This window comes from Microcaecilia unicolor, chromosome 3 (genome assembly GCF_901765095.1).
Source record: "Microcaecilia unicolor chromosome 3, aMicUni1.1, whole genome shotgun sequence".
Taxonomy (NCBI): domain Eukaryota; kingdom Metazoa; phylum Chordata; class Amphibia; order Gymnophiona; family Siphonopidae; genus Microcaecilia; species Microcaecilia unicolor.
Genome location: NC_044033.1, coordinates 321520919 through 321593007, shown reverse-complemented (window position 1 = coordinate 321593007; position 72089 = coordinate 321520919). Strand labels below are relative to the sequence as shown.

The window sequence follows — 72089 nt, the reverse complement described above, 5'->3', positions numbered from 1 at the left end:
GGGTTGTGTAGGTGGTATGTGAACTGTGGGTGTCGTGTTGTCTATCTTATGTGTTGTGTGTGTATGGTGGTTTAGAGAGAGACAATAGGTAATTAGGAGTAATAATTTACTGGGTTTCATATCAATGTTGGTTATTTAGGGAGTGTTCAACAGATTATAGTTCAAGATGCACTATGGAAATATGGGTTGTCTCGTATGCAGCGTTACATAGTGTCAGCAATAAGTGATTTGAGCATAATGCAGTGAGTCAGTGTAGTGTCAGCAATGTCAGCATTAATCAATAGCAGTCTCATGCAGTATAGACATTAGGCATTAATATCAGCATCAGGCAGTGTGAACATTAAGCAATAATATCATCAGTGTTAGCATTACTTAACATCAGCAGCAAGCAGTGTGAATATCAAGCAGTTTTGTCAATTGTAGCAATAAGCAGCGGCAGGCAGTGTTAACACCGTGTGAGAAGGTTTCCTATTTTATCAGTGTATAAATGTGTCCGTTGGGGTGGCCGCACGAAGCCGCAGTATGTGGCTATGGCTCACCCTGTTTTCTCAGATTACCTCTGTCTTTTTTCTCTGTCTCCGGACGTGCAGTCCGTTGTTGGCCGCATGGTCAGGTCGGGTCAGGCGAGGTCGTCTATAGTGCTGCAAGCTGCATTCTCGGCGGTCTCCCCAGCTCGCTGTTCGCGGTCAGGCCACCACCAGTGAAGGCGCACTGAAGGATCGGGTGCCCTTTGGTTGAGGTTGTGTTCGGGTAAGTTGCTTGGCACTCCCGATCTATCTGGGGCCTGCTGTCTGGCGTTCGGGTGTGTGGTCGGGTGCCGAGTGCTCGATGCTTCTCCCCTCTCCTATCGATCCGTGCGGTGGTTGGCGTCTTCTCGTGATTCACTCCTCTCCGGCACTGCGGGTTTCCGATGGTCCCTTCCTACATGTCGGACCCGGTCTTGGGTTGTGGGAGCGCTTCCGCAAAAGGCCTCCGGTTGGTGAGGTTGGTCGTCCCTGGCGCAGCTGGGTCTCAATCCGGTCGGGACGGGTCGTGGCCACGAGGCTCCGATGGTTCCCCTTTTGCTTCAGATCTGGGCTCGGGCTGTGGGCTATGGGATCACTTCTGCCAGGCCTCCGGTTGATGAGGCTGGTCGTTTTCGGCACAGTTGGGCCTCAGTTCAGATGGGGACGGGTCGTGACCACGAGGCAGGTGGGTAGTCGTGATCGGTCTCAGGTCACTCGCTCGCTTGCGTTGGACTCTGTGAGGCCGTCGCTGTCCTGTGGTCCTCCAATCGGGTCCAGTGTGACTCCGATTCAGAGATGCAGTGGTGGCTGACTCCAGAGCACCTGCAAAGGGGTTATCTCTTGGTGACGTCAGACTGGGTGATAGTTACCACAGATGTCTGCCTCTCTGGTTGAGGGGGCTCATTGCCTCGGGGTGGAGGCATCCTGTTCCATCAACCGGTTGGATCTGCAAATGATTTGCCTGGAGCTCTGAGAGTTTCTGAATATCCTGCGTGTGTCCTGTGCAGGGTCTGTCAGACAATGCAACAGTGGTTGCATACATGAACAGATGGGAGAACAAAGAGCATGCGCCTGGCACAGGAGGCGCAGCTCCTATGCCACTGGACGGAATTGAACCTGACTCTGCTTTCGGTGCTGCACCTTGTGGGGTCTGCGAATGTGCAGGTGGACTTCCTCAGTCGGAACATTTTGGGCCTGGGTGAATTGGAACTTTCATTGCAGGCATTTGAACAGATCACAGACCCACAAGGGGATACCGGTGATGGATCTCATGGCCAGCAGGGCCAATGCAAAAGTATCCCGATTCTTCAGTAGAGGAAGGGAGTTCGGTTCAGAGAGGATCGATGCCCTGCTTCAAAGTTGGACCTTGGAGCTCCTTATGTTTTTCCACCATGGCCCTTAGTGAGACAAGTAGTGGCCCGGATTGTGAGGCATCCCGGAAGGGTGATCTTAGTGGCCCCGGATTGGCCTCGGCACCCCTAGTATGTGGACCTCATCTGTCTGCTGTCTGATTACCTGCTGTGCCTTTCTGTTCAGTGCAGACTCCTAATCCAGGATCCCATTCGGATAGAGGATCCCTCTCCCTTTGGTCTTAGTCTGGCCCTTGAGAGGGCGTGTCTAAGAAAGAAGGGTTACCCTGACACATTTATTTCGACCATTCTACAGGCCAGAAAGCACTGTACTTCCACAGCTTACGCTAGGGTCTGGTGCAAGTTTGAAGCGTGGTGTTCCTCATACAGTGTCCCTGCAGTCTCTGCTTATCTGTTATTCTGGTTTTCTTGCAGGTAGATCTAGACAAGTAGTTCTCCTTGAATACCTTGAAAGTTCAGGTGGTGGCTTTGGCCTGCTTCCAGGGCTGCCTTCAGGGCTCCTCGTTAGACGAACACACGTTCGCTTCCTCCAGGGGGGTGAACCATCTGTGCCCGCCTCAGTTGCCGGTATTCCCAACTTGGAATGTGAACCTCATTTTGCTGGCAATGCCCCCCCCCCCCCGATCCTTTAGACTGCTTAAGGATCTGAAAATGGTTTTCCTGGTGGCTAGTTCCTTATCGCAACTTGTGTTGGAACTGCAAGCCTGATCATGCAGGGACCCTTTTCTCCATTTTACAGAAGTATGCATTCAGACAGTGCCATCCTTTTTGCCCAAGGTGGTGTCACATTTCCATCTGAAACAGGCTCTGGTTTTGCCAGCATTTCACCAGGAGGACTATCCCGCCGAGTTCTGGGCGTATGGTGCCTGGATGTTAGTCACATTTTTATTGGTTACCTGGAGATCACCCCTTAGACATGTGGGGAACAGATCGCCTAGTCCAGGGGTAGGCAACTCCAGTCCTCGAGAGCCGCAGGCAGGTCAGGTTTTCAGGATATCCACAATGAATATGCAGGAGATAGATTTGCATACCATGGAAGCAGTGCTTGCAAATCTATCTCCTGCATATTCATTGTGGATATCCTGAAAACCTGACCTGCCTGCGGCTCTCGAGGACCGGAGTTGCCTACCCCTGGCCTAGTCTGGTATTAACAGACCAGACATTCAACCATAACAGTTTTAATAACATCCATAATTAAACTAATACCATGATCTGTTGCCCACCTGTAAGTGGCCTTTCTTTCCAGATGTTCATATTTTTGGTGCACCCATTTCATCAAACCTGAGCAATTATCTGGCTCTTCCACAGTCATCAGCCACTGCTCTGTAGAGATGTTCTAGAGGCCCAGATGCACTAAACGTTTTTCATCGTTAAATGAGCCCTTAAGGAAGAATTTCCTATCCTTTCCATGCACTAAAGCCTATTTTTCGACGGCAGTAGCAGCTAACGAAACTGGAATGCAAATGAGAAACTACCATTGAAATGTAGACAATTCGGAATGCACTAACTATACCGACGATAGCAACGATTCACTTACCGCCAGAAATTTAACGTCAGCTCAGACCTGTCGTTAAAGCCTGAGCTGTCATCTCCCCACTGCCCCCTGCACGATGAAAAACCAAATTGCTGGCATGTTTTAAAAGAAAAGTGGCTCCCTGCTTCCCTGTGCCTAAAATAAAAAAGGAAACTAAATTAAAAAAGGATCGGGAGGGGGCAAAGGCGCTCATCAGCAGCGTCCTGTATGGACGGTCTTGCCTTGCCGCCCCCCCCCCCCGAAGTCCCCGCTGCTCCCCGCTGCTCCGTTTGTGAAATAAAAGCTTTTAAAAATGAAACCTTTGCAGTTGCTGGGCTCCCCCTCCCTTCCTGTCTCTCTCTTCTTTAGTCGGCAATGCTCCGCCTCCTGCCCTCCTCCACCTCCGTGCCCCGCCCCCACGATTTCGTCCCCGCCGCTCCCCCCCCCCCCCACCGGACCCCCCCTCCACCATAATGGCCGGTGCAGCGCCTCTCACCTATGTTTGAAGGCGCTGCACAGGATGGATCAGCTGTTCTTGAGCTCTTCTGTCTCCTCCGATGTCTCCTTTTTCTTCCTGTGTCCGCCCTCCTCTGACGTCAGTTATCTACGTAGATAGCTGACGTCAGAGGAGGGCGGACACAGGAAGAAAAAGGAGACATCGGAGGAGACAGAAGAGCTCAAGAACAGCTGATCCATCCTGTGCATCGCCTTCAAACATAGGTGAGAGGCGCTGCACCGGCCATTATGGTGGAGGGGGGGTCCGGTGGGGGGGGGGGAGCGGCGGGGACGAAATCGGGGGGGCGGGGCACGGAGGTGGAGGAGGGCAGGAGGCGGAGCATTGCCGACTAAAGAAGAGAGAGACAGGAAGGGAGGGGGAGCCCAGCAACTGCAAAGGTTTCATTTTTAAAAGCTTTTATTTCACAAACGGAGCAGCGGGGAGCAGTGGGGACTTCGGGGGGGGGGGGGCAAGGCAAGGCAAGGCCGTCCATACAGGACGCTGCTGATGAGCGCCTTTGCCCCCTCCCGATCCTTTAATGTTTGTGGAGACATGCAGGGGAAAGTGGGGAGCCACGTGTTTGTGTTTTCTTTTTTTTCTTACGTTTCTGGCATGCGCAGAGCAGCCAGCATAACGCTTGGCTGCTTTGCGCATGCTTTACGAGCCGATTACCGATGGGGATTAGTGCATCGTTGTTTACAATACCGCACCAAACTTTTTGGGGCTGTGTTTTTGGAGCATGCTTCGTTATTTGAGATTCGGTAAAGGTTTTTACGTTTCTGATTTTTTTACGTTTGCTTGATGCATCTACCCCAGAGTATCACCCTTGCAATGAGCATCTACATAAAAAACAATAGCATTAGTATTTTATACAATTCCAAATATCTTGCCACAATTCTCTGCCCCACAAATCTTTGGTATTAATTTTCCAGTTATTTTTGTACCAAATAGGTAGCCACATGGCTAATTCATTTGCCACAGATCATGAATCAGTATATATATGTATGACATTGCCCTAAATTCTCAGTTTGGTTCTAGCCCAGTTTGTCCTGTTTCTGGAAGGGCTGACACTTTTTCATGCAATAAGGGAATTCCCCCAATCCCTGATTTTGTTCTTTCCTGAATATACCACTTCCATTTAATTTCAATAAGTTTTTTGGGGCCATTGCATTATTGATATTTTAGGTCTCAGGACAGCAACATCCTAAGTACATAAGTACATAAGCACCGCCATACTGGGAAAAGTCCAAGGGTCCATCAAGCCCTGCATCCTGTTTCCGACAGTGACCAATCCAGGCTTCAAGAACCCGGCAATCCCCCCTCCCCCCAAAAAAATTCTTAATAATGTTCAATGGACTTTTCCCTCAGGAATCTGTCCAAACCCCCTTTAAATTCCATAAAGCCAGCTGCTGTCACTACATTTTCCGGCAATGAATTCCAGAGTCTATCTACACACTGAGTAAAGAAAAACTTTCTCCTATTTGTTTTAAATCTACCATATTCTAGCTTCATCTTGTGTCCCCTGGTTTTGTTGTTGTTTGAAAGTGTAAACAAATGCTTCACATCTGTTCGCTCTACTCCACTCATTATCTTGTAGACTTCTATCATATCACCCCTCAGCCACCTTTTCTCTAAGCTGAAAAGCCCTAACCTTCTCAGCCTTTCCTCATAGGGAAGTTGTTCCATTCCCTTTATCATTTTCATCACCCTTCTCTGCACCTTCTCTAATTCCTTTATATCTTTTTTGAGATGCAGTGACCAGAATTGGACACAATATTCGAGGTGTGGTCGCACCATGGAGCGATACAATGGCATTATAACATCCTCGTGTTAATTTTGTGTCATCTGTGAATTTAATTACCTCACTAGTTACTCCCATCTCTAGGTCATTTATAAATATGTTAAAAAGCAGCGGTCCCAGCACAGACCACTGCAGGATCCCACTAACTACTCTTCTCCACTGAAAATACTGACCATTCAACCCTACTCTTTGCTTCCTATCTTTCAACCAGTTCTTAATCCATAGTAATACCCTACCTCTGGTTCCATGACTCTCCAGTTTCCTCAGGAGTCTTTCATGAGACACTTTGTCAAACGCCTTTTGAAAATCCAGATACACAATATCCACCGGCTCCCCATTGTCCACATGTTTGTTCACCCCCTCAAAAAAAAATGCAGTAGATTGGTGAGGCAAGACTTCCCTTCCTAAATCCATGCTGACTTTGTCTCATCAGCCCATGTTTTTGTATGTGCTCTGTAATTTTATTCTTAATAATAGCCTCTACCATTTTGCCTGGTACCAACGTCAGACTCACCGGTCTATAATTTCCCAGATCTCCACTGGAACCTTTTTTTAAAAATCAGCGTAACATTAGCTACCCTCCAGTCTTCCTGTACCACACTTGATTTTAGAGATAGATTGCATATTACTAGCAGTAGCTCTACAAGTTCATTTTTCAGTTCTATTAATACTCTGGAATGAATACCATCAGGTCCTGGTGATTTACTACTCTTCATTTTGCAGAACTGACCTATTACATCCTCCAAGTTTACAGAGAATTCGTTTAGTTTCTCTGACTCGCCTGCTTCAAATACTCTTTCCGGCACCGGTGTCCCTCCCAAATCCTCCTCGGTGAAGACCGAAGCAAAGAATTCATTTAATTTCTCCGCTACGGCTTTGTCTTCCCTGATCGCCCCTTTAACACCATTTTTGTCCAACGGCCCAACCGATTCTTTAATATGTATTTTCGCTTCTAACGCTTTTTTTCAAATGCCTTTTTTACTCTCCTTATCTCTATTAACTATAGAGATAAGGAGGGCAAAAAAGGACTGGGGTTTTAGAAAAGGGAAAATACTTGGGTTGAGAAACAACTATTAACTAGCTGTTTCTCAAAACAAGTATTTTCCCTTTTCTAGTTCTAGTTCTAAAAAACCTATGGCTCTAAAACCCCAGTATTACCCGATTCCTTTATTTTTGCCAAAGGCTCTAATTAGCATAATTTTCATTCCCTTAGACACTTAATTCTACTTCTTTATTATTTTTTTTTTTATTTATAACCATTTAAATTTTTTACAAGCGATAAACCAACTTGCCAGAAATACAGAGAAAGTAATATATAGGAATTATTTCAGTCAGGTAATTCTATTCTCTTCCTTAGACCACTAAATAGGGAAAGTGAAACAAGACAAGGAGATCAATTAAACGGTAAACAGAAAAAAATGTGGTGTTAACCTGATTATCCCCAGATACTGTATTACTCGTCTAATTCATTATTCCACATTGATCATCTGGTTGGCTTCTTCAAGGCCAATACGGTGTATAGTCAAATCATTTCATTGAAAACATACTTATTGTCCAATATTAGTTAGAAATAATACATCTGATTACATTCTTTCTCTTTTAAAAACCAGAAGTTATTTAACAATACATATTCTTAAGTCTCTAATTCAAATCCCACTGATTAAAGTAATCCCAGTTTTCACAGGCTTCACTCCTTTTAAAGTAATAATTGGGGAAATATTTCTGAGGAAAACTTTAGGAGTCATACCCGGAACTCTGGGAAAAACAATAATCTCGATATTAATCATCTATAATAATGTTCATTTTATTATTCAAAGTTTCTGGTCTATTATCATTTTCAAGATCATAACCACTTCTTGCTCGTGTAGAATCATTTGTTATATGAGTTTTTCACTCTCAAAGGGTTCAGTTAAATTGTCCGGGTAACTCTCTAATAAAATTATATCTGAAACAAAGTTATTTACTGCCACCGTTAGGTCCTGAAGCGCCTTCCAGATGGTATTCAATGTAACCTCCACGGGAGCCAAAAACTCCAAGCTGACTTCTCTTAGGTGTTTAGGAGTGGTTCCGCTGATTCGGGTTCTGCTGTAAACATCCTCCGTTTCAGCATATGCCTCTAACTCACTCCTCCACTCCTTTGGACATGGTGGTTGAATAATTCGGGAGCGATGGAGTTGTTTTTTCCAGGTCCAAGAGCGTCGACGCTCCTTCGCCGGCGCTAATCAAAGGACTCGCCAACCCTTTCATTTGTGGGCAGTTCGTCGTGCAGCAGTCCCGCACTTGCTGCTCAGGGGACAAAACGCTGGCCATCGGCGACCGCCGGTTGTCCCCTTCCTCTCAGTTAAGGTAACTGCAATTGCAGAGAGGAAATTTACGTAAAGAAGACAAAACTTCAGAGGGCAGCTGGACTGTTGGACATACGAACTTCAGGTCGCTATCTTACCACTCTCCCAGTTTGGGACACTCTTTGTCTGGTTTCTCCTCAGAGGCCTGTCTGGTATGGATAACCCTTCAGCATAGCCCTCTGAGTCATTGAAACACAGAAGCCCCTCCACCACTACAAGGTGGTGTCCCTTTGGAGGGGATTCTACTTCTAATTGCACTGCCCACGGATCCAAAACAATCTGTGTCTGCTCAAATGCCTGTTTAAAAAAAAAAAAAAAACAACCCCTGTTGCTCTCTTTTCCTTCACTCAAGGTCACATTTTTTTCCCTGATAAGCACTGCTTGCAAAAACCTGAGTAATTAACAGATTTCTATGTCTGACAGTTTAAAAGTTTCCCTGCCCGAAATGGTCCTTTAATCTTATAAGATTTATCTCCTATCCCTTTTCATTAAATGTGCAAATTAATAACTCCAAATGAGTCTAAACATATACTACGTCACACTTACAACAGCACGGCATGCTCATTTATCATTTTAACTGTGTAAATCACACATCATTCCAACTGTGCCACACTTTATATAGGTACGCTCAGTTATCATTTTAACTGTAAATCACACACTTATCATTCTGTACTCTTCCTATTATCCCAGCTCTAACGGGTTTTCAGATAAGCAATACTGTTACATAGTAACATAGTAAATGACGGCAGATAAAGACCCGTATGGTCCATCCAGTCTGCCCAACAAGATAAACTCATTTTTACATAGTAATTCCCTCTTCCTTTCTCTTTCAACATTTTGTCTACAGCAAACTTCAGCAAAAGGCAATAATTCCTTTAAAACGCAATCCTATCCCTCCCACTCAGTGGCAATAATAACATATAGTACCTCATTCCAGCTTTGGAATTCAACTCTCCCCTGCATTCCTCTTACAAAGGTGTCATTCTTTGTACCAATCCCTCACTCTCATTGCCAAGGTGAACTGCCCTGGATTTACAGACTGTCTCACTGACACAGACTACCCAATAATTACCGTGGATTCTTTTGGATTCGTAATAAGTAAATGAAAACCTTTATTAGAGGAGCTAAATCTACAATGATTGAGATATATACAATGGTTAGCAAATATACATTGATTTGCTATATACACACAATGATTAGCTTTATAAACAATCATTTCATCACTGGTCTCTAAATCTAAGAAATGCCAAGAGTTCTTAGACCAGGAAAAGAAGCAATACATACACTATACATACAACATCGCTGGTCTCTATCATCCAGGCTCTTATCATCAGCTGGGGGGGGCCCGGTTCACAGCGAGAGCCAGGAGCTTCTTGGACCAGGAACAAACCCTCTGCATAGTATGTCTACTCACAGATGAGCCCCCACTGCTGTTAAAGTCATATCTTCTGCATTCCAACTTGTTTTTTGTATTTACAAGGAAAGTTACTTTCGGTCAAAGACAGAGTTGAAAAACAATCTTTAAAATTCACTTTCATTACAACCTCTACCTCACTCCCCATAACTTCAATAAGGGTTGCAGTGCAGGCTTCAGTGGCTGCCCAATTGAGAGCTAAGAGAAGTACAATAGACTGTACTCTTCAGCCCCATTGAGCCATCGTCCTCCAACATACATATGGTATTGAAGCCAAACACATTCTGCATCCAGAGAATCTCCTGGCCCTCCACCAACAATGGATACATAGCACAGCATGGGCATTTCCCCACAAAACTCATCATACAAAGAAAAGTTGGTTTCTAGTGTAATCTCAATAACAGACATAAATTAATTTTAAAAAATCTCTTTAAAAAAAAGTCACTCAGAACCCAGAACAAATCTAGCATGCCAACACTAACTTCCAAAAACAAGGATCCTATGAAAAGGAAGTGCCTTAACTATTATAGTGGGGCCCTAAAATACAAACACATTTATCAGGAAAGCTGAACAAGCCAAATTATTACAGAATTCTACATAGAAAATTCAGGCTAACAGAATACCTCAGTCACACACAGAGAACACAAATGCCAAATACAGAATATGTGACCACAAACTCTAGAAATATAAATTAAACAGAAACCCCAAGAAACCAGACCTTGCATGTAGTTCAACACCAGAGAAACAAGAAAGAAAGGCATTTCCTCCTGTGCAAAATATAAAGATGGCACATGCTAGGAATGGTGTTAAGGGTTGCAACTAGGGCAATTGTGCTTGGTTCCCTGGCCAGAGAAAGCCTACCTGCTGGAAGCTGAAGGTGCAGCCTGGTAATGGACATTGGGATCCTTTCCTAGATTTCTGTCCTGGACCCCAGCCATGTTTAACATCAACTCTGGCAACATGTACATTCCAAAGCCAACATTTTATATTCACAACATTGAAAATAAAACAATTTTTTCTTCCTATTTGTTGTCTGGTCATTTTATTTTTCACATAATATTGGTCCCAGTCTCTGGTTTCTGCTTCCCCCTGTCTTCTCTTAACTCACTTGCTAGGGTATCCTGTCTATTTGACATTTCTTCTTTCTTCATGTCCATCATCCATCTCCCATCTCTGTTTTCCTATATTTCCTTGTCCAGTATCTCCCCTGTGTTCATATCCCCTCATCCATCATCATTTCTCTGTGTACCTATGCACCCCATGCCCATCATATCCCTTCTGTGTTCCTATTCTCCCCCTTGTGTGGTATCTACCCCCCCTGTATTCATATACCCCTCTCTCCAGTGTCCATCATTGTATCTCTATAACATACCCCCTTCCCCCCCTTGTCAGGCATTGACCCTCTGTTCCCATATGCCATCCCATACAGCATCTCACATTTGTGTCCCTGTCCCTATGCTCCCACCTAATGCCCATCATCTCCCTTCTGTATCTGTACACCTCCCTATGTCCCCTTGCTCCCTCCTCCACACCCTCTCCTCTTTGATCCCACCCCAACCAGCTTCTCTTCCTCTCTCTTTCCTTCCCCTTATGTATCTGGCTCTTTCTCCCACTGTGAGTTCAGCATTTGACCCCCCTCTTTTTTACCCCCTTATCCAGCATCTCTCTCCCTTCCGTCTAACCTCCTCCCATAGGTCCAGCACCTTTCTCTCTTTGCTCCAGCCCTCCTTGCAGGTCCACATCTCTCTCCTTTCCCTTCAGCCATCCCCTGCATATCCAGCACCTAGCACCAGGCACCCCTCCCACCCAGCATCAGGCAGGCAGGCAGGCAAGGGCGGGACCAGTGCTTGAGAGACAGAACGAAGGGAAGCTGAAGGCGCGCCGAGCCAGCATGCGTTTCACTGGTGCTGATGTGCTGTGTATGCTTGTGTACACTTGTTTGTTTGTGTTGGATTATTTGTAGTAAATAATTAGCAGATTTTTATACACACAGCTTCAGCTTTAGAAATGTTAATTTCTTTTCTTCATCTCTCTCATACACCCCAGAATAATTCACTGCTGAGTCACTTTAAAGTTGAAGTAACAAAACATCTGTTTACTCACAGTTTGTAGTTAGATTATATTCAGACAGGCTTATATATACATAATACTATACATTTGGATTATCAGCTCTTTCCATGTGCTTAGATGGTAATGGATGCTCACACCATGAATCCTCTCAGGTTAGGAGAGATCATGAGCTCCATGTGCTGTGCCTAACCCCCACAGGAAGTTGCATGGGTGTGACCTCTCTAAGTAATTCACATCAGAGGTCACAGAGTAATCACAGAGAAAAAATTGGTGACAGACAATGCATGTAAAATACAATACATTATTCCAACAAACCCCTTCTCATGCATAACTGTCATGCAATTATTAATTCATACAAAGTCCAAGCTTTATTCGCAGATTCACAAAATGTTCTCTGGGTAACGGTTTGGTCATGATGTCAGCTGTCATCTCACTGGTGTGACAATAGTCTAAACTGATGACCCCTTCTTTCGCCAGCTCTCGCACGTTGTGATATTTCGTTGCGATGTGCTTGGTGCGTGACTGAACCTTGTCATTCTGTGACAGTCTGATGCAGCTCTGATTATCTTCCATTATCTGGATTGGTCTCTGTTCAGCTATTCCAAAATCCAGCAAAAGTTTTTCAATCCACATCAGTTCTCTGCATGCTTCTGATACGGCCACATATTCAGCTTCTGTAGAAGACAGACTCACAATACTTTGTTTATGACTGGCCCATGAAATTTGTACATTTCCATACATAAACACATATCCACTTGTGGATTTATAATCAGAATGATCCCCTGCCCAATCTGAATCACAGTAACATATTAGTTTTGGATTACTATTGGCTGAAATCTTTAATTTACAATCAATGGTACCTTTTAAATACCTTACCATCCTTTTAACTGCAGTCCAATCTGATTTGGTAGGTGAGCTGACCCTTCTGCTCAAAATTCCTACTGCATTTGCTATATCAGCCCTGTATGTGGTAGTCAGATATAAAAGCTTACCTATGGCTGATCTATATTGGATGTTATCTGGTAAAGGTTCTCTTACTGTTTCATCCTTCAGAAAATCAGTGATCATGGGAGTGCTTACAACTTGGGCATCTTGCATACCTAAACTTTCAATAAGCTCATTTATTTTCTGCTTCTGGCTTAGAAGATAAGAACCATCATTTTGTTTCTCAATTTCTATACCAAGATAGTATGACACATTACCAAGTTCTTTTATCTCAACATTCAGGTTTAAATATTTTACAATGTCCTTGTACTCTTGCTCACTTTCGCTTGCAATGAGCAGATCATCAACAAAAGCTAAAATGTATGCATATTGTCCATTTCTGCACCTAGTGTACAAGCATTTATCTGCTTCACCTTGCTTAAATCCTAAATTTGTCAATATTTCATGCAATTTGTCATTCCAACATGTTGCACTTTGCTTTAATCCATAAAGACCTTTGTTTAATTTACACACTAGCTGTCTTTGTTTTGTATTTATGAAACCTGTTGGCTGTTCCATGTACAAGTCTTCAGTTATATCTCCATGAAGAAACGCTGTTTTCACATCAATGTGGTTGACTTGCATGCCTTTTGAGACTGCAATGCTCAGAAGTGTTCTAATTGTCGTGTGTTTCACTACAGGTGCAAACACTTCATCAAAATCTTCTCCATATTTTTGAAGATATCCCTTTGCGACTAATCTGGCTTTATACCTTTCCACTTTTCCTTGTGCATTCCTTTTTAACTTGAATACCAATTTGCATCCTATAGCTTTCTTGCCAGGAGGTAATTTTGTAAGAATCCAAGTATTATTTTTATCCAATGCATCAATTTCTTCTTGTGCTGCTTTATGCCATTCAGCAGCTTCTTCTGCTGGCATTTTCTCAATCTCATCCCATGTTAAGGGCTCTTGAGCTTCTGCTGACTTTGTTAGGTAAGACAGTCTTGGGGGTGGAACACCTTTGTTTTCCCTGGATGAGCGTCTGACAACAGGTTGGTCTGACCTTTCCGCATCCTCTAAATCTGAGAGTCCTTCTCCAATTGATTCCCCTTCTCCAACTGTACTGTCTCCTGCGATGATCCTTTCTGTGTCTGCTTCCTCTGCCTGTTCCTCGTTAGATACAGATGAGTTGCTTTCAGACATCTGCCTTGGTATGGCATTTATATACACTGGCATGTCTATTATGGTTCTAGTTTCATATTCTGGATGATAAGGCTCATCTGGGATAATCCAGCCTTTATCAACCCTTTTGTTTTCATCAAAATATGTAACATGTCTTATGCCAACAATGCCAGTTTTCAGATTCAAAATTCTATATCCTTTGTGTCCTGGAGCATAGCCAACTAAAATGCCCCTTTCTGTTGTGGAATCCAGCTTATGCCTTCTTTGCTTTGGTATATGAGCATATGCTGTACTTCCAAATGTTCTTATGTGTGACAGGTTTGGCTTCCTACCATGCCATGTCTCATGTGGTGTGCGCTCAGCGCCTTTAGTTGCATTCTGTTTTGTAGGTACACTGCTGTGAGAATGGCTTCCCCCCATAGTCTTTTAGGGAGATTGCTATCTGACAGCATACATCTGGTCATTTCCACAAGTGACCTAAATTTTCTCTCTGCAACAGAATTTTGCTCTGGTGTATAAGCTACTGTTGTGATATGCTGAATGCCTTCTTGTTCTAGAAATGTGCGCATGCTTTGTGAAATGAACTCACCACCATTGTCGGTCTGAAGAACCTTTGGTTTTCTTTCAAATTTATTGCTCACCATGGCTACGTATTTCTTCAGCATGTCTGTGACTTGACTTTTTTCTTTCAGCAAATAGGCCACACAATATCTAGAGAAATCATCCAAGAATATTAGCACAAATCTGTTATTTCCCAATGATGGGATATTAAACGGTCCACATAAGTCACTGTGTATTAAGTCCAGTACTTTATTACTCCTATTTCCTGTGTATGAAGGAAATGAGGGTCTCACACCTTTTTGAGTAACACAGTCTATGCATTTCTCCATTTTACCAGTATCTGCACGTATCTGAATGCCGGTGGCTAGTTGCTTACTGTAAAGATCCTGGATCACCTTAAAATCACGATGTCCCAGGCGGCGATGCCAGATTTCCAGACTACATTTACCATCATTCTTCCTTACTTGCGCCAGATGTGAGGCTTCACCTGAAATGCTCAGTTTATAAATATCATTATGCATAAAAGCTTCAGCATACACTTCATCATTTTTAGGATTGTGCACTTACTGTTTTCAAAATGAATCACAAATCCCTTCTTATCTAATGTAGATACACTAAGCATATTGCAAACTGCTTGGGGAATATACAAGACATCACTTACAGGAATTTCTTTAACTTCATTAGACACTTTGCATTTTAAGAATCCAATGCCTTTTGCTTGGATCTGAGTAGTCCCTGCGTTTGCAGTTTGAAGAATACCTTCTTGTGGACTCATTTCCTGAAAGAAATCCTTACAATTGGTTAAATGGCATGTGCTCCCCGAATCCAAAATCCAAGTACTTTCATTTGAATTATTATTTACCATAGTCAAAGATTTTTCTACCATTAGAAAGCTCTTATGTTTATCATTGTCCTTCATACATTTCCTGGTTGGAGAATTCTTTTGTTCCATTGGCTTAGGTGAGCTAGAGGGAGTGTTTTGTGTTTCCTTACACCATTTAGATACATGTCCCTCCTTTCCACATGAGTAGCAAATCAGCTTGCCCTTGGGTGGAGTTTTCCCATAGCTCCGCCTTCCTCTGTTCTTTGCCAAGAAATTTGTTTCATTTCTCTCTGACTTGCTTTGAGAACACTTCTCCTCAGAATCATTAATTATGCATTCCTGCCTCAGTTTTGATGCTGCCTGTTCAAAAGATTGCCCTTCAATGGCTTCATTTACAGACCTAAAAACATCAAACTTCTTTGATAGTGAGGTAAAAAGAAATGCTCTTTTCAATGCATCACACATGGGAATTCCAGAAAGTTCTAACTTTTGAAATGAAGACATAAGATGCATAATGTGATCATTACACTTACTTTTATCCCTTAATTTGGTTTCATTCAACTCTGCCAACCAAATTGGTTGCTGTTTTGCATATGTAGTTGCATACATAGTTCTCAGTTTATATAAAATTTCGTTTGCTGTATCTTTTTCCTCTAGCAATATGGCTTGTTTCTCTGAGAGAGCTTCAAAAAACATGTACTTCACATAATAGTTTGCATTGTCCCATTCAGCCATATTTTCAGCTGTTCTGTTTTGGTCTAAACATATACTTAATTTCTTTGCTTGAAGGAGACATCTGAATCTTAGTTCCCACTGCTGATAATTAAATTCAGTTAATTTAGGCACCTTGAGAGAGTGGAAAAATGGTGAATTTCCTCCCTCAGCCATTTTCTTAGCCTTCTGTCTGCTGTGTGGGGGGAGAGAGAGACAGACTGAATCTTTCTTTTAAAACTTAAGAGAAAAATGTGGCTTTTTCACTGCCTGGTAATATTTCTCTTCTTTTTCAATTCCTGGCCCTGGGCCCATAACCCTTTTGTTGGATTATTTGTAGTAAATAATTAGCAGATTTTTATACACACAGCTTCAGCTTTAGAAATGTTAATTTCTTTTCTTCATCTCTCTCATACACCCCAGAATAATTCACTGCTGAGTCACTTTAAAGTTGAAGTAACAAAACATCTGTTTACTCACAGTTTGTAGTTAGATTATATTCAGACAGGCTTATATATACATAATACTATACATTTGGATTATCAGCTCTTTCCATGTGCTTAGATGGTAATGGATGCTCACACCATGAATCCTCTCAGGTTAGGAGAGATCATGAGCTCCATGTGCTGTGCCTAACCCCCACAGGAAGTTGCATGGGTGTGACCTCTCTAAGTAATTCACATCAGAGGTCACAGAGTAATCACAGAGAAAAAATTGGTGACAGACAATGCATGTAAAATACAATACATTATTCCAACAGTTTGCAGTTTGGGGGTTTTTTGAGGGGCGGTGGAACTTTTTTGCCAATTCTTGAAAGATAACTGGTGTGTGGGTTTTGTTTCAGACTGGGTGTTAGCTGGTAGCTTAGCATATACTCTGCATTTTCTACATCTGACCAGCTCTCCATTCTCTACACTCCAGGAGTTCCTTGCTGTGTGTGATGTGCTCCCTCACTGCCCCCGCCCCCCATTCTCTCTCACTCTCTTGGTTGAAGCAGGCAGCTTCTGGTCCCTTGGAGCCAACAGATTCTTACACCACAAGTTCAAGGTAAGGTCATACCTCTCAGCCACCTCTTCCCTTTCTGCTATGTAGGTGCTAAACAAACACTTCTTGCATCTTGCAGGACAGCTGGTCAAGAGGACTGCAAGAGACAGCAGTGGGCTAGACTCTTGAGAGCCATGATTGTTTCTACCCTATTCATTGTACAGATGTCTTGTTCTCTAATGGACACACTCAGTTGTGGCTGCCTGTGGGGTGGGGAAGAGGCACTGAGAATGGATGTGTGCATCCCTCATGGTCAAGGGTTCCCCATTCTATCTCTGCTCTCTGCATTCAAATCTTACCTCTATTTTTACCAGGTTCACGGATATCCACAGCTGGTAGTTTTTCTCCCACTTTGCACCTCATGTGTCTCCTCGCTAGGTTCCATCCTTCATTATGTGGTGAACCCCAGTCCCCTGTTATGAAGTACCCACCCATTCTCAGGGTTGTTGAGGGTGGGGAGGGGGGGAAGCACATATGCCCTGAATGTCTTTTCCACATTATTCAACACAGTCCTAAAAATCCTCCATAGTTATGGAACAACAACATTTCCAAATTCTAGCCTGCAAACTATTTTCAAGGTGGCCACAGGTACCTACTGAGCTCTTAAGTCATGGTGAGGGAGAGGGTTTCTGGTTACAGTTCCTAATCCAAATTACCTGCAGGTGGCTACAGCCTGGTGGCTGGAGTGACCTAGTGGTTAGAGCACCACTCTTGCAATCCAGAGGTTGTCAGTTCAAATCCAACTGCTGCTCTTTGTGATCTTGGGCAAGTCACTTAACCCTCCATTGCCTCAGGTGCAAACTTAGAGCCCTCCTGGGACCAAGAAATATCCAGCATACCTGAATGTAACTGATCTTGAACTACTACTGAAAAAGCTGTGAGCAAAATAAATACAAAAATATATATTTATGTCCCCTAGCCTCTGCCCTTCTGTACCTGTTGTATTATATTGCAATTGTGATGAAGTAAACATCCATCTAATGCTTTTACCATTGTTTTCCCTTTTCTCCTCAGCACTATATACCATTGCTCAATGTGAAAAGATGACCCAGCTGTTTGTAGCTCTTTTTTGGCCCTCACCAATGTGGTTTGGTTGTGGGTAAGTGTGTCTGGTGATCAGAGAGCAAACATCGTCTATGTGCTACCTATGGTTATCTCCAGGTTTCTACTTGGCAGATCACTAGTGCTAGACAACATACCTATTATTTACTCAACTCAGTGCTGTGGGGCTGTATGGTAAGGGGGGAGAGGCTTGATGGGCATTTGTGTTCCTCAACAGCAATGCCCACCCAGCCTCCTCCCCCTTACCATACAGCCATGGAGTTTGGAAGGAACAGGTGGCTTCTGTAATGCTGCCCTTATCACACATATATACCAAAGTTTCTCTGTCACAGGTCAGCTGTCATGCAACCCAGATTGCTGCCTCCTCTCAAATCAACCCCAGCATTTGATAATATGTAGTGCACAAAGTAGAGACACACATCCTGTTATATATAAAAATATCAAATGTGTATTTAAGAACAATTTTAAACATCTATTTAACAATAAAATAAACTATTTACAATTTTGGGGGGAGAAGTTATTCTCCCCGCTGAAGGGCCCCCTGCAGCAGCCTAACGAGCAGCACCAGGAGCAGGCTCTGCACCCTGAAGTGCTGCTCGTTAGCCTGCTGCATTGCTACCACCTCGTGCCGCATCGCTCCCACCTCATGCCGCATTGCTGCCATCTCCTGCAGCAACTGGTTTTGAATATCAACCTGTTGCTGCAGGAGGCGCAGTGCTGGGGGTGGGGATGGGGTGGAGAGGGCGGGGGGTGTGGGCCCCTCATCATCCCCCTCAAGGGGAGGCATGTCTGCCCAGGCCTCCTCCGCATGGTCCTCCTCCATTTGGGCCTCCTCCTCATGGGGCTCCTGGGCCTCCTCCTGCTCTTCCTCATAAGCAGTGGTGTAGGAAGGGGGGGCGGTGGAGCGGTCCGACCCGGGTGCACGCCGCTGGGGGGGTGCCGGCTCAGCTGGTTCCCTGCTCCCTCTGCTCCGGAACAGGTTACTTCCTGTTCCGGGGCGGAGAGAGCAGGGAACCAGCGGAGCCGACGCAGCTCCCAGCGACGTGCACTCTAGGCGGATCGGCCCTCCCACCTGTCCCTCGCTTCACTATGCAAGTACGAATGCGCTCCGGGGGGGGGAGAGCGCTCCGGAGGGGGAGGGTGCGTGCCGAGGGGGGGGTGCCATGCTGCACCGGGGGGGGGGGGGGGTGCGCAGCGGCGACCCGCCCCGGGTGTCAGCCGCCCTCGCTACGGCACTGCTCATAAGTCTCCTCCTCCTCATGAGCCTCCTCCTCCTCCTCCTGCCGCCGTTGGTGCCCTGTGTATGTAACAGGATTGTCTTTGAGATCACCACATCCAACATGGCTTACATAGTGCAGGAGCTGGCTGGCCTGAGGCGGGGGATGGGGTGTGAGATGCATGAGATGAGATGCCAGGGAACCCTGGATGCTAGCCTGACTCAGAGTACACAGGCAGACCACACACATTGCTCAGCAGCATGTTTGCATAATGATTTGTGACTCTGCTTGGCTGACCATTTTGGGTTTTTGTTGGGGGGGAAGCACATAACTTTAATATGAGGCTATGACATCCACTAAGAGTAGGACCTCAGGCAGGAATACCATGAAAGAGTATCCACCCCAGAAAGGGGGATACAGAAGTGAGGCATGTCATCTCATTCATCTCAGAGGAGGTTAGTTGGAAGTTGCAGCCACACTCATAGGAGGGTAGTTGCAACCTCAGGCCTTGATCTGGGACAGAGGTGTTATGACTTACTAGTTGCCTATTAGCCACATGGTAACTGATATTGTACAGGACATTTGCATTATGAAATACATTTACAAATGAGTACAGGTGCCCTGTTTATAATACTTACGTTGATCCCTGAAGCGCCGTCTCACTGCCCTGATCATGTCAGGGCTCTGCTGACGTATGCGGCGGTACCTCCGCCGGAGGGACTCTAGGTCCCTCCTGATGCCAAATCTTCTGCAAGATATACGTTTGTACACCAGGAGTCAGGGGATGGCCCTTCTTGCCTTCAGCACACAAATTCATTTGTAATCAAATAGAAGAGATTCAGAACTCTGATTAGGGGGGGGGGGGGATATTACATTGGTACAGATGATGTCATAGAGGTGGACGTGAGGACAGAGAACTGTTTGTGTGCAGTATTGTAGGGATGAGGGAATGTTTTTGCTTTCTAGTACCTAGATTCAATTAATGAATGTGCATGTACACATATCACTGATTACCCTTGAATGCAGACTACAGTTTGTGCTTACACTGCTGAGGGAGCTCTTATATGTGTAGCTACAGGAGGGGGCCATGATAGCCCGGGGGGGGGGGGGGGGGGGGGACACTTACCTCTCTAACCTGCCCCTGATCTCACGCCAGCGAGTCCTGGGGGGCAGGTGGTGATGGTGAGGGAAGAGAATACGCCTGAGCTTCAAGCACAAGTGTACTAGGAGCAGATTCTCAGCAATGGTGAAATTTGACTCCCGTCTAGCCATATTTCTCAGTGAATAACCATTGGAAAGCGTGTATCGCCTTATATGGATGGCCATGCCTGATGGCCGGCCTTACGTGCACAGCTCCATATAAGGTTCACCATCCCATATATGGATAGGTCAGTACGTGCACGTCTTGGCATTTATAATGGCTCCATACATGCCGGCCGTGACGCATAGCTATCAATGGACGTACTGTCATCATGCGTGCAGGGCCTACGTGCGGAGGTTTCCTTATATGGAAGTTTTCCTTATATGGATCATTATCAAGGGTGTGAACTTCATATGTACACAATAAAATATATTTCCCATAGCTGCATGTTCCGCAAGTATATAAGGAACATTGAGAAATACAAAGTACAGTAACGTGTTTCTCAAAAGTGCCGTATTCTTTGTATACTTTGGCCGCCCTTGATTTGGCCGGTTTCAAGCGCGGCCTTTTTCCTATACTATGGTCGTCCCTGATTTGGCAGGCTCCAGTGGTATTATGGAAACAAAATATGGCCGGCTATCTTGTTTCAATAATACAGTTGGGCCGCCCTTTTGCGGGCCCGGCCATATAGATCGCCGCCTATAAATGGCCGGACGCGTTCGATTATGCCCTACTTTGTATCGCTCCATGGTGCGACTGTACCTTGAATATTGTGTGCAATTCTGGTCACTGCATCTCAAAAAATATATAGTGGAATTAGAAAAGGTACAGAGAATGGCGACGAAAATGATAAAGGGGATGGGATGTCTTCCATATGAGGAAAGGCTAAAGCGGCTAGGACTCTTCAGCTGGAGAAAAGACGGCTGATGGGAGATCTGATAAAGGTCTATAAAATAATGAGTGGAGTGGAATGGAATGGGTAGAGTGAATCGCTTATTTACTCTTTCCAAAAATACTAGGACTAGGAGGCATGCAATGAAGCTACAAAGAAGTAAATTTAAAACGAATTGGAGAAAATATTTCTCCATTCAATGTGTAATTAAATTCTGGACAGAAGATCTTTCAGCCACACAGATGAAGTGATGCTACTGACCTGGGCCTTTCAAAGCTTAGAAAGCTCTCAAAGAGCTTTGTGCGCATGTCATCCACTTCCTGCCACTGTAGTAACAACATAAACACTGTAAAAGCTGCTGTGAAAACTTGGTTCTTTTTTCTCCAAAATAGTGTAATGACCCTCAGTGCCGGTTTAGTCCTTCTCCTTCCTCAGCGCTAGATTTTGGCATTCTCGTCCATCAACCTCATCATCTTCTATGGATTATACATACTCCCGAAGAACATAGGCGCCAGGTATAAGAGGCTTGGAAAGGCTAAGCCTCCCCTGCTGTGCTCTGAGAGGTTTAAATTGTTGATTTACCTCCATCCTCACAGCAGGAGCTGCAGTGAAAGCCCTCTAGCCTTGTCCAGTTGTAGAAATTGGTTTATGGTTTGTTTACCTTACTGCTGAGAGGGGGGGTGTTGGCTGGAGGTGTCCTGGGTTGCCAGGGAGATATTTAACGAGGATGACTTCCTGACCTGCACTGAGGACAGATAGCAGCAGAATCATACTGGGCCAGCATGATCAGAAAAAGTCACCAAACAAAGGTAGAAAAGATCATTTTATTTTCATTATAGTGTTTGGAATATGTCCATTTTGAGAATCAGGTGCTCAACATTAAAAGTTTATATTTATTTACTTATTTATGGCATTTTATCCCACATTAAACATGAATTAGGGTGTTTTGTGGCTCTACATGAGAATTTTGATGATATGATCCCTTGTTTCATATTGTTGACGGTCTGCATTTTCCGTATGGGTGGTATATTGGTGTATTAGGTTCTGCCCAGTGTAATATTTATGGTACAGTAAGATTCTGAGTGTGTTTTTGCACAAAGTTGTGCATAGTGTTTTGCAGTTGAGCGATTGTGCTTAGAATATGCTTTGAGCAACCACTTTATTCTTTGACATATGATACATATCTAATATCTAAATTTAATAAAAGGTATTAATTGTGATTATTTTATTTTTATTTATTTATTTTTTCTGTGTGTTACCAGACAATTATGGATATAAGCTCCGCCCCTGGCTCCACCCCCTAACCCAGCCCCCTTTAGCCTCCCCAAACAATTGGGCCACCGACCGCCTATGCCGAAGAAGCTCTTCTCGATGCCAATGGCATCATAGTTCTACTCAGCACTGACATCATCGCCATCATAGTCATTTAACTTCTGGTTCTTCCAAATCAAGATGATACTACAGATCTTGTAAGTCCAGTTCTACATATAGCTCGCTTCCACCTCAGCATTCTGCATTAAAACTTCAGCAACAAAATCGATCAACTGCAGAATTACTTCAATTTTTATCAAAATTCTTCCAATAACAGCACTTTCCTACTCCCATTCAGCCTTCCCAACAGCAGTTTTCAGTACCGTCAGCTCCTCTCCATCCTCCACAATCAGCTGATGAAAGAGCTTTACCATCTACATCTAAAAGCATTCTTGGTCTGTATCTCTTTCATACAGTCAACAAGATGATGAGCATTCATTAATGCATTCATCTCCATCCTGAATGCAATCTCACTCTCCTTCATCTTCTCCAATGTGTCATAAGAGAACAAAGAAGGATACGCCTTCTATATCTTCACAAAACAATCCTCTTTTCCGGAAGATTTAAGTTATGCAAAATTCCTTTCTAAATTAACAACAGTTTTGGACTTACCACCTATATCCAAGCAATAGCCAGCTTCTGATAAGCATTCAGTCCTTAAATATTAAAATTTTCAAAAACAGACTATTTCTTTACCTTTAGATCAGTTTTTACAAGATATGCACACAACCATATGGTCTACTCCTTATTCTACAAAACCTGTTGTAACCAGGTACCTCTAGATGCAGCCAAGAACAGAACAATCTCCTCCAGCCACAGGCTCCCGGTACAGTCAAGAAATAAATACTTTTGGGACTCTCTCACACCCAAGGTATTTTTCCCTGCATCTGCTTCTCTCTACCCTCTTCTTCCCTTCTCTTCCTCTTGGGAATCCTTCCCCTCTGCCTAATCAATCCCTGGCTTATGCTCTCACAACCAATCATTCTCCTCTCATTAGCTTCCCCCATACCCATACCAGGTGAGTTAAGCCTTAGACTAATGATGAGCTCCTGCACACAGGGTTTCCTATCTCTCTTTCCCCCTAGTGGCAGCCAATCTACATGTCCTGCCAGCTTACACCCATGTCTTCCCCTATTGCAGCTAGGAGTCCAGTCTGGGTTCTTCATCTCACCCCCTGGCTCCTTGCCTGCAATGCCTTCTGGGACTTGTATTTCAGACTGAAACTGCCTTAACCCAACTATCCTGGATGTGACTCTATCACACTGTAAAGCACAATTTAGATGCAAAATACAAGGTTCAGAATATTTTGGGACATGGAAAAAAACAATTAGCCTACTCTTCCACAGTGGTTAAGTTGGCTGTGAGAAAAACTAAATCTACCAATGTCCATCTTGTCTTCCAAATAAAGATTTAAAGTGTATGAATCAGATGAAAAAGAAATCTTTTCAAGCTGCAATGTTAGCAGCAATAATTTCTGTGCATCAGTATCACTTTGTACAGTATCTTTGTACCATAATGGACGATTTACTTAAACTTGCTGACAATTTCCCATCTAACATTCAGCAACATTTCAAAAAAATTATGGTCAATTTTGAGGAATGCTCAAAACATATGATAAGAGCAGCCAGTGAAAGCTATGATACATCAATTAGAGCAGCAGCAACTGCTATTACTACTAGAAGACTAGCACGGCTTAGAGCTTCCGCTTTAAAAGAAATATTTGAGAGAGTGGCTTACTGTCTATGTACTGGAGATGATCTTTTTGGTGTGACAGTAAAGGAGTTAATTGAAGTTGTGAAAGAAAAATGTACAACACTAGATACAATAGAAGATGAGACAAAACATCACTTAAAATCAGGTTATAAATGTTTGCCTTATTTCACATCGAAAAATCAATATCAAAATTGTTGTTCACATCAAAGATCCTGATATGGTTATAAAACATCTACACCAAGACAATATAATCCAAGATGCAACAAAGTTCGCAAAACTCAATTAACTACAGTTTCAGTTAGGGAAACAGTGTACTAGTTTTTGACCAAAGTACTCTTCAACCAATTCCAGTTGGAAGATGAATTCAGAATTTTTAAGTGGCTTGGGAAGAAATAACAACAGACAACTGGGTACTGCAGATAATATTTCTAGGATATTCATTGCCCCTTCTCAGTCTACCACCTCATTGTTTACCAAACATTTACCCTATTCCACTGAACCAACTTCTTCTCCATCAAGAAGTAAACATACTTCTAGAAGTAAAAGTAATAGAAGACATCCTTCTTGAACAGCGCAACAGAAGTTTTTATTCCCAGTACTTCCTCATAAAAAAGAATGGAGGTGGATTTCGAGCCATCCTAGATCTACGAGCACTTAACAAATATATTATCAAACAGGAGTACCGTATGACAACATTGGCAACAATCCTACCTTTTCTACCGTGGACTTAACAGATGTGTACCTTCACATTCCAATCTGTCTTTCATCATGACAGTACCTCAAATTTGTCATTGGAGATGATCACTATTAGTTTGAGGTCTTACCATTCGGCCTTAATTCAGCCCCCAGGTGTTCACCAAATGTATCTTAGTGGCAGAAGCTCATTTGCACCAGAAAGGACATCAAATCTTTCTATATCTCAATGATTGGCTCATTGTAGCATTATCTCCCCAAGCCAATCTACAGGGCCGTGCTAACACGGTAAGCGAGGTAAGCTCCGCAGGGGGGCGCCGACCTCTGGAGGGCGCCTACCGTTTCCTGAGGTCAGCTGACTTGCAAAATGTTTTACCTGAAGCTGTGATTCTCCTCTCTCCCCTGCCCTCCCCTCTTTGACCACAGTGCTCACTGAGGCAGGCAGGCTCTGCTGAAGCTGTTTGAAAAAATACAACCAGTGCTATTTATGTCTTTGGTGTGGGATGAACTCCTCATTCAGGGTGAGCTTGAACAACATTCAAATTAAAGAGAACAGCCAGGTTTGGAGGGAGGTGTGCAAGTGAGACTGGGGAGAAATAAAAACTAAATAGTGTAATTGTTAAAATCTGTAAGTGGTTCAAAGTTTTTTTTTTTCTCTGAGCTTGTACACCGAGAGGAGGGCATGACTGCAATGATGTTTGCATAATTGTCAGGTAAACCGATAGCTACAGCTAAAAGCCATTTCATTGGCTGATGGTTCCAACAGTAGTTTCAGAGGAAGTTTAGCTGAGGTAGTGTAGTAGAGCTGGTAAGTGAAAATCTGATTGTTCTTTTTGGTGTTTGTTTTTATATAAAAGATTCTCCTTGGATAGGGAAGAGTCTGTGATATGTGAAAATATATTTTGCTTTAATGAAATTGCTAAACTTTAGAGTCAGAGACTTATGATCAGAAAAAGAAAGTCACCAGACAACAAAGGTAGAGAAAAATCATTTTATTTTCATTTTAGTGTTTGGAATATGTCCACTTTGAGAATTTACATCTGCTATCTTATTTTGCAATGTATAGCAATTTGTTTCTAAGAATATTGCTGACAATTCCTGTTAGTGTGGCAAGTGGTGAGTGATCATTTTCACGGTTAAAAATCATAAAAAACTAGTAAAAAATGCCAGTTTCAAAAGGGAAGGAAACGGACGCTAGCAAGGCCATCCCCCACCCTCCCTCCCTCCCTCGCTGTTCCAGACTCTGCCGTCCCTCCGTTTTCACCCCCCCTTTCCGTGACCCAGTCGACCCCCCCTTCTCAGCGAAAACCATCCCCCACCGCCGTCCAGTACCTGTGCAGACGGGGGACCCCCACCCCTGTCAGCCGAAGTCCTGTGCTGGCCTTCGAGGAGTTGCTTCTTCACTGATTTTGTGTCCAAGTTGTTCTGCGTGCATCTGACATCAGACGCATGCAGAGGAACTTGAACAGAAGATCATTGAAGAAGCAACGGTGCGAAGGCCAACACAGGACTACGGCTGATGGGGGTTGGGATCCCTGTCAGCACAGGTACTGGACGGCGGCGGGGTACGGTTTTCGCCGAGAAGGGGGTCAACTGGGTTGCAGAAGGGGAGTGCAGTGGGCTGCAACACAGGGGGAGGAGTAGGGAAACATACTCCGCGTGTTTCCCTACTCCTCCCCTTGCTTTGGTATCAGCTGTCACTGACGTCAGTGCGTGCCTGCCTAGCAGACCACCTCCGAGGGAGGCACGGTCCCAGGCACATCCTGTTGGAGGTGAGAATTATTATATAGGATTATTTGCGATCAAGTATTTCACAAGAAAGGCTTATAAGCCTTGCCATGATTGCTATTGAGAATGATATATGTGCCCAGTTAGATATCAAAGATTTAATTACTAATTTCATGAACATGAAAGCACGGAAAGCTAAGTGGTTGTAAACCCTATATTTGTTCAGCAATCCCACAAAGATGCACTCCATCTATCAGCTCCCATTTCCTTTGCATCTTGTGCCACACGGGGGTGGGGGTGGGGGTGGGGGCGCCAACTGATAGTCTGCAGGGGGGCACCAGAGACCCTAGGCACGGCCCTGCCAATCTACAGACATCACATGCTACAATTCATTTTCTTTCTGTTCTCGGTTTTCTCATAAACTAAAAAAAGCCACATGTGATACCAACTCAACAATTAGACTTTATCAGAGCAACACTAATTATTCCATTAACAAGATCAAAACTATTGCCACAAAGAATTCAGAAATCACTCTCCCTTCTTCATCACATTTAATCTGTAGAGATCACAACAGTCAGAACATTGTTAGGTCACATAATCAAACAGGGCACCCAAGTTTTCCTGAGGACATCCTCGCAGGACGTCCCCGCGAAGGGGTGGGGAAACCTGTATTATCGAAACAAGATGGGCATCCATCTTTCATTTCGATAATATGGTCAGGGACGCCCAAATCTCAACATTTAGGTCGACCTTAGAGATGAGCATCCTTACGATTTTCGGCGATAATGGAAACCGAGCATGCCCATCTCAGAAACGACCAAATTCAAGCCATTTGGTCATGGGAGGAGCCAGCATTCATAGTGCACTGGTCCCCTTCACATGCCAGGACACCAACCGGGCACCCCAGGGGGCACTGCAGTGGATTTCAGAAAAAGCTCTCAGGTGCATAGCCTTATGTGCTGAGCCCCCCAACTCCCACCATAACCCACTCCCCACAACTGTACACCATTCCCATAGCCCTTAGGGATGAAGGGGGACACCTAGATGTGGGTACAGTGGGTTTTGGATGTGATTTGGAGGGCTCACATTTACCACCACAAGTGTAACAGGTGTGGGGGAGGGGTGCCAGGGTCCGTCTGCCTGAAGTGCAGTACCCACTAAAACTGCTCCAGAGACCTGCATACTGCTGTGATGGACCTGGGTATGATATTTGAGGCTGGCATAGAAGCTGGAAAAAATATTTTAAAAAATGTTTTTTTTTAGGGTGGGAAGAGGTTGGTGAACACTGGGAGAGGAAGGGGAGGTCCTCCCTGATTCCCTCCGGTGGTCATCTGGTCATTTAGGGCACATTTTTGTGGCTTGGTCGTAAAAAAAAAAAGGACCAAGTAAAGTCATCCAAGTGTTCGTCAGGGACGCCCTTCTTTTTTCCATTATCGGCTGAGGACGCCCATGTGTTAACCACACCCCAGTCCCGCCTTCATTATGCTTCCGACATGCCCCCGGGAACTTTGGTCATCCCTGTGATGGAAAGCAGTTGAGGACGCCCAAAAGCGGCTTTCAATTATGTAGATTTGGGCAACCCTGTGAGAAGGAAGCACCATCTTGCAATTTGTGTCAAAAGATGGGCGCCCTTCTCTTTCGAAAATAAGCCTGATGGTGTCAATAGTACATGTTCATCCATTAGCGTACCTTCATATGCGTCCTCTTCAATGGCATCTCAAGCATCTCTGGGTACAATCTGTTCACCCTCTCAGTTCTATGATTCCAGTACCCACCAATCTCATCCAACAATTGGTGGACTCTTACTTCTAATATTTTCACAAGAGCTCCATTTCAACCACCTTCCCCATTTGTCATTCTAACAGATGCGTCAAAATAGGGATGTGGAGCACATCAACAAACCATAATGATACAAGGGTTTTGGTCCCCAGCAGAAAACTTCTGCAGCATCAATCTGGAGTTGCATGCAATTTGACTTGCATTAAAGGTGTTTCATCAATCTTTACACAATCAATACAGGTCCATGCAGACAATCAATTAGCCATGCAGTATGTGAACAAACAAGGAAACATGGGTTCATACTCCCTCTGCAGGGAAGCAGTTCTAATTTGGAAATTCATTCTTGCCTTGAAGTCAGATGCCTCAGCAGTTTATGTTCCAGGCAATCTCAACACATTACCAGACTCAGCAGAAAACATCTACCTCACGAATGGTCTCTCAAGACCACAGTTACGCCAAAGCTTTTTGTGAAGTGGGGTCAAACAGATATTCACCTCTTTGTGTTCTCACAGAACAAAAAATGTCAGCAATTTTTCTCTAGGTTACCAAGTCAGAACAGTGTCACACAAGATGCTTTTCAAATTTTGTGGTCCCACAGTCTCATGTATACATTCTCTCCAATACCGATCATTGTTAGGACAATTCAAAAAGCACAATCAGACGCTGCTCAAATGATTCTTATCACACCTCATTGGACCCCAGGCAACCATGGTACCCAGTGCTACTCAATCTAGCAAATTCTCCTCCTCTATTTCTTCCTCACATACCACACCTTATAACATAAAATCAAGTTCAACTTTTACATTCAAATCTACAATCACTGAACTTAGTAGCTTGGCTAATTCATCCTCTCATCTAACACCTGATGTATTCTATCTACAACTTCTAGATGTACTTCTTTCTGCATGGAAAGAGTCTACTCGTCAATCCTATGCCTCAAAATGCAATTCCTATATTCATTGGTGTCAACTGCAACATATCAATCCTATTTCATCGTCCATATTGTCAGTTTTGGATTATTTGCTTCACCTCTCCAGTTCTGGTTTATCTCACTCTTCTATTACAGTTCATACAGCTACCTTATCACTGTTTCATGATACTCTTGAAGATCGTATTCAGCCATACCATTGTGAAAAAGTTCTTCAGAGGCTTAATGAATCTTCTACCACCGATTCACCTACCTCCTGTGGCTTGGGATCTCAATTTGGTACTCAACATATTAACCCAACAACCTTTTGAACCAATGGATTCTACTCCTTTGTAATTTCTAACTTGGAAAACCTTGTTTCTTATCACTTTGACTTCATCTAGAAGAATTGGACAGATTCAAGCATTAGTATCCTACACTCCTTGTACTCAAGTTTCTTACCAAAATGATATCTCCATTTCATCTAAATCCAAAGTCAAGACCTGGTTATTTATACAAGTGTTTGGAGTTCCAGATAATTAAGGTTTTCCTACTATCCTGTGTCCATCCTTTTCTCCTCATCCCTTTTATAGGATTATCTTATTCCCTCTCATCCTATTCCTTCCCTAATCTATTATACGTGTCGCAGTACTGTGTGAATGCCTGCACTTTCCTATCAAAAAATGGAGTTTCATTTCTTTTTCTCATATGTGTTGTAGAATGTACACCGCATAGTCCTGCCCAATCATTAAAGCAGTTTAGAAAGCACTATTAAACTATAAATCAGATGGAATTACCAGTTTTCTATCCTCCCCCTCATTACTCTGCCAGACAACAGTGTTTGCATATGCTAGATTGTAAACATGCTCTTACTATTTATCTTCATCACACTTCTTCTTTCACAAGACCTTCACAATTGTTTCTTTCTACCAGTGACCTTCATAATCAAAACCAGTTACAAAGAGAACATTGTCTAACTGGATTTCTACATGCATCTGTTTTTGCTACCTTCAATCTTAATCGTATGGTATTTCTCTATTCCTTATATTACCACTCACAAGAGCTATAGCATCTACTCAATCTCATCTTCGACACTCCTCCTTTATTGGACTTGTCGTACAGTAACTTGGTCATCTCTGCATACCTTCACTCAGCATTAATGTCTAGATGCTGCATCATTGAAGGATTCTTCATTTTGGTCATACTGTTCTCTCAACTGCAGAGTGAGTGAGAACATTACACCACCACCATACTCAGGTACCAGTCTTACTACGCATATATTTGAATTGCTTTATCTTTACTACTTAAGACTGATACCTTTATGTTTTTATTTCTCAGCTTGGGAGTCTTTGGCTGTGTGGCTGAAACAGTCTTCTATCCTGTTTTGAGACTCAGAGAAGAACCAAGAAGAACTGACAGGCTGTATTTGGCGTTTGGCAGCCCCACCAGCCACAGACTGTGTTTTGGGCCTGCCAACCTGTATGCTTAAGACCATATTTACTGAACTACAGAGGTATATTATCTTGTGTTCATAGCCCTGTGATATAACGGACCTCGGGGTTCAGTTACTACAACACTTGTTTTTCATTTATATACCTTTCTCTATCTGTGTTATTTCACAGGCCAACCCTCAACCTTCACTCGGGTATCATAGTAACATAGTAGATAGTATGATCCATCTAGTCTACCCAACAAGATAAACTCATAGCATGAGGTATGTTAATCCGCAAACAAATCTTTTCTGGAGATGGGAAGGCGGTAGAACTAGAACTCAAGAAAAATATCAGGAAGTATTTTTTCACAGAGAGAGTGGTGGATACTTGGAATGCCCTCCTGCGGGAGGTGGTGGAGATGAAAACGGTAACGGAATTCAAAAATGCGTGGGATAAACATAAAGGAATCCTGTTCAGAAGGAATGGATCCTCAGAAGCTTAGCGGAGATTGGGTGGAAGCACCGGTGGTTGGGAGGCAGGGCAAGTACTGGGCAGACGTATACAGTCTATACCCCAAAAATGGCAAGGATAAATCAAGGTCAGGTATAGTTGGGAAGACTGGATGGACCGTACAGGTCTTTATCTGCTGTCATCTACTATGTTACCACGTTACTACATATGAATACTTGATCTTTATTTGTCCTTTCCATTTTCAGGCAGAGACTGTGCTCCAGATACTGAACCTGTCATTGAAACCCTCCTCCAACCCATCCAAATCTGTCCAGCCATGATCAGGGCACAGACCATGGAAGTCTGCCCAGCACTGGCTTTGCTTTCCAATTACTGGTGTTGCCATTTAATCACAGCTAAGCCTAAAGGTTTGACCAAGTTACTCCACATAACTAAAATATTGTGTTCTGGAAGACTCCATCGACCTCTCCCCACCAATGTTCCAGCCCCATGTGCAGAAAATTCCAGAACTCCAGGCACACAGGAGCCAAACACTGCAAAACAGAAACAATTCAGTGATAAAATACTGCTCACTTCTCCCAGTTTAAGAAAGCAGTGATAACACACACCTTACCACAGGCAAAAAAAGGTGGAGCTTTGGGTAGTTTTGACCTATGCAGCCAATAATCAAGTCTGCCACAAGAAAAGAGAAACCTTGTCATCCAAATAATCAATTGAGAAAAGAATACAGCTTAATCAGTATGATCTGGTACAAGAAGGACGTAGGATTAGCATTAGGTTCTTTACTGGTCTGGTCTGGACGCTTTGCTTCATCCATCAGTATGCACAAAATTACATCTAGAACTAAAAATAAAGCATGGAAGTAACAACTTTAAAATACTAGGTGTTACATCGGATGATACAATTTAATATTAAGGCTTAGATTTCATCTGTTGTTAAACTTTGTTTCTATAAATTTAAATTGATCCATTCAATTTGATATTTATTTCATCAGCTTGCTCTTCAGATATTAGTCCATGCTTTAATCATTAGTAATTTAGATTCCTGCAATGCCTTCTATCGAGGTATCAAAACTTCCAACATCTAACATCTTTAACTAACTCAAAATATGGCAGACGTAGCACGTGAGTAAAAAAGTATGAGCATGTTATGTCTTTACTCAAAGGGACACTGGTTACCCCGTCCCACTGCAATACGTATCAAATAATATTACTACTTTATAAGATTCAACAGTCAAGCCAGCCATTTTTTGTAATGTTTATTGATTTCATATTCTCCTAGTAGGACACTTAAAAGAAGAAGAAGAATGTGGAAATGGATTTGATATATCGTCTTTCTGTGGGTACAAACAAAGCAGTTAACTTATGGTCCCCACATTTAGGTCTTATTAAATATGAGTACATTCAAAATAATTTTTTTTAGTGTGATTGGTTGTAAAATGTTCTTCAGTCTATTTATGATTAGAACTTTCATTACCAAAGTTCAAGTCCAGCCTGAAACCCTTTCTATTGTGACACTTTTATGACATAGTAGTGCCACTGGACAGTTGAGGAGTCCAGAACCCACAGCAATTCAATTTCTTTCCTATGAAGGATGAAGTTCCATACAACATAAGCAGCCTTCCTAATCACAACTAACCAGCAAAACTAAAGGTCTCCATCAGGTCCCATATGCAGTTCTATCAAACTTACCACCAGCAAAAAAAAGGGACACATCCTTGTCCCCACCGTGTAAAGCTATCTGGGATTCATTCAACCCCAAAACAGAGGAGGCTTTCATAAAACCTTGCATGACTTACAGGCAACTTCCTTACAGCTGGCATCAGAGGCCTTTTTGAAAGGGCCACAGTTGTTTACTGTTGTGAAAGGGCAATGCCAATGGCACTAAAAGGTCTGTCTTGTGCCCCCTACTGACAAGGACAAGCTGGAAAACTACTGACCAGTGTCTAACATCCCTTTTCTGACAAAACTTATAAAACAGACAGTCTGCCTCAAAAAAATACTGTGGGATGCTGTAGGACCCTTTTGGCACTCAACAGGCGTGCGTTAGGCCACCATGTTAATTTTTATGTTAATAGCTAACACAGCTTTGTAAGTAGCCCCCAAATGTTACTACTGTTTCACATTAATACGATGAATGCAGGAAGACCCTGAAAAGCTACTCACATGTATAAGGTTTAATCCAACAATGTTATCAATGACAAAATTGTTATTGACTGTTATATTTACTTACATTTTATGTTCAAATTGTGAGTAACCTCTTATTTTAGCTAAAATAATAAAAAAGAGAAATATGTGAACTGTAGGATGGCCTTGACCAGTGATGCAGCTTCTGCAAAAACAAACACAGATAAGTCACTTTGGATTTGCCCAACAAATGATAACAATAATAAATTAATCTATCATTTGCACAAATTTTAATCATTCCAGTTTTTAGTTAGGAATTTTCTACTGTTCCTTTCAGGCCTCAGCAGAATAATGAAGCACTTAGGGAGAAAGATACAGCCCAGAAGTCCAGCACTTGAAGCCAGGATAGCAAATATCTCCACTGCTACCACGTACTTGCCCTTTGTGCTCAGATATGTTGGGATGAAGGAGACCCAGACACTGCAGAACACCAGCATGCTGAAGGTGATGTACTTGGCCTCATTGAAACTGTCAGGTAGATTTCTTGCTATGAAAGCTATGATGAAGCTGATACCAGCCAAAAATCCTAGATATCCCAGAACACAGTAAAATGCAACTTTTGACCCTTCGTTACATTCAATTAGTATTGTTCCAGTTTCTGATCTCATATTAAGATATGGGAAGGGAGGAGCAGTACACAACCAGATGAGACAGAGAAGAGCCTGAAGAAGGGAACAGGAAAGGACTATAGAGTTTGAGAACCTGGAACCCATCCATTTCCGGAGCTTATTCCCAGGTTTGGTGGCTTGGAAGGCCATGACCACAGTAATGGTTTTTGCTAATACAGAGGAGAGTGAAATGGAAAACGTGATCCCAAAGACAATCTGTCGGAGAATACAAGTCACCTTTTTAGGACGGCCAATGAATATCAAAGAACAGAGGAAGCAGAGCATGAGTGAGATGAGGAGAATATAACTGAGGTCTCGGTTGTTGGCTTTCACTATGGGAGTGTCTTGGTAGTAAATGAAGATTCCCAGAATAACAGCAGTGATGAGAAAGAGGAAAATTATGATGAAAGTCAAAATTATCCCCAAAGGCTCTTCATAGGACAAGAAGGTTATTACTTTTGGGATGCAGGCATCTTTCTTCTGATTAGGCCATTGGTCCTCTGGGCATATCATACAGGTATCCATATCTGAGAATGAAAAATATTGTCTTATTATCTCAAAGCATCTGTTGCAGAACATACATGAATGTCTATGTACTTTTATAGAAGAGACTCCTTCCAGGCATCTTCTAGGCACCTAAATATTAGTGTCCTTTTTTAAACTTACTCACTATCAGCCAAACCTTTTTCAACCACACCTCAAATATTGTATAGTATTCTTGTAGTTGCATAGCATTATTACAAAAGGTACAGAGAAGTTTGATTAAAAGGATAGATCAAATCTCATATTAGGAAAGGCTAAAGAAGTTAGGGCTCTTCAGCATGGAGCAGAATGGCGATATGCCAGAGGTCTGTATGAACAGGTAAACATAAAATGTTTGTTTACTCTTTCAAATATACTTGGACAGGAGAGGCTGGTAAGAATAAAGGAAATAACCTTTTATGTATAGTGTAGAAAATAGAAAATATCCTTTTATGTACAACTAGTAAAAAAAAAAAGCCCGTTTCTGATTGAAATGAAATGGGCACTAGCAAGATAATCACCTTCTACCATGAATGTTTCTAAGGGAAGTTTTAGGAGGAATGTGCTCTGATGGTAATGAATAATTTCCAGTGGTGTGAAGCAGGACTGTCCTTTCCTGAAATGTGCTGGTTACTGTAATATATCTGAATTTTGCATAGCCATGGTATGACACAGTGTTTGTGTGATAGACAGTGTCTGTGTGTGTGAGTGTGTGTGAGACAGAGAGAGACAGAGACTGTGTGTGTGTGACAGAGAGATAGAGTGTGATAGACAGAGAGTGTGTCAGAGAGAGTGTATTTGAGAGACAGAGAGTATGTGCCCCACCCCCCTCTCTCAGGACCCCCCTTCCCCCCATTTATGGTCTGAGGACCCCCTTCCACCCCACCTCTCTGGTCTCAGGACCCCCTCCCTCCATCAGGTCACAGGACCCCCTCCCTCCCTCCCTCTCCCCTGCCCCCTCCAGCCACCCATGTCCAGTGACCCTCTTCTCTCTCCTGCCCCCCCTGCAGCCACCCATGTCCAGTGACCCTCCTCTCTCTCCCGCCCCCCCCTTCAGCCACCCATGTCCAGTGACCCTCCTCTCCCCTGCCCCCCTCCAGCCACCCATGTCCAGTGACTCTCCTCTCTCCCCTGCTCCCCTTCAGCCACCCATGCCCAGCAACCCTCCTCTCCCCCTGTCTTGCCTGCCTGCTGCTTGCGCTGACCCTCCCCCGCTGCCGGATCGGGGTTCAAAATGGCCACTGAGACTTCCAGTGGCGGGCCGTGAGACTTCTGCTGAAGTCTTGGAGGCCACCCTTGTAAGTCTCGGTGGCCATTTTGAACAGCGATCTGGCAGCGGGGGAGGGTCAGTGCCAGCGCAAGCAGCAGGCAGGCAAGGCGGGGGGGAGAGACGAGGGTCGCTGGAAATGGGTGGCTGGAGGGGTGCAGGGGAGAGAGGAGGGTTGCTGGATACAAGGCTGTGCTGATGCAGTAAGGGTCAGGGGGGCGCTTGCCTTCGAGGGGCACCACTGCCCTGCAAAATCTTTCACCTGAACTTGTGATTCTCCTATCTTTGCTGCCCTCCCCTTTTCATGCAGAGCAGCAGTATTAATGGAGGCAGGTACACTCTTCAAATTACGTGAGAATACAACCAGATTGCTATTTATGCTTCGGTTTGGGGCTAACTCCTCAGTCAGGGTGAGTTTCAGAGCTTGAAACAGCATTCAAATTAAAGAGAACCTGAAATTTTAAAAGTGCTAAAAATACGTTTTAAAAGTATTTGACTTAAATCTAATTGCAGAATTCAGGTGCTGGGAGTCTGTACTTGGTTGTCATATGCTCAGATTTGTTTAAATCATATGCAAATTAGTCCGGTGTTTTTCACTAAACATTCCCATGAGTGTCTGTATGTTAATCTGCATTCAAATAGAGCTCTCTGATTGGATGATCAGCTTCTGTTAAGAAATCTGCCCGGGAAGTGAACAGAGTGAGAGCTGTCCTTTGCCAAGAGAGACATCCAGCTTGACTTCCTGTGTTTGTTGACTGAAGTTATAAAAGAGTGCCTGATTGTGGTAAATGAGAAAATATAAGTGAAAAGAGATTGGTGGCGATTGAAGTTTCTCTAGTGAGAAAAGGATCTGAATATTTCAGGATTACTTGAAGTTTATGAAGAATAGAAAAGGGTGAATTTCAGTTTAAGAGTGTTTAAATCCTATAAGCTATATAAAGGCTAGGTAGATTTAAGTGACTGTAAGCAAGGAAACCGTAATATTTGATCTGAAATAAATATTTGATCTGAGATAGTTGATCAGAGATAAATGTTTGATCTGAATTATATCCTTTGGTGCAAAGGAGATTAGAATGCAATAGAGTATTTCTTTCTGTTTACCAGTACAGTCAAATAATTCCATTCCACTTAAATAATTTTTTGTTATATATATGAGGGAGTAGTATCTGGATTTATTGTAAATCAAATTGATTCCATTCACAGGAATTCATATTCACCTTCATGCATTCATCCGATATTATCTTTTAAGGATGAAGTTTTATTTTATGTTCACTCTGTCTCTTGTGAGCTGAGCACAGTTAGTTTCCTTGGCTGGCACGACTACATATTAGAGGTATTTTGATACTGTGTGAAGTTTTACCACAGACGGGTGACATATATAAAACATTCTCCTTGGATAGGATGTGAAATGTGAAAATACATTTTGCTTTAATGAAATTGCTAAACTTTAGAGTCAAAGACTTATCAATGAGGGATACATACAGTGCTATTTTTTCCTGAGGTCCGGCTTACTTGCCTGCTCCCTTCTGTTTCTGCTCTGCTGGGGGGGGGGGGGGGGGGGTGCCAACCGATAGTCTGCAGGGGGGCACCAGAAACCCTAGGCACGGCCCTGGCTGGATATGGGTGGCTGGAGGGGGGCAGGGGAGAGAGGAGGGTCACTGGACATGGGTGGCTGCAGGGAGCAGGGGCTCCGAGGGCAGGAGAGCAGAACACGGCGCGTGGAACTTAGCCAGCTGTCTGTTCAGATTAGCAGGGCTACGAGGATGGGAGGGTGGGGCTATGAGAGCGAGTGCAATTCCTGTGGTTGGTCCCTTCTCTTTCTGACGTTGCGTTAGCATGCAGCCTTCCCTGCCCTCAGAGGGCGGAGCGATTACGAAGCCTACGAACACTTCAGGGCTTCACGGCTTCACTGCTACGCTGCCACGGAGTCAGCTTCAGAACGTTGGAGGTGCGAATTATTATATTAGATAAGTAAGAACAAGAGGAATCGTATGTTTTAGAAGAAATGAAACTTATAACAGTATATAAGTACAGAATGAGAAAGCCAAACTGAGCAGCCTTGTAACTCAGTCTGAATGTCTTGCTGGCTGTGTGACAAAAATACTCCAGAGGGAACAATCACTTTTGTACTGACTAAGAGAAATACCAGTAAAGATTTTACTTGGTTGCTGCTTATCCGAGTCTGATTGTCTCTCTTATACTAGCCAAGGAGTGTATCTCCAAGGCTGAAGTGTCTTCCCCTCCCAAAGGGCAAGGGACAGAAGTACAATAGTTAGCTGCGTTATGAAAAAGTTTAAACAAATTCCTGGAGAAAAAAATCTTAAAACATTATTAAGGTAGATCTGGGGAAAGCCAAAGCTTATTCCTGGGGAAAAAAGGGACATGGAGTATCTACTTTTTGAGATTCTGCTATGTACTTGTGACTTGGATTGACAACTGTTGGAAAGAGGATACCAGGTTAGATAGACCTTTGGTCTAATTCATTAGGGCAACTCTTACGTTCTTATATTTGCAAATTTGGACAAAAATCCTTAAAAACCCACAAAACAGAACATTTGCAGGCACATTTTCGAAAGAGAAGGACGCCCATCTTTCGACACAAATTGGAAGATGCCTAGTTGGTGTCTTGGCATGTCAGGGGGACCAGTGCACTATGAATGCTGGCTCCTCCCATGACCAAAGGGCTTGCATTTGGTCGTTTCTGAGATGGACGTCCTTAGTTTCCATTATCGCCGAAAATCAGAAACGACCAAGTCTAGGGATGACCATCTTTAAGGACGACATAAATGTCAAGATTTGGGTGATCCCCGACCCTATTATCGAAATGAAAGATGGACATCCATCTTGTTTCGATAATACAGGTTTCCCCGCCCCTCCACCGGGATGTTTTGCGAGGATGTCCTCAGCAAAACTTGGGCGACCCCTTCGGTTATGCCCCTCCATGTGTTCTAAAGTTCTGACTGATATCAATAGAAGTCAAGAGTAACAATACCACAAAACACTGGGAAGAACTATATAATTTTTCCATCATATCAATTCTCTGTGCCCTGTATTATCAAATCCAAATGCTCCCATAAAGCAGCTTACTCTAAAATTTCACCATTAGTGTGGGAACATTTGCAGGCTCATTTTTGAAAGAGAAGGATGCCCATCTTTGGACACAAATCGGAAGATGCCTGGTTGGTGTCTTGGCATGTCAGGGGGACCAGTGCACTATGAATGCTGGCTCCTCCCACGACCAAAGGGCTTGCATTTGGTCGTTTCTGAGATGGGCGTCCTTAGTTTCCATTATCACCGAAAATCACTTACCAACACCTATTTTCTAGGCAGTTAGGGTTCCCTGCTAATCAAGCGCTAATAAGTTGCTGCATGGAATATAGCTGCGCTGATTAGCCCAGAATATGTCTATTTTCTGCCCCAAAGATACCCAGCACCCCACAATGAATAATGGACCGATATGTTTATATAAAACATATCCATGTGAGTACTAAATTTATCTGGATACTGGTGATCAATACCTTGCTTTTTTTTTTTATAGCCATACCCATTAGTATTTTTGCAGCGCTGACTGCAAAGGCTTGATATGGGCTCAATGATGAATAATCAGTGCCCAAGGGCATGTCTCATTATAATGTCATCGCTCACCAGTTTGGTTAGAGATCTCGCCTTCTGAACAGCGAATACAGTCATAACAGCAAATGGACTTTCCTTCCCTAGTTAATTTCCTGAAGCCAGGAAGGCAACTTGGGTTGCATCTGGACTGAGGAGGTGCCTGAGGATTGAGAAAATAATTGTACAAAGTTGTGATAACACTGGAATACGACTTTGCAGATGCAGTTTCTTTGTAAACGTGAGGTGGTTCTAGCCTTTTACGTTTTTTTTTTGTCTCATTACCAAGCTACTCAGGAGAACATGGGAATGAGGTATGAGAACTATATTTTGAATGGAAGATAAAATATAGTTTAATTTAATTAATTTTGTTATTTATAAGCTACCTAACCATAAAGTTCAAGTTAGTGAGGTTTATATGGTGTAACATAGAACTTAATGAGTACTTGGCCCAATCTGCATATGTACATTTGGAAGGCATAATGCTGAATTGTACTATATGGATCATTAGTGGCCCTCTATGACCCACTGATACTCATTTACTAACAATGATAATTAATACCGCAATATCAGACATTCGTCATTGGAGCACCACAGCTAGTTTGCTCGCTCAGATCCAAAAATATCTCAGAGCTTCCACTTCACCATGACATTTACAACACCCTTGCAAGACACCTTCTGTTGAGAAATTCAGTCTGGCTTTACCTTCCAGCCCACACCTGACTTTAAGCAGTCTGAGATGCAAGATATGGCTGACCACAAAGGTAAGCTGGCAACTTTAAAAGTCATTTGTGGTCATGACTATACCAATTTCAGTCAGACTGTAGTCAGTAAGCATCCAAAGAACGGCACTGGGTATTTAGAGGTGATCCACAAGGCCCCTATGGCATCTACCAAGCAATAGAATACATCATCAATGTGTGTCCATTCACATGTCTGCCTGGGGATCTTGAAGCCCTCACCACCTACTGGCAGTAGTATAGTTAGAGGACTCCTACTGAGTTTATAAGGAACAGTGATCACATTTGATATTCTTATATGTTTTATAAAAGCACGCATGATATGTGCAAGGTTCACTGGTTTCCATTTTACATCTGACCTGGCTGAACAAGTCCTCCCACACAATTGTCTTCTCATTGATGGTAAAGCTCTTCTCTGGTGGAGCATAAGGATTATAGCTTCCAACAATGTCATTACTCCGTGTCCCATCAGGTAGAATTACTGTGCTTATAATATCATATCCAATGGCGAGATCACCATTCTCATCAAAAAACATTTCTTCACCCAGAACATTGTTAAAACGAAGCTTCTTCAGATAATGATGAAGCTAATGGGAAGCAAAACATTTTTATTAATGAACTCACTGCAGGAATACATTCATAATATCAAAAACATATAATCTAATTTTAGGGATGGACTTTAATTTCAGAGCAACATGATGTAATGGATGTTATCTGGGTAATTATTCCAGCTGTATGTACACGGTTATCTACCTATCTATCTCTACCTATATTTATAGCTATATAAAAAGCCCTGTGGCTGCCTAGCCCTGATATTCAGTGGCACTAAACCAGGTATAGCTATTTGAATATCAGCTCTGACCACTCATGTTTAAAGTGGTGGAACCAGCAGTTATGCCAGCACCCGCATAGCTAAGCGGCAGAAATTACAACGGCTTATGGTAATGATGGCTAAATCAAAAGGAGAAGTGAAAGAGAAGCCCTAATCCACAGACTGCAAGATGGTGGAGGTGGATGATGGCATGCTTATTCAAACACTTTCCTCAGCAGTAGTTGAGGCTCTGGATAGCCATTTCAAAAGGTATCTGCATAACTGAATGACATGGCCTGAGATAAGGCGCTGCATGCAGAAAGTAGAGAAACATACTTCCAACATGGCAGAGGCCTTGTCATAGGTCCAAGCCCAGCTGGCTCTCATGTAGAAACATTTACCTTTGATGACAAGATAGATAATTTGGAGTAAAAGTTGCGCAGGAACAACCTCTGTTTTATTGGTCGACTTGAATCTCTGTTTGACTCAGAATTTATAGAGTTTTAAGAAACCAAGTTGGTGCAAGAGTAAATGTCAGATACGAGGCTGGGGGATTTCCATGTAACTCTCAAGGAGATGCTGAAGCAAGGAATTTAAATAAGTCACCTGAGCTGAGAGAAGGAGATAAGGTGAAGGGGGGAGAGCTGATTGAGATTATCACAAAAAAGATTGAAAGCTGAGTCTATTGGGGCATGACTGGGAGGGCAAGACGTGTGTGTGTGTGTGTGTAGGGGGGGGGGGGGGGTGAGGGTGGAGGCGCTGCAAGAGAAAGAGAAAAGGAATCAGACCAGGGAACACAGGCATAGAGGAGGGGACCAGGGAAAGAGAGGAGAAGTGAGGGGTGGAGGCACTGGAAAAGAGAGAGAGAAAAGGAAATAATCAGGTGATTAGAAACAAAAACGTAGAAACATGACAGCAGATAAAGGCCATATGACCCATCCAGTCTGCCCATCCTCTGTAACCCCTAATTCTTCCTGTTCCTAAGCGATCCCACATGCTTATTCCATGCCTTTTAAAACTCTGGAACAGTCCTCGACTCTACCACCTCCATCGGGAGGCCATTCCATGCCTCCACCACCCTTTCTGTGAAATAATACTTCCTCAGGTTGCTCCTAAGCCTTAGACCAGGGAACAGAGAGAGAGAGTAGACATAGAGGAGGGGACCAGAGAAGGAAACCTCACCAACTTGAACTTTATGGTTAGGTAGCTTACATTGTCAACAGAGTGGATAGGAAAAGAAACATGTTGAGTAAGATTAGCGACAGAGGTTAAACCCAAGAAAGATGATGCAGAGTCAGACAGGGCAGGATGAAGTCACCTAAAAGCAGCAGAGGAGAGTATATGATCAAAAGAAGAAAGCTAATTGAAAGCAGAGACAGATGATAAGGGCAGATGTTTTGACAAATTGGAAAAAAGATGTACCCGCTGTGGAAGTAATTTACAAATGAAGCTCTGACATTTGTGCAATTAATACTACTCTCATCATATATATATATATATACATTTTTTTTTTTTTTACATTTGTACCACACGCTTTCCCACTCATTTCAAGCTCAATGTGGCTTACATGGGCTAATGGAGGGTTAAGTGACTTGCCCAGAGTCACAAGGAGCTGCCTGTGTCTGCAGTGGGAATTGAACCCAGTTCCCCAGAACCAAAGTCCAGCACTCTAACCACTAGGCCACTCCTCCACTATATGCTTTACAATCCACTTGTATCTTTGAAATTGGTGCACATCTCGGACGGTGAGCAGGAAGCATCTGTGTGACTATACAGACTTCACTGCATCCTGCAATTATTGACTATCACTTGTTTCTGAAAATAGCATTCCTCCGTCAAAGGATATTACCTTCCATGGTGAAAAATCCAAAACATTCTCACGTTCTCCACGTAACAGGATACTATTTCTAGAACCAGAAGTGATCATGTCATGCAGTGCATGTGCCAGACCGTACACAGCATTGTACACATTATAACTGCTTCCAAGGATTACGATGTCACAGTGTAAGATGTAGTCAGACGTTTCATCACTGCTGCAGGATCGTTGGATGCTCTTAGGGCACTTGTTGTTACACAGGTCCTTCCACCATGACTCTATGAATACATCACTTGAAAATAGAGCAGGATTCACCTCACGGACAAATTTGTGAAAGCTTGGAATAGTCCTCTTTCCCACAGTGAAAGCAAAGGTGTTTTTCCTATCGACATTGTTTGAGGGAAAGACAAATAACCATTCAGCTGTTATGATCCAGACCTTTCCCGGTACTTGCCAAATGGGTGTAAATCTTATTAAATCAGTGAAGTCTCTATTACAATACAAAATAATCACTTTAGCTGAAGATGTAATGATGGTGTTGTAAATATTAGTTGTATTTTGAAACATGGGTGAACTGGACTCTTGGACGGTTTTTATGAATTCAATGCAACCTCCACTCTGCTCAATCCCTTCTCTCAGGATCTGAACAGCCCTCATGTTGTTTTCATCATCAGCTGCAATGACACCGACCCAATTCCAGCCAAAATGCTTCAACAGTTTGACTATCCCAGCACAGAGGTGCAGCTCACTAGGGACAGTCCGGTAAAAATAAGGAAACTTAACTGTGTCGCTCATGACAAGATTCCCTGAGATGTAACTTATCTGTTGAAAATAAAAGATTGAATTTTTCACCATCCTAGTCTTAAGATTACATTTCATTCACATATCAAATATTTAGAACAGAATTATGCTGGACAGAGTAGAGGAGATAAAGTATTAGATGACAAAGCCAACTGGTATGACGTATTAGAAAAGCTGTACTGAGCTGTTGGGGAGACACAGCAGAGCAAAAGAGGGCTGTGCACAGAAAATGTTTATGTTTTATTTCTTCTTTTTAATTCATTTTAAATGTCTTTGGCTTCTTTTCCTTAAAGTCAATGAAACAAAGATAAGGAATAATAAAACAGTAGGATAAAATCTCCCTTCTGACCCCAACCTTCCTCCAAGTGACTTCTGTGCCCCCCCCCCCCCCCCCGGACCCTGGACCATCTTCAATCCCTTTCAAACCTCAGAGACCCTGCATTTATTCACTTTTTCTAAAGGTGGGAGCACTGAATTGTTGTTCCAGTCCTGCAGCTTCTGTATCTCAAAATTGCTGCTGAACGGTGGATGTTAAATTTATCTATAGTAGGTTTTTGGATGCTAGTTTTACCTCCAGAAGGCTGGCTAACACCTGCTGTGTTCCAGGAAATGGGGCTACTGAGATGTTCTCATGGGTTTTATAATTGGTTCAACAGGAGTTACACTTTAGAACACACTTATCTCTGTCCATCCCCAAATATATGCCTCAACAGTCAAAATAATAAAATATCATCTTCCCAGCAACGTCTGCTTAGACATACCTCAAACATCACTACTTCTTTCACAAAGTAGAGAGAAATAGTTTTTGGGGGGTTATTATAGGCAATGCTGTGCACATCTTCATGGATCCAATAAATTAACTTTTTCTCAAACGGTGTAAATTTAGGAGTTAAAAATTATGACCAGCAACATTTAACTTTCAACAGTTTCCACAGCACCAAGAACCTCCACCAACACAGCCAAGTCTTGCTGTTGATAGAGGTCTATAAAATAATGAGTGGAGTTGAACGGGTAGATGTGAAGTGTCTGTGTACGCTTTCCAAAAATACTAGGACTAGGGGGCATGCGATGAAGCTACAATGTAGTAAATTTAAAATGAATCGTAGAAACGTTTTCTTCACTCAACGTGTAATTAAACTCTGGGATTTGTTGCCAGAGAATGTGGTAAAGGTGGTTAGCTTAGCAGAGTTTTTAAAAGGTTTGGACGGCTTCATAAAGGAAAACTCCATAGACCATTATTAAATGGACTTGGGGAAAATCCAGTATTTCTGGGATAAGCAGTATAAAATGTTTTGTACGTTTTTGGGATCTTGCCAGGTATTTGTGACTGGATTGGCCACTGTTGGAAACAGGATGCTGGGCTTGATGGACCTTTGGTCTTTCCCAGTATGGCAATACTTATGTACTTAGGTATGTACTCAGTGGTGTGCTGGTAAATTTTTAACAACAGGCTCTCTCCCTGGTCCACCTCTGCGCCCCCCCCCCCGCACCTCTATGCCCCCCCCCCCCGCACCTCTATGCCCCCCCCACCTCTGCGCCCCCGCCAAAAAAAAAAACATTTGCAGAGCTGGCTATACCCGGGGAGGGAGCGTGCTTTCAAACAATCCTTACATCCAAATTTACCTTCTTTTAATGTAAAAAAAAATCCTTTATCCTCCATCTTTTAAGACACTGCCTACCTGCTGGATAGTGATGGCATAAGGAAAGCAAGTGAAGACTAACTCAAAATAACCTTGCTGTTCCTTAGATGGGCACTAGTATTACGATATTGAAGATGCGACCATACGATGACTCTGCGGTTATGCTCCACTAATAAGTTAAAAGATTAACTGGATTTCTTGAAAGGATTATATAAACTTAGGATGCAGGACTAGGGACACACACATACACGTATTTAGCCAATATCATAATTCTTCATGTACAGCCACAAAACAACCTTTTAGGGTGGATAGTGTTCACAATGAGCTCCTTTTATTATCGACCAGATAGAGACAAGAGTTTTCAGTTTTGACCCAGTATAATTTATCACAAGAACAAAATATAAGAAAACCAATGGGCTGCATTAGGGGCTTATGGCCCATTTATGTTTAAACAAAAGAAATCTGCAAGAAACAAAATATTTTTTATTTTGACTAATAAAACCACTTGCCCCTGAAACATGTTCAAAACAGAATAATCAATTTGTGTATCTAAAAGGTAAACTTCTACAAAACAGATTAAGATCTGATTCCATGTGCCCCAATGAAAGGAGAGTTTAATTCTACTTCCATTTAATTTCAATATATTCCATCATCATCTTTATAACACAAGGCTTCCCAAGGTAGATTACAACAACAGTTAAGATGAACCCATCAGGAAACAGGATATCCTCACTGAAATTTGGCCATCTGTATTGTATACAGACAGTGTATTTATTATTATTATTTTTTTAGTGTAGAAAAATGAGCACAAAATACAGTTTAAGATTGCTATTTCTACCAGCTATAATAATTTTTAAAGATGTTTTAGTGATATTCAATTGTTATTTCATGATATTTATATTATATGGAAAGCTTTCAAATAAATAAAAAATCTGTCCAATAAGTAAAAAAAAAAAAAACGAAACAAAAACTTTTGTCCTCCACCTTTTAAGGCACTGCCTATCCAATTGAAACAGATTTAGACTTGTTACAGCTGGACCAAGAATTAAAAAAAACGAGAATGTGGATGCAGCAGATCGTAGGTTTGATTGCTTTGTTTGGTTCACTACAGGACAGCTGTGGGGGGGGGGGGGGGGGGGGGGGGGGTAGTGAAAACAAAGATTAAACAAATTGGTTTCCTTTCTTATCCTGGAGTAGATCGGCTGCCTCCTTGGTCCCAACAGTGTCCTTTGCCTGCCTGCAAGTAAGTAACGATCAGGTGACAGCTGGTGTGTTTGGGCATGCGTGCCTCCAGCCTCCTGCTGCAATTTGTGGGGAAAAAAACCCCATTCAAGTCGCAGCTGAGAACAGAACAACCGGCTCTCTAAATTGTGGATGGCATGTACCTGTACGTGGATGGATGAGGTGCAAAGGTACATACCTAAATTATAGAATCTTATGCTATTCTCTGAATGCAACTAGGCTATAGGTATTCTCAAATCTGGGTGACATCATCTGGATGAGCTTGGTATGGACCCTGCCTAGCATATATAGCTACTAGAAAATTCTAGCAGAGTCCTACTGGACATGCGTCGGTCGAAGAGGCAGTGTAATTGCAGTTCCTCAGTCTATGTTTTTCCATGGAGCTGAGAGGCCGCTTCTTTGTGGTCAGCACTTTTCACAGATACCTTTTCAGTGGCTTCCTGTGCAGGTTTTCCTCATATTTTTCCATAAGTATTCTCAAATCTGGGTGACGTCATCCAACTGAGCCTGATGTGGACCCTGCCTAGCATATATAGCTACAAGAAAATTCTAGCAGACTCCTACTGCATATGCGCAGGTGCCTCTTCGCCCGACATGTAAGTGCAGTTCCTCAGTCTACGTTTTTTCATGGAGCTGGGAGACTGCTTCTTTGTGGTTTCTTTTCAGCGCTTTTCACAGATACCTTATCAGCGGTTTCCCATGCGGGTTTTCCTCATATTTTTCCACCATTTTCTTCACCTTCGCTTTTATTTTTTTAGGTTTTCAGTTAATCAAGTTTTCTTTCTTTCTTTTTCGTTCAGCTTTTCAGGTCCCCTTCAGGCCTGAGCATCAGCCTCAGTTGAGCCTTGCCTCTTTTTGTCACTCAAGATTGAGGAGTCTAATTTAGCCACAATTCTTTACCTGATGTCCAAGAAGATGCCCAGTGGCTTTAAAAGGTGTGCCCAATGCAGTCAGATGATTTCAGTAGTGGGACTCATATATCCAGTGCCTTGGGCTTAACCATAAGCCTAACTCTTATTCTCTCTGTTTAAAAATACTTTTAAGGACATAGAAGATGCGTCAGGTCCAGCAGGAAAAACTTTTTGTTTCCTTGAAGGATGGTCCATCAACATCGGTACTGGAAGCTTCAAATTCGATGGCAGCTCAGACTTCATCTACCAGTGTAAGAACACCAGCATCAAGGAGGTGGTGATATTAGGCCCTGGTACCAGCCAGCATTGGACCCAACTCCAAAGATGCATTCGGGTTCAATGTCATTCTCTTTGGCACTAAAGGACTGTGATGCTGAGTGTCGAGGGAAACCAAAGAAGCATAATCATCGTCCTCTTGAAAGCACCTTGCTAGTGCTTCTCGGTTACCGGCAATGCTGATGCCCCGGCACTCCTAAGTGGATACTGTCCCCTCTTTAGTAGAGGCTCCGGTGTCCAGTCCCCGAGCAGCCAGAATCCCACTTCTGATTTGACACTGACCCTTTCTCAGGTTGTCCCTGAACTGACTCCCCAGCCTTTGATAATGCCTGCCCTCATTGAGCAGCCCTAGGGCTTGCTCAGGGAGGAGCTGGAGCAGATGTTTCAGCTGCACACCATTCAAGCATCAGGGGTGCTTATGCCAGATGCAGCTCAGCCTGAACTCCTTCCTGAGTCCCCTATTCTGTCTGTGGAGCAGTCTCCGACTTCTGTGCCTTGACGGTTGTCGAAATCAATATCAACCCATGATTTAACACTCTCTACACTGGGACAGGAAGCTTCCTTGGAATCTGATAGTAGGGCATCCTCTAGGACATCGATATAGTTCTACTGAGCAAGGGAAGGCACAGACTCACTCTACACATATTGTGAGGAGTCTGACTTTGACTGCTCATGGGAGTCAAAGGAGAATCCGCACTTATTGGATGTGAGTTCTATGGAGTCCCTTCTGTCTCCTCCCTGCCTCAAGAGAGATTTAAATCTCAATCTGGGAGTCTCTCATTCATAAGCTTTGTGAAGGAGATGGCTTTGGCCAATCCATTTAATTTGGAGATGGAGGAGGAGCCTAGGGCAAAGATGTAATCTGTCTTGGACTATGCATCTCCTCCTAAAGAAGGGGATCACAGTTCCATTATACCCTATCCTTCATGATGAAGAATTGAGAATCTTCCCTCTCAGTGCAGGTTGTACCAAATAAGATGGATACTCAATATCATATCCAGATTCAAGGGAGCACAATGGCCTCACCACTCTCTGGTAGTTGAATCCTCCCTAAAATGAGCCAGAAGTTTCAGGAGTTATGCCTTGGTTTCCCCAGGTAGAAAGATGTGGATCCTGGTCTCGTTTGGGAGGAAATTCTATTAGGCCTCAATGCTCATTAACTGCATCCCAATCTACCAGCTCTACACAAGCATATAAAGTGCATAGGAGGCTTAAGTCTTATAGACTCCCTCCCTCAGGAGCAGGCCACTGAGCTTCACCAGTTAGCCAAGAAGTAGCTGCAGTGCAGGATATATATGGCCAGCGGGACTTATAACATCTTTGATATTGCATCCAGACTCTTTGCTATTGGTGTGAGGATCCATAGACTCTCATGGTTGCGTGTCTCTGACCTGGAACCAGTGGTTCAAGAGGTTAGTGGATGTACCTTGCTGAGATAAACTTTTTGTTGACAAGGTGGATGGGGTATCAGACCTTATCAGGAAATATACTGACACCAATTGCTGGTCTAGGGTACATTGTAGGAAAGAGCGCAAGAGACAATGTGGAGAAATATTCAGGTGTGGAAACTCCTAGGGTATGTCATCAAAGTCCAAGCTTATCTAAATTCATGATTGGAATACATAGAAGCCCTGGTTGATACAGTGGAAGTTTGGGATTTTCTGCCCCTATGAAGAGCAGATGCATTGATAGTGCTTGCCTCACAAGTCTGAAGCAGCAAGCAGGTCACAGCTCGGCAGATGTCATGCCACTCCCATGGCTTGCCTCCAATTGAGAGATGCCCAATGGACTCTAACATCCTGAGAAGTTCTGAGAGAGGAGGACAGATCTCTGGAGAGAACATTATTTTATTTCTGTGGTTTGGTGCTTTAAAGATTGGGGATAAAAGAGAAATTGTAGGTTTATTGATCAACACAGTTTGAATTAAAAAAAAACTTTATTAACTAGTTTCCATAATGTAAAACCCTTTTCCCCGTAGTTTTAAAACTGGAACTTTCTGCCACAGCCTACACTTTTTAACAGATAGCCTCTAGAAGGCACAGCAGGGCCTAGTTCAGTCTTCATTTCTGTCCACCCTCAACAAATCCCACCCAAACCTAGCACATCTCTTCATTTATAGTCTTAATTTATGGTCTATTATTCCAATTAGGATAACAAGAGGGAAGCCTTCATTACAGAGTTTTAATTAAATTTCATTACATTCTATCTATTTATCATTTCTAAAGCGCTACAAGGCATATACAGCGCTGTACACCATACACATTCTGAGAAGCAAACGCATCGTTGGAACATAAGAACAGAGTCGGGCAGACTTCTATGGTCTATGTCCCAGAAATACCAAAGAAAGACCATGATCAAGTATAAAATATCAGTTCATTGTTAATTTAATCTTGAATTGATAATGAATGTGACTGTTGGGCAGACTGGATGAACCATTTGGGTCTTTATCTGCCTTCACTTATTAGGTAAATAAATCATACAAAATGCCAAATAATCTAAACGCTCTTTATATTAGTCTAATATCTCAACATCTTAACAAGTTTTAAATTATTAAATAACTCAATAATACTAAGACACAGACAGCATTCCAGCACCAAGAGGGATGCTATCCAGTCTTTTGCATTGAGTGTTACATGTATGATTGCCTCCCAGTTGGTGATTGGTTATATGTATGCTCCTGTGCTGCCTTAGAGGAAGGAGTTCTCCTAAAGGGAGAGTATTACCCTGGAGAAGTTGGAAGTAATCTTGTAGCCAAGACCTGCCTACCAAGGGATGCAATGTCCTCTCCTACCGAGGATGTGTCTCTGGGAACTTCTGAACAGTAGGGAAAGAATAAGACAACTGTTATAGTTGGTGATTCAATTATTAGATAGTTGGGTGACTGGTGCACATGAGAATTCCCTGCTCACTTGCCTGCCTGATGCAAAGGTGGTGGACCTCATACATCACTTACATAGAATTTTAGATAGTGCTAGGGAGCAGCCAGCTGTCTTGGTATATGTGGGTACCAATGACATAGGAAAATGTGACAGGGAGATTCTGCAAGCCAAATTTAGTTCTTTAGGTAGAAAGCTGAAGTTCAGAATCTCCAGGGTAGCATTTTCAGAAATGCTCTCCATTTCCACATGCAGGATCCAAGAGGCAGGCAGAACTCCAATGTCTCAATGCATGGTTCAGACAATGGTGCAAGGGTGAGATATTTAGATTTGTAAGGAATTGGCCAACATTCTGGGGAGGGGGGGGGGGGGGTCTGTTCCAAAAGGATGGGCTCCACCTTAACCGGGATGGAACCATGTTGCTGGTGATAACATTTAAAAAAGGTGATAGAGCATCTTTTCAACTAAATTGGGGGAGGGGAAGCCGACAGCCACCAAGCAGCATATGGTTCACTGCAGAGAATCCTTGAAAGATACTATTGAAACAGGACATTTAGGGAATCCCAATAAAGGTTTCAATAATGGGGAAAGAAAGCCAAGAGTTTTCAAGGGGAGAACAGAATAAAGGATGTAAATTATCCCCTTTAACTTCAAAGCAGCCTATAGATGCAAAGAAAAAAGACAATTTGAAGTGTCTATGCACAAATGCTAGAAGTCTTAAAAATAAGATAGGAGAATTGGAGTATATAGCTCTAAATAAAGAGGTAGATATAATAAGCATCTCAGAGAGCTGGTGGAAGGAGGACAATCAATGGGACACTGTGTTAGCAGAGTACAAATTATATCGCAAAGACAGAGTGGATAAAATTGTTAAGGAGTTGCGCTACATTTTAAAGAGGGAATTGAGTCAAATAAAATAAACATTGTACATGAAATAGATAGCAGTACGGAATCTCTATGGATTGAGATTCCATTCTAAACGAGGGAAGGAGTATACTGGTAGGGATGAATGAACAGACAGATGAAAATATGGCAAATTGGGCAACATTATATGGGTGATTTCAATTATCCTAATACTGACTGGATAAATGTTACATTGAGGAGTGCTAGGGAGGTAAAATTTCTAGATGTAGTAAATGACTGCTTCTTAGAGAAGAAGTCAATAAGGAAATCTACTGAAGTAGCTTTTAATTTTCAAAAGTGCAACTTTTACAAAATGAGGAAAATGGTTAAAAAGAGGCAGAAAGAATTGGTTGCAAAGGTTAAGACTTTAAATCAGGCATGGACGTTGTTTAAAAATACCATCATGGAATCCCAGACTAGATGTACTCCACATATTTAACCATGTTGTCATTTGCACTTTTTTCCACTTTTGTTAAGTGGAAAAAAGAGCAAATGAGAGCATGGTTAAAAGGTGCGGTGAAAGAGGATATTAGAGCCAAAAGAACATCCTTCAAAAAAATGGAGAAAGGATACAAATAAAGAAAATATGAAGCAACATCATCACTCTCATGTCAGATGCAAAGCACTGATAAAGAAGGCTGAAAGAGAATATGAAGAAAAACTTGCTGTGGAGATGAAAACTCATAGTAACACATTTTTCAGGTATATCAAAAGCAGAAAGCTATGAGGGAACCTATGGGACTATTAGATCAGGAAGGAGCAAAAGGAGCACTCAGGGAGATCAAGGCCATAGCAGAGAAATTGAATGAATTCTTTGTTTCTATCTTCAGTCTTTACAAAAGAAGACTTAAGAGATCTACCTGGACCAGAAATGGTTCCAGGGGTCATGATGTGGAGGAACTAAAAGAAATCTCAGTGAAATTGGAAGGCGTACCGAGCCAAATTGAAAAATTAAAGAGTGAGAAATCAACTGGACTGGATGGTATACATCCCAGGGTGATGAAAGAACTCAAACATGAAATTGCTGATCTGCTGTTAGGGATCTGTAACATGTCATTATAATTGTCCATAGTATCTGAAAACGGGAGGGTGGCTAATGTGACGCCGATTTTTAAAAAGGGTTCCAGAGAAGACCCAGGAAATTACAGACCAGTAAGCCTGACTTCAGTGCTGGGGTAAATAGTGGAAACTATTATAAAGAATAAAATTACAAAAACACATAGACAAACATGGTTTAATGGGACAGAGTCAGCATGGATTCAGCCAAAGGAGGTCTTGCCTCAACAATTTGCTTCATTTCTTTTATGGTGAGAATATACATGTCGATAAAGGTGAACCAACTGATGTAGTGTATCTAGACTTTCAGAAAGTTTTTGTCAAAGTACCTCATGAGAGACTCCTGAGAAAATTAAGGAGTCATGGGATACAAGACAGTGTCTTTCTATTGATCATGAATTAGTTATTGTACAGAAAACAGAGAGTAGGGTTAAATGACCATTTTTCTCAATGGAGGAGGGTAAATAGGAGAGTGCTGAAGGGACCAATGCTATTTAACATATTTTTAAATGATATGGAAATCTGAACAACAAGTGAGTTGATTTAATTTGCAGATCACACGAAACTATTCAAAATTATCCAAATGCATGCGAATTGTAAAAAATTGCAGGAAGAACTTAAGAAACTGGAAGGCTGGGCATCCAAATGGGAGATGACATTTAATGTTATCTACTGCTAGGTTCCACTTTTGGAGTCAGTTCTGAAGAAAAAGACCTAGGTGTCATTGTATACAATACGCTGAAATCTTCTGCCCTGTGTGTGGCAGCAGCCAAAAAAAGCAAACAGGATGCTAGGAATTATGAGGAAAGGGATCCAAATAAGACCATAAATAATATAATACCTCTGTGACACTCAATTGTATGACCTCACCTTGAGTACTATGTTCAATTCTGGTTGCCATATCTCAAAAATGATATAGTACAATTAAAAAAGGTTCAAAGAAGAGCTACCAAAATGATAGAAAGAATGGAACTGCTCCCATATGAGGAAAGGCTGAGTTTATGGCTCTTAGCTTGAAAAAGAGATGGCTGAGGGGGGAAATGATTGAGTTCTACAAAACCCTGAGTAGTATGGAGTGGGTGGAGGTAAATTGACTTTTCACTCATTCAAAAAGTACAAAGACCAGGGGACACTCAATGAAATTGCATGGATCTATTTTTTAAATAGAGGACATGGTAACAGTGGTAAGAGCATCTGACTTCCACAAAATGTATAACTTCTGTTTAAATGTTGACTCCATGTGATCTCATTACTATGAGACCCATATAACCATCAGCTCCAGGGATATATTATCGCACCATACACTGTTTCTTATAAATTACTTGGGAGACATGAAGGAATTTTTCTTGCTCTCACATCCAATTATTCAAGACTTTTATAGATCGTCTGCTGTTCCAAAGTTGCACAATAGCATAAACACTGCAAACTGTAGGTAGATTGTATCATATTTCATGCTGACACAGCACTTTTCAATGAGATAAGAGGTTGGACTAGAGATGACCAAAGAGAAAGGCACAAGAACAAATCAATTCACAGGTCCATCTATCAATCTATTAGGGTGTAATTTGTCACAACCTCTCAATAAATATTATATGAAGACCTGACACAGGCCTTTTAGGCACCTTACTTTCTTAGGTACTCAAATAGAAGTTGAGCACCCACACGGAGGTATAACAAAACTTTATCCTTACTAAGCACAATCTCTGCCACTGGGAATGTAAATGGTGGAACACCTGTAGCAGTTACCACCTGAGTCTCTTTAAGGATTGCTGCTATCTTAACATGTTAAATTTTTAACTGCTATAAAACATTTTATGCAAATAATGACCCCAGCAATGGAATTACCCTCCCTGCTCATGATCCACTTAATCAATTGCTCACTTATTGGCTGGACCAGTTGCCTTGCTGGGTCTGCATCACCCTTATTTCTCTCTCTACCACTCCCCAACCATCCAGCATTGTCCTATCTCTCCCCCCTTTTCCCAACAATCACCAATTCATTAGTCTCCTTTCCCCCCTACTTATTCATTTATTGGTCAACTGGCCTACTGCTTCCTAATGTCAGCATGGTAGCAACAACACCAGTAAACAGAAGGCAAGCACAGGGACTTTGCCTTGTGTGTGCCATTGATGGTTCTACAAACAGGAAGTTACTTCAGAGCTGATCTAACGTCCTGTAGTTCTGGTGTGCAGAGCAGTACTTTGATTTACACATTCTTACAGCAACTCACTAATTTCCCTGAATGAAATAAACTAAAGCATCACCTAGCTTAACTTAAACTTCCTGGAAACAAAGCTGAATTCTTCTAACTGATCCCAAGCCAAAAGGCTAATAAATAAACAGCCATACAACCTTTTCTGGCACACAAAATTCCAAGGAACAGCAGTTGCCAAGATATAACTTATACACAGGGCAATGCCCTCCATGCCTTCCTTGGTTGCTGGTGCTGCCACTGCCATGGAGACCTGGGAAAGCAATGGGTCTAGCAGAGGAGCCAGCAACCAAGTGAGTGAGTGAGAGGGGGAGAGGAAAGGGAGACAAATGGGGGAATGCAGGAAGGTGGTGGTGGTGGTGGCAAGGAGAGGGAGAGAGGGGACATTGCTGGATGGGAGGGAAAGAGGCAGAAAAACAGGCAATATCATATAGAGGTTGTATTGAGAGGAGAAATTAGACAATACCAGATGGTGGGAGAGAGAGAGACAGAGAGGTGGTGCTGGATGGTTAAGGTGCAAAATAAAATTAAGATATCCCCTTACCTGTGGGTAGTGGTATATCCTGGACAGGCTGGAAAACTGGCTTGAATGTACCGCTGGAAGACCTTCAATAATAGCAGCAAGTGGTCCAGATGTTTTGCAGCTATAATTTGGGATCCCAGTGTCCATTCCTGAAAATATATTAATGGCAGCTATATATGTTAAGAGTACATTGTTGTAAGGGTTATAAATGTGGAATCCCAGTGTGAGATTGGGTAAGAGCTCCGAGCTGTTGTTAATCTCCTCCACCACAGATACAAAGGCCAGGAAGTTGTAATAGTACAATAATATAGGGCTTCAAGGATAATAAATGAGAGATAATACGAAATTAGCATCAAACTAAAATTTACAGAAACAGAGACATTGATAATAAACATGAGTGAAATAGGGTTAGGATTGGTGAATATCTGATGTAGTTCAATACAAAACAGCATCAGAACGCACTTGGGGAAGGCACTGTTCACAATCTGTTTACTGAGGATTTAAGGCTGTCTGAATACTTCTCACTCTCTACACTGGAAAGTGTGCACAGAGAAAAGGGTATTTCTACCTGCCAGAAAGGTATGAGGTCTTGAGAGAGATGACAGCACATCTAGTTCTGTATTTCTATGATTATTTTAAGGGGAAAATATAGACAGAAAAATATGAAAGTCTTAGCAGGTAATTTTTCCCCCAGGGAAACATTCAAAAAGAAAAAACTCATATTTTATGTGAGAGAACTAGTAAAATGTCCACAGGTCACATTTGCAGTGTGCAGTTCATGCAGTGAAAACTACCAGCCTGTCTGAGATAGGAGCTAAACCATGATGCTACTTACGCTGCTTGTCCTTCAAATGAGGGAACAGTTGTGAAGGATGGTTGACCAACTGAATAATGCATTTCCAAAGCTATGAGTCCCCCAATCATGATGTCCCCATCTCTATAGTATCCTGGTTTTAGTTCTCTTGATAAGTAATTTCTAAGCGTGCACTGAAACTCAGTCGTCTTCCACAGGATGTCACAGAGCATCAACACAAACAGAACCAGATCAGCTTCCATCTTTAAATTCTTTGAAACAATTTCTCCTATGATAATTCTCGCTCTTCTCACTGCAGTTGTTACACTTGGGTTTTGTAGGGATGATGTACAGTTCTCGATAGAGCTATGAAATTGAATATTTGAAGGATAGGCAGAAAATATTAAGTATTAATTAGACCTGTGTCTTTATACACATGGAGAATGAGGAAAGATTATGAAATTATAATGCTTACAGTGAGGTGACGGCTCTATTTCTAGCTGAGCTCAAACACATGTGAGGACATCATATGGTCTCTGTTGGGCCCTGCTGCTCAGAGGTTCAGCCTTAAGGGATATCTACTCCTGATATCTGCATTTACCATGAAATATAGGTTGTTTCTTTTAAATATACTCTTACAGATCCTTTGGCTTCATTAAATTAAAGATACATATTAATTTCATTGAAATGATTGTGCAGTTCATAATAGTGTAACATAGTTGATGATAACAGAAACAAATGAAATGGTCCATCCACAGTGCAGTTATTCTGTCCATACTGCCTTTAATACATCTGAGATTCCAGAGATTGTGACTGAAACAAAGGGGGGAAAATTGTCAAGGAGCAGCAAAAGGTGAGTCTTTACTGTACCTTGATTTACTATGGGAGTCACTCATTACCTCTGTACAGCAGATTGACTCCCGTGGTAAAGGACTAATGCTTCAGGGCCACATTTCTCAAGGGTCAGTACCAGCCAAATGTATCAGTGATATAAGGCACTCCGCCAAACCAAATTTCCATCTAAAGTTTCCCCTTCCCACAAGACCTCCTCCCAGAGTGACTTCTCAGTCTGTCTAACCCCCTAGTAATGGAGGTGAAGTGAATATGACCTCCCCCTCAACAAACCCTGCTGATGGTGTTGTGGGTAAGGAAGCAAGCCCTTATATAAAAACATGATCCCTAGTGGTAGTACCAAGGGAATACCTCTAGGGGTCGCCAGCACCATTTTAGTTTTAGGTATCAGCAAGGGCAGGAACAAGTGGGCATTGGTCCTTGCCACATCACTAACCACCTCCAATTCCATCAAAGTAGGCCCATATGTCCTTTATTTGGTTGGAGAGAGGGACTGGGGGTTGTGGCTTGGCCTGAGCCCCCCCCCCCCCACCAATTTGTCAAATATATATATATATACAGTGCACTCCAATTAAGTGCACATTGGATAAGCCCATGCCATACTTCGGTCCCGTTTTTGGCGCAATCAATTTCTACGGGGACAAACTTTGGTTTAGTGCACCACTGATAAGTGCAAGATTCGCTTATATGCATGGTTTAAGACCGCTCTTCTGCAGGAAAGACTCCGCATAAGCGCATGCACGGAATATGGAAGCCGATTGGCACGTGACAAAGGGGCAATAAATTTGAAATCTCACTGGTTAAATGCCACAGGCAGAATAAACGAAAGAAAGTTGTTAGAGTGTACACTGGAGTCATCGTCGTCATCGCGCAACTGTAAGACTTTAACACTGGCTGAACAAATAGAAGTTCTTAAAAAATTAGAAAACAAACAAAGTCAAGCATCTATTGCTAAAGAATATGGTGTCATTCCCAATCAAATTTCAAGTATCTTGAAGCAGAAAGATCAGCTTCTGGAAGACTGGCAAAACAATACAAATCCACACCAGAAACGTAAACAAGCGGGAAAAGCTGAGGATGGAGAATATGCTCTTCTTTGGTGGTTTTTTCAAGTCAGGAGCAGACGGTTTTCTGTCAGTGGTCCACTGCTTATGGAGAAAGCTAATCAGCTAGCTGAAAGTCTTGGATTAACTGAATTCAAAGCTACTGTTGGATGGTTGGAAAGATGGAAGGAGAGGAACAACATAAAATTCAAGAAACAGCATGGTGAAAAACAAGACGCTGATTACTTTGGTGCTGAAAATTGGGTTGGTTCAGTTCTTCCTACCATCTTGAATGAGTTTGCACCTCATGACATTTTCAATGCTGACGAAAACGGTCTCTACTGGCGAGCGATTCCTGATGGAACACTTGCATTCAAACAAGCCGAAACTGCAGGAAGTAAAATGTCGAAGGACCGACTGACTATCCTTCTTTGCTGCAATATGGATGGGAGTAAGAAGTTGGAACCACTCATCATTGGAAAGAGCAAACAGCCCCGTTGCTTCAAGAATGTAAAGTGACTTCCTGTGTCATATGAGACTAACGCAAATTCATGGATGACTGGGGAAATTTGGAAGCAGTGGCTCAAGAAGTTAAACACTAGAATGCGGGCACAAAAGCATCAGATTTTGTTGCTTTGTGATAATTGTGCTGCACACAGTGATGATGTCAGGATGTCTAATGTCAAGGTGGTCTTCTTGCCACCAAACACTACCTCTCTGATCCAACCTATGGATCAGGGCAAAATAGCCAATTTCAAACAACATTATCGGGCTCTTGTGCTACGTCGTCTGATGAGCGTTATGGATGACCAGACTGGCAAGGATAAACGTGCTGTGGAACTGGCTCGTAATCTATCACTGTTGGATTCCCTACATATGCAGAAAGAAACCTAGAGTCATGTTACACAGGCAACCATTGTGAATGGCTACAAGTGGGCAAGCTTTGTTAGGGATGTAGATAGGATGAAACAAATGCAGCTGTTGCAAACGTGTAGATTAACAGGTTATTGACATCCCAGCCGGTGTTACTGAAGAGGAGTTTCATCACTACGTAGCTGTTGATTACGATCTACAAACAGATGACGACAGCACTGGTGTCCAGATATGCGCCTACACGCAGGCAACGGCTGATGATGAAACAGATGATGAAATGAGCAGCGAGGCGCATGCTGATGAAATTCAACAACCTCCTGTCACTTTTGCAAGAGCGCTGGAGAGTCTAAACGCCGTGCAGGCCTATCTGGAGGCCACTGGATGTCAGTGCTATGACAGTTTTTACCGTCTGGGAGACATATTCTATGGAAGTCACAGACACAAGAATGTACAGGGGACTATGACTGATTACTTCAAGTAAGCCTTGTATAACGTCAGTTAATGGAGACTGTATACCGTACATATAATAAACAGTACTGTACATATGTTTATCAGATGTCAAGCTTCTTTGGATCACAACGGTTAAGTGCATGCTCCGGTTAACTGCATGTATTTCTTTGATCCCAGACTCAGATTGCACTGTATATATATATGTGTGTGTGTGTGTGTGTGTATTGTAATAACTGTATCCCGGTAGCAATCCCTCTGAGGTGGTGGTAGCTCCCTTCAGCAGTCCAAAACCAAGTCCATCCAGACAACACAACTTTTAGGTCAAACTAGTTTATTCCCCCAACTCCACAAAACTCAGTTCAAAGGGGGTAATGTTCCATTCAGTTCCAAACATAACAAAAAGAAAAACTCTCAGTTTAAATCCAAGCTCTCCCAGTTCCAACCTCCTGGGTTTCAGTTTTAAAAGTCTCTCCTCTTGGGTGGTTGCAGAATGGCAGTACACCTTCCAGCTTCCTCCAAGCACACCATTAACTCTGCTTCTCTGCTAGTTTGTTGGTTAGAGCCTTCCCCTTCCTCCCAGGTGGGAGGAATCTTGTACTGATTTCTGACCCAAGGGAATTGAGCTTTGTCATCATGGCTCCCCCTTCTGGCCCTTGTCTGCCATAGCAGCTGCTCTTTCCAGTCCTTACCTCCCTCCCTTCCACAGGGTGTCCCTAACGGGTTTTGGAACCTACCACCCCGATTCCTTCTCTCAGCGTCTTGTGGGGAATGTAGTCTGGCCCCATACCTCCTTCTAGCGTGCTTAGACCCTCCAACCTCCTTACACACCCTCCCCTTCAAATAATTGCGACTCCCTGCTTCCTCCAGGCTACTTACTGGGGAGTTCGCAATTCGGGACAGGGCATCAGCGTACCCGTGAAGCTTCCCAGCCCTATGCTGTATCTCAAAGGAAAAAGCCTGTAACGCTAAATACCAGCGGGTGAGCCTGGCATTCTGACCCTGCATTTGTTGGAGCCATTTCAAAGGCGCGTGGTCGGTAATCAGAATAAAAGGATTGCCCTGCAGATAGTATTTCAGAGCCTCTAAAGCCCATTTTATGGCCAAACACTCCTTCTCTATAACAGCGTAATGCTGTTCTGCCGGGTGCAGCCTCCTACTCAGAAAAAGGACAGGGTGCTCCTCCCCTCCAAACTCTTGGGATAACACAGCGCCCAATCCAGTCTCTGATGCGTCTGTAACAGGAAGGGCTTCTCAAAATCTATTCCTTTTAAGACCGGTTCCTGACACAAGAGGTCTTTCAACATTTGGAACTCACAGCGTCCTGCCTCTGTCCAATTTAGGACATTAGGGCAACGTTTCCTAAGCATGTCTGTTAGGGTACTTGACCTCTCGGCAAATCTAGGGATGAATCTGCGATAATATCTTATCAGACCGAAAACCCCTCTCAATTGTTTTTTGGTGTGGGGCAGCAGAAAATCACGCACTCCCTGCACTTTATCCGTTAGGGGTTTGATAACTCCCCCTCCTACAATGTATCCCAAGTATTTTACCTCTTCACTGGCAAACACGCATTTCTTTGGGTTCACTGTTAGGCCGGCCCGCTTCAGGGATTCTAGAACAGCTTTGACTTTGGGCAAGTGGGACTCCCAATCTGAACTAAAAATGACAATATCATCCATGTAAGCGGCTGCATAGTCAGAGTGCCACCTCAGCAGCTGATCAGCCAATCTTTGGCAGCAAGCAGCTGCCCCATTTAACCCAAATGGCATTCGTTTAAATTGGAATAATCCTATAGGGGTGCCAAAGGCTGTTTTGGGCTTAGCCTCCTCTGTCAGTGGCACTTGCCAATACCCTTTTGTAAGATCTAAGGTGGTTAAATACTGGGCCCGCCCCAGCTTGTCAAGTAAGTCATCTATCCGGGGCATGGGTTAGGCATCAAACCGGGATATGGCATTCACCCTTCTGAAATCTATACAAAACCTCTGGGACCCATCACTCTTTGGTACCAACACCAACGGACTGGACCAGGGACTAACCGATTCCTCTATGATACCTAAGTTCAGCATCTCCTGTACCTGCCTTATAATTTCCTTCCTCTTAAATTCGGGTGATCTGTAGGGCTTCTGCCTTACAATCCTACCCGGCTCGGTGATGATATCATGGGAAACCAAATGGGTTTCCCCTGGTAGGGGGTTGATAACATCCTGAAACTCCCCTATCATTTCTCTTACTCGTTGCATCTGCCCAGGGCATAGAGACCCTCCGATAACGGGCTTCCTCCCCTCTTGTACATCACTCAGTTGGGGACCCAACTCCTCTTCCGGAACTACCACAAACCCTTCTCTTTCTATCCATGGTTTTAATATATTTACATGGGATGTCTGCATTCTACCTCTCTCATACTTTATCCGATAGGTCCATGGGCCTACCTTTGCTGTTACCACGCAGGGTCCCTTCCACTGAGAAGTAAACTTATGGGGATCTGAGGCTACCATGACGAGCACTTTATCCCCTACTTGAAATTTCCTTACTTTTGTTCCCCTGTCATAATACCCTTTTTTGTTCTCCTGGCTCTGCCCCAGGGTGTCCTGAGCAAAAGCCGTGACCCTCTGAATCCTTGCTCTTAACTCCCTCAGGTATGCACTAACCTCCCTCGGCTCTTCCTCTCTCTCAACCCACGCCTCCTGAATTATGTCCAGAATGCCCCGTGGCAATCGTCCAAAGACCAATTCAAAGGGGGACACCCCTAGGGATGCTTGGATATTCTCTCTACATTCATATAAAGCATAGGGTAACAACTGGTCTCAATCCTCATATTGCCCTTTCAAGCCTTTCCTTAACATCTGCTTAATGGTTTTATTAAATCGCTCTACCATCCCGTTCGTCTGGGGATGATAGGCAGCCGTGGTAACGTGGCGTATGTTAAAAGCTTCCCACAGCTCTCTTAACTGTCTAGATTTGAAATTGGACCCTTGATCTGTAAGCATTTCCCGCGGGAATCCCACTTCGCAGAAAAGCTTAACCAATTCTGTCGCTATACCAGTAGCCTTTATATTCCTCATCGGGAAGGCCCAGGGAAACCTAGTGGCCCTATCCATAACTACTAAAATGTACGCAAAACCCCTAGGTGTTCTGATGAGGGGCCCCACGATATCCATAGCCATACTTCGCATAGGTTCCCTAATAATAGGCAATGGTACCATAGGTACCCTGGGAGGGTATCGGTCCACCAACCGTTGACAGGAGGGGCAACTTTGGCAATAACTCTGGACTTCCCAATGTACGCCGGGCCAATAAAAATGCTCCAGCACCTGTTTTAACGTACTCTGGGAGCCCTTATGCCCCGCCAAAGGATGATCATGGGCCCCTTTTAGAATAAGGCTCCTAAAAACCCTGGGAATCACCAGCTGCCCTCGCACGGGTCCCCCCACAGGGTCCTGTATTTCTCGGTACAATAATCCCTCCTCCACCCGAAAATGGGGAAAACTACCTGAATGCCCCCCTTCCACTTGTTCCCAGGCCCTTTTTAATACTGTGTCAGCTCTCTGCTCTTGGCCAAAAGAGGGAAATCTCTCCACCACCTCTTCAGGCTTCCATGGCATGGCCTCCCCTTCCCCCATCCTCCTTAGGGCCTTAGCCCGGCTATGCCTCTCCGCCCGCCGTGTTTCTCTAGCTTTCCTCCCTTTACCCGGTTCTCCAATTATCTCCTCATGGAAAGGGAAGAGCTGACCTACCGACTCTTCCCTCCTATCCTGAGACTCACCCCGAGCCTTCTGAGCCCGGGTAGTCACCCACCCTGTGACCCCTTTCAACCCGCAAACAGATCCCACTCCCTCCCCAGAATGAGATCAAAGGCAGTTTTGGCAGGACCGCCACCTTAAGCCACCCTCCCCCCAGAGGGCTCCATAGTTGGATCCTGAACACAGGGTAAGCGGTTGAAGCCCCGTGTATGCACCTGATCCGAATCATTCCTCCATACTGACCTCCCTCTCCCCCCAAGGATGTGTTCTGGATCTAATTCCACAGGGCCCGGGACATCATAGACTGATTGGCCCCCGAGTCTAACAGTGCCTTAACTATCACTCCTCCCACCTGAACCTCCAGGAAGAAGAAATCCTTGGGGTCTGTTCCAATATGTCCCGCAAACCCTAGTCTTTCCCTACACTCCTTCAGCATATGGCCTGGCTTCCCACATCTAAAACACCTTCTTCCCCCTGGACTGGGACCCGGGTCCCTACGACCCTCCCACCCCTGGCCCCTGTAACGGCATGAGTACTGTCCCCTTGGCCCATACCCTCTTTGCTACTAGGGAGAAAGGGGTTAGTAGGATGTCTTCCTGCCTCAAAATACAGTTCAGCTCCTTGAATCACCCCCTCCAATGAGCGCACCCCTTGCTTGATGAGCCATTCTCGCACCGGGGTAGGTATGGCAAACAAAAACCGTTCCACTATAATCTCCTCCACAACCTGTTCTGCAGTCTTCTGTTGCGGATCCAACCATTTATAGGCTAAATCTTTCAGTCTCTGGGCAAAAGCACGGGGCCACACTTCCCTCCTCGTAGTAGTCTCCCTAAAAAGTCTCCTATAATGGTCTCTAGTAAGACCTAATCTATTTTTAATGGCTGCCACTACCTGCTCATAATCCATGGAGCTGTCCGCAGGCATGGCTCTGTATGCAGCTAGAGCTTCCGCAGCTAGGCAACCCGCCAGTCGAACGGCCCACTGTTCTTTTGGCCATTGCACTGCCCTCGCAATCCTCTCAAATGTAGCAATAAAGTCATCCACAGCATCACCCTCCCCCATTCATCCTAGAGAAAAAGGTCCAAAAGGAGTGGTTCCTACCCCCATGGGTAAACCGGTCATTGTACCAGGTGCTGCAACTTTATCCAACAGGCTTCCAATGGCTTGCATCTGACCTTGCACTGCCTGGAGCAGAGGTATATGCTGTTCCTTGGCAGCTTCCACCACTTGCTGCAAGGCCCGTTGAGCCCCCTCTTGCTGCTTCTGAAACTGCGCAGCCATCCAGTGAAGCATCTCTTTCTGCTCCATCCTGCCATTCGGGGGTAACCTGAAAAGAAAACCAAAAACACCAAGTGCGATACCACTTTTTTTTTCCTCTAATAACTAATTTTACTGCTCTTCTCCCACCACTTCCCTTTTACATGACCCAGCCTGGGTTCCCTTGCATGACCCGTGTTCCCCCCTTAGCTTCACACTTCAATCCAGCATTGATCCCCCTTCAGGTACCTCTTACCTGGGGTAACAGCTGGTCTTCACTTTGCTAAGGGTGGCCTTGTCAGCTTCACTCCGGCTGCTCCGTGGTTGCTTCAATCCGGTCCCATCTGGGGTGCCACTGTAATAACTGTATCCCGGTAGCAATCCCTCTGGGGTGGTGGTAGCTCCCTTCAGCAGTCGAAAACCAAGTCCATCCAGACAACATAGCTTTTAGGTCAAACCAGTTTATTCCCCCTCCTCCACAAAACTCAGTTCAAAGAGGGTAATGTTCCATTCAGTTCCAAACATAACAAAAAGAAAAACTCTCAATTTAAATCCAGTTCCAACCTCCTGGGTTTCAGTTTTAAAAGTCTACTACTACTACTACTTAACATTTCTAAAGCGCTACTAGGGTTACGCAGCGCTGTACAGTTTAACATGGAAGGACGGTCCCTGCTCGAAGAGCTTACAATCTAAAAAGACAAATGTACAGTTAATCATATAGGACAGACAGATTGGGGCAACCTATATGTTCGAAACGTTAGGTTCCGAATGCAGCATTGAAGAGGTGAGCTTTAAGCAAGGATTTGAAGATGGGTAGGGAGGGGGCTTGGCATAGGGATTCAGGAAGACTGTTCCAGGCATAGGGTGAAGCAAGGGAAAATGAGCGGAGCCTGGAATTGGCAATGGTGGAGAAGGGTACTGAGAGGAGGGATTTGTCATGTGAGCGGAGGTTACGGGCAGGAACGTAGGGGGAGATGAGGGTAAAGAGGTAGGGTGGAGCAGCAGAGTGAGTGCATTTGTAAGTAAGGAGGAGAAGCTTGAATTGGATGCGGTATCTGATCGGAAGCAAGTGAAGCGACTTGAGGAGAGGGGTGATATGAGTATATCGGTTCTGGCGGAATATGAGACGTGCGGCAGAGTTCTGAATGGATTGAAGGGGGGATAGATGGCTGAGTGGGAGGCCAGTGAGGAGCAAGTTGCAGTAGTCGAGACGAGAGGTGATGAGAGCGTGGACGAGAGTTCGGGTGGTGTGCTCAGAGAGGAAAGGGCGAATTTTGTTGATGTTGAAAAGGAAGAAGCGACAGGTTTTGGCAGTCTGCTGGATATGCGCAGAGAAGGAGAGGGAGGAGTCGAAGATGACCCCGAGGTTGCGGGCAGATGAGACGGGGAGGATGAGGGTGCCATCAACTGAGATAGAGAGTGGGGGAAGAGGAGAAGTGGGCTTAGGTGGAAAGACGAGGAGCTCAGTCTTGGACATGTTCAGCTTCAGGTGGCGGTTTGACATCCAGGCAGCAATGTCGGATAGGCAGGCCGATACCTTGTCCTGGGTCTCTGCGGTGATGTCTGGTGTGGAGAGATAGAGCTGGGTGTCATCAGCGTAAAGATGATACTGGAAGCCATGAGATGAGATCAGTGAGCCTAGGGAAGAGGTGTAGATAGAGAAGAGAAGGGGTCCAAGAACAGATCCCTGGGGAACTCCAACAGATAGTGGGATGGGAGTGGAGGAAGATCCATGAGAGTGCACTCTGAATGTGCGGTGGGAGAGATAGGAGGAGAACCAGGAGAGCACAGAGCCCTGGAATCCAAAAGAGGCCAGTGTGGCGAGAAGTAAATCATGATTGACAGTGTCAAAAGCGGCAGAAAGATCGAGGAGGATGAGGATGGAGTAGTGGCCTCTGGATGTGGCCAGGAGTAGGTCATTGCAGACTTTAGAGAGTGCTGTTTCTGTCAAGTGGAGAGGGCGGAAACCGGATTGGAGTGGGTCGAGGATGGCATGAGAGGAGAGAAAATCAAGACAGCGGCTGTGAACGGTGCGCTCCAGTATTTTGGAGAGGAAGGGTAGGAGAGAGATGGGGCGATAGTTGGAGGGGCAGGTAGGGTCGAGTGATGGTTTTTTGAGGAGAGGTGAGACTACGGCGTGCTTGAAGGTGTCAGGGACAGTTGCAGTGGAGAGAGAGAGGTTAAGGATGCGACAGATGGAGGGGTTGACAGTATGGGCGATGGTGTTAAGTAGGTTGGTGGGGATGGAATCAGAGGAACAGGTGGTGCATTTCGAGGAGGAAAGAAGGCGGGAGGTTTCATCCTCGATGATCTCAGTAAAGGAGGAGAAGGAGGCCTGGGTTGGTTGGTTGAGGGAGAGGGTTAATGGGTGGAGAGGGGGGGTGGGGGGTGATGGCTTGGTAGTGAATTCAAGGTTGATCTTTTGCACTTTGTCGTGGAAGTAATCAGCCAGTGATTGAAGAGAGAGTGAGGGGGAAGTGGGAGCGGGGGGCACCTTGAGGAGAGAGTTAAGGGTGGTGAAGAGACGACGAGGGTTGGAGCTGAGAGAATTGGTCAATTGGGTGTAGTAGTCCTGTTTTGCAAGGAATAGGGAGGAGTGGAAGGAGGATAGCATGAATTTATAGTGAAGGAAGTCTGAATGAGTACGAGATTTCCTCCAGAGGCGTTCGGCAGATCGTGCGCAGGAGCGAAGGTAACGGATGGAAGGGGTCATCCAGGGTTGGAGATTGGTACGCTTTGTGGGACGGGAGATGGATGGTGCGAGGGTGTCCAGAGCAGAGGAGAGAGTGGCATTGTAAGCGGAGACCGCTTTGTCGACAGTCTCGGAGGACATGATGGATGGGAGGAGATTAGAGATACTAGCGGATAAGGTGAGGGGGTCAATGGCCTGGAGATTCCTGGAGGTGGTGGTTAAGGTTGGGCGGGTCAGAGGGGGGTGAAGAAGTGTGAATGTGATCAGGTGGTGATCGGAGAGAGGAAGAACTGAAGCTTGGAAGTTGGAGGGTGAGCCGGATGAGGAAAGGACGAGGTCAAGACAATGGCTGTCACAGTGAGTAGGGGTGGTAGAGCACAGCTGGAGGTTGAAGGAGGAAGTTAGGGTGAGGAACTTAGAAGCGTGAGGGTCGGATGGGTCATCAACATGTATATTGAAGTCTCCGAGAATGAGAGAAGGAGATGAGGGTTCGAGAAAGACAGAGAGCCAGGCATCGAAGTCGGTAAGGAAGGAAGAGAAGGATTTATCAGGGGGGCGGTAGATGACTGCTACTCTGAGTGGTAGCGGGTTGAATAATCGGATGGAGTGGGCTTCAAAGGATGAGAAACAGTGAGACTGCGGTAGGGGGAGGGGTTGGAAACTACAGGAGGGCGAGAGTAGTAACCCAACGCCTCCACCACGGCCAACTGGGCGGGGAGTGTGTGAGAAGAGGTGACCACCATGGCAAAGGGCTGCGACTGAGGCAGAGTCGTCCGAGGAGATCCAGGTTTCGGTTAGGGCGAGCAGTTGAAGGGAGTGGGAGATGAAGAGATCGTGGGTGAAGGGCAGTTTGTTGCAGACTGAGTGGGCATTCCACAAGGCGCAAGAGAAGGGGAGGGAAGAAGGGGGGAGGAGGGGAATAGAGACGAGATTGGAGACGTCCCGGTATCGTCCGCGTGGATAGGACGGGGACAGATGAGGGGGACCTGGATTAGGGTTAATGTCTCCGGTGGATAGTAGGAGGAGGAGCAAGAGAGAGCGGAGGAGGGAGGGGGAGGACGGGCGACAAAGGCGACGAAGACGGGGTGCACTTAGGAGGAATGGGGATGGGTTAATAGCAGGAAGGAAGTGTTGAAGGTTGAGAGCTAGGATGGAGGAGGGGGATAGGAGGGATGGTGAGGTGGTGAGGTATGGGGGTGAAAGGGGTATTGTCGTGGCGGGCCAGGCGGGAGGGCAACGAGTTCCAATGGTGGACAGTGGGGGTGGGGAGGAGAAGAGATTAGGAAGGGAAAGGGCAAGGAAGAGAATGTGGATAGGAGCCATATGTAGTGACTGAGGTGTAGCAGGTGATTGTGTCGTGACTAAGGTGTTAAGCAGATAGATAGAATGGAGAGCTGGGTTGGAGGTTTGGAATTGATGGACTGGTAAGTTAATAGTTGACAAGCTAGCAGCAGGCAGGTAAGTCAATGGTTGACAAGGTAGCAGCAGGCAGGCAGGTAAGTCAATGGCAGAGAGGCTCGCAGCGGATCAGGCGGACTGGAGCACGCTGGAGCAGATGTACTGGAGCAGGCAGGCTGGGCAGGTGTACCGGGGCAAGTAGGCTGGAGCAGATGGACTGGAACATTGGAGCAAGCATGAGAAGCTGGATCAGTGGACTGGAACAAGCATGGGAAGCTGGATCAGTGGACTGGAACAAGCTGGGATCGGGCGGACTGGGACGAGCTTGGAGCAGGCGGATCAGGCGGACTGGAACACACTAGAGGATTTGGGCTGGAACAAGCAGGGTGGAGCAGATGGACTGGAACAAGCAAGGGGAAGCTGGATCATGCAGACTGGAACGAGCTGGGAACAAGCTGGAACAAGCTGGGATCAGGCGGACCGGAACAAGCTGAGATCAGGCGGACTGGAACACGGTGGGATCAGGCGGACTGGAACAAACTGGGATCAGGCGGACTGGAACACGCTCGGCATCTGGACTGGAATAAGAGGACTGGAACACGCTGGGGCATCTGGATTGGAACAAGCAGGCTGGAGTAGATGAACCGGGACAAGCAGGCGGGAAGCTGGAGCCCCCGGTCTGGAGCGAGTAGGCAAGCAGGCAGAGAGAAGCTGGTTCGGGAAAGCTGGAGCAGTTGGGCTCAGCTGGGAACAAGCAGGCTGGAGCAGGTGAACCGGAACAAGCAGGGGGAGGCTGGAGGAAGCTGGAGCTGCCGGCCTGGAGTGAGCAAGTAAGCAGGCAGAGAGAAGCTGGCTCGGGAAAGCTGGAGCAGCTGGGCCGAGCAGGGCCGCCCCCAAAGCAGCAGAGCAGCCAGGCCGCCCGGGGAAGACCGCGTCGCTGCACCGCCACGCGGCGGGAACGGCAGTGTGGGCGTAGGGCTGCTGGGCTGGGGACCACAGGCCGCAGACGAACCCCCTCCGACTCCACCTGGGTCACCCGGAACTCTTGGCCAACACGGTCCCGGGCAATTCCTGCCGGGGAGCGCGACGGCCGAGGGCGGGCTTCCAGACAGGCGAGATCGGCTCGCGGGCCGTTGACAGCGCGAGAGACCGTCTGGCAACCTGGGACCCCGCAAACCTGCCTCTCTCCCCCCGCTTGGCTGCAGTGATCAGCACTCACCCTGGGTAGCTAATCCGTGCTGGTGCTGGCTTGTCCTCCCCTTCGCTACAGGGTGATCAGTCCGTCGTCTCTGGCTGTCCGAGCCCCGGCCTCCCCCGGGTCCGCGCACGCCCGGACGAAGTGGACTCCGCTGCTCCCAGCCAGGCCAGGTCATGCAAGGTTCAGCGTTAGGAGTCACGGACTGAGAAAGGGATCTAGGTGTCATCGTTGATGGAACACATGCTGCTTTAGACCTGCCCCGAGAAGCCTTTCTTTCTCCTTCAACTTCCTGTTCCCGTGTAGGCGGGAAGTTGTAGGAGAGAGAAGGGCTTCCAGGCAGGGACAGGTCTAAAGCAGTGTTTGTACTGCTTTCTCAATGAAGCTGCGGGCGACTCGAGGGATTGGAAGACTAGGTGGAGGGGATGACGTGGATGAGTCAGTGGTGTGACCTTCTTGTACTCTTGAATGTATTTATTTTTTTCTGCCAGCCCTGCCTTCACATGTTTTCTTTTTCCTGTGCTGCAAAGAATGTACCCAGAACCAGAACCTTTGTGATACCAGCAGTGAAAAAGCAGGTTGTCGATGTGGGGGAGGGGAGAATCTGGTCAGACGGACAGCCCTGGGGTTAACTCTCTTGTCTCTCTCCGGCATAGGAGTGGAGATGGCAGGGAGAGTGGCTTAGTATTATTACGTTTAAATAGACTGAAGCATGTATGGTAAATCCACGTAGGAGGGAGCACAAATTCCATCAGGCCGTCTGGGTACCAGGATTCCATGATAGAATATTAGCATAAGCTGGCATTATGGACCTGTATTTAGGTGCATCCACTTATACCATGACAGTGCATGAGCCTCAACATGGCACTTTAGTGCATAGTTTACAAAATTGTGTACGATATGTTGAACACTCCCATGCCCTGCTCAGGGCTGCTGAGGGGGGGGGGGGGGGGGGGGACAAAATTCCCCAGGCCCAGCCTCCAAGGGGGGCCCGGTGCTGAGATCTATGTCTCTCCTGCTCCTGTCAGGACCCAGATGATGGTGTTAACGTGATAACCCGGTCCCGGCACACAGGAACAGGAAAGAGACAGACCACAGCGCCGGGACCCCTGGAAGGCTGTCAGACTGTGCGTTGTTTTTAAGGCAATCGGCAATGCATTCCAACGTTGCGTGCAGATGTAGGAGAAGCTGGATGCATATAATGATTTGTATTTAAGTCCCTTACAGTTAGGGTAATGGAGGTTTTAAAAAGTACGTGAGGAACTTTTTGTGTTTCTTGCTGGTATGTCTATAAGGTCTGACATATACGTCGAGGCCTCTCTGTGGATGATTTTATGAGCCAGGGTGCAGATTTTGAATGTAATTCGGTCTGTTAGCGGGAGCCAATGTAATTTGTTTCTAAGGGGACTGGCGCTTTCATATTTCGCTTTTCCAAATATGAGTCTGGCTGATGCTGGGCTATGGGTGTGTGTGTGTGGGGGGGGGGGGGGGGGGTAGGGTAGAGATGAGAAGGGCTGGTGCTGGGCTACAGGGTTGGATGGAGGGGTAGGGAAGCAAAGTTTGAAGGATATCATTTCTTAAATTATACTGTAGGATCCTGTTGTGTGTTGATATGTTTGCCATTATATTAGACTTACTCCTGGTCAAGTTTAAGATGTGCGATAGTGTAAACTATATTTTAAAATATTGGTTTTTCCATATGTTGATGCTGGGCATACTACTTAGAAATCCATCATCAAGTGCATTCTAACGCATTATTTTGTAGCAAGAAACACTACTCATACCTATATATTTATTTATTACATTTGTATCCCACATTTTCCCACCTATTTGCAGGCTCTATGTGGCTTACAGAGTTTTGATATGACATAGTCATTCCAGGATATCAGATACAATTAGTAATATACAGAGATTAAGAAAGGGAAGAGAGAAGGAAGGTGTTGGGCAGGTTAGTATAGATGGTGGATTTTAATAACTGGGTGGGTTGGTGAGGTAGTTTTGTAAGGCTATGGGTTCTCTTTGTAGGCCTTATTGAAGAGATGTGGCTTCAAAGATTTGCAAAAGTTATTTAGTCAATGGTTCTCAGGACTGTAGGTAATGCATTCCACAACTGCGTGCTCATGTAAGAGAAGGTGGTGGCGTGTATCAGCTTGTATTTTAGTCCTTTACAGCTGGGGAAGTGCAGATTGAAAATTTGCCCACCCATATTAGCTCTGGGCCCACCCAAAATGTTAGGTCTGGCTACGCCACTGGCGCTATACAACATGATGATTGTACCCAGATGGTTATATGTGTTTCAAACACTCCCACTTTATCTTCCAAGGAAAGTGGAACAGCAAATAAACAAAATACTGCAGAAATTCCTTTGGAAAGGAAAGAAAGCAAAAATTGCTCTGCGGATTCTGCAGATCCCAAGAGAATACGGGGGCCTGGGCCTCCTGAGTTTGCGATACTTAACGGTAGCCTGTGGAATCTGGCACCTAAATGACTGGTTTTGAAAGACAAGTGAATACTCAGCTACCACCATGGAATTAGGCTTGTTTGGCTCAGACAACTTTACGGGATTTTTGCATGGTAGCAAGCAACATCCCCCAGCAGTCCTACAGAAGTCACACATTTTGCCTACGATGAAAGCGGTGTGGAAATGGATCTGCCGCATGCATGGATTTTCGCCTAAAACTACCCCCTA

The 72089-nt window shown here is 44.2% G+C and overlaps 1 protein-coding gene across 1 annotated transcript; it reads right to left on the bottom strand.

Moving 5' to 3' along the window:
• Positions 1–33523: 33523 nt before the first annotated feature.
• LOC115464689 (vomeronasal type-2 receptor 26-like) lies at positions 33524–60887 on the bottom strand. The gene is made up of 5 exons (XM_030195046.1): positions 60669–60887; positions 42700–43488; positions 40399–40626; positions 39336–39462; positions 33524–34428 (listed from the first exon to the last, which is right to left on the bottom strand). Exons 1-5 carry the CDS (start codon positions 60885–60887, stop codon positions 33524–33526), a joined length of 2268 nt encoding a protein of 755 aa, XP_030050906.1.
• Between the last annotated feature and the right edge of the window lie 11202 nt (positions 60888–72089).

Coding starts and splice junctions, on each gene's coding strand:
- LOC115464689 (XM_030195046.1), bottom strand. CDS start 60,887: ATGCCATTTGGGTTAAATGGGGCAGCTGCTTGCTGCCAAAGATTGGCT. Junction 43,489..60,668: donor GCGTGTTTGCCAGTGAAGAG/GTAAAATACTTG, acceptor TATTTTCAACAG/ATAAGTTACATCTCAGGGAA. Junction 40,627..42,699: donor TGGATTTTTCACCATGGAAG/GTAATATCCTTT, acceptor GCTTCCCATTAG/CTTCATCATTATCTGAAGAA.